General features: G+C 31.8%; 2 protein-coding genes and 8 long non-coding RNA genes across 18 annotated transcripts; 5 read left to right on the top strand and 5 right to left on the bottom strand.

Moving 5' to 3' along the window:
* Nucleotides 1-2,294: 2,294 nt before the first annotated feature.
* LOC123924372 lies at nucleotides 2,295-2,807 on the bottom strand. Its single transcript, XR_006814676.1, has 2 exons — nucleotides 2,622-2,807; nucleotides 2,295-2,509 (listed from the first exon to the last, which is right to left on the bottom strand). It is a non-coding gene; the product is annotated as an uncharacterized LOC123924372 (long non-coding RNA).
* Nucleotides 2,808-9,125: 6,318 nt separating this feature from the next.
* Nucleotides 9,126-10,771, top strand: LOC123921788. Its single transcript, XM_045974465.1, has one exon. The coding sequence runs from the start codon at nucleotides 9,718-9,720 to the stop codon at nucleotides 10,600-10,602; it is 885 nt and encodes a 294-aa protein (XP_045830421.1). The 5' UTR covers nucleotides 9,126-9,717; the 3' UTR covers nucleotides 10,603-10,771.
* Nucleotides 10,772-14,895: 4,124 nt separating this feature from the next.
* On the top strand, nucleotides 14,896-16,377 carry LOC123923798. The gene is made up of 3 exons (XR_006814495.1): nucleotides 14,896-15,087; nucleotides 15,857-16,006; nucleotides 16,114-16,377. It is a non-coding gene; the product is annotated as an uncharacterized LOC123923798 (long non-coding RNA).
* Nucleotides 16,378-17,003: 626 nt separating this feature from the next.
* Nucleotides 17,004-17,758, top strand: LOC123923797. Its single transcript, XR_006814494.1, has 3 exons — nucleotides 17,004-17,170; nucleotides 17,285-17,326; nucleotides 17,728-17,758. It is a non-coding gene; the product is annotated as an uncharacterized LOC123923797 (long non-coding RNA).
* A 6,771-nt stretch (nucleotides 17,759-24,529) lies between these two features.
* LOC123923682 lies at nucleotides 24,530-26,647 on the bottom strand. 2 transcript variants are annotated; one of them, XR_006814475.1, is made up of 5 exons: nucleotides 26,373-26,647; nucleotides 25,797-25,916; nucleotides 25,451-25,568; nucleotides 24,863-24,950; nucleotides 24,530-24,604 (listed from the first exon to the last, which is right to left on the bottom strand). It is a non-coding gene; the product is annotated as an uncharacterized LOC123923682 (long non-coding RNA). The 2 variants fall into 2 exon arrangements; XR_006814474.1 differs by having other exon boundaries at nucleotides 25,479-25,568.
* Nucleotides 26,648-30,639: 3,992 nt separating this feature from the next.
* On the bottom strand, nucleotides 30,640-32,548 carry LOC123881992. The gene is made up of 3 exons (XR_006799661.1): nucleotides 31,951-32,548; nucleotides 31,128-31,342; nucleotides 30,640-30,934 (listed from the first exon to the last, which is right to left on the bottom strand). It is a non-coding gene; the product is annotated as an uncharacterized LOC123881992 (long non-coding RNA).
* Nucleotides 32,549-42,205: 9,657 nt separating this feature from the next.
* LOC123923191 (kinesin-like protein KIN-13A) lies at nucleotides 42,206-54,923 on the top strand. Of its 6 annotated transcripts, none has more exons than XR_006814316.1 (5): nucleotides 42,209-42,659; nucleotides 42,874-42,923; nucleotides 43,371-44,078; nucleotides 53,649-53,694; nucleotides 53,998-54,179. XR_006814316.1 is itself a non-coding variant. In XM_045975862.1 (5 exons), exons 2-5 carry the CDS (start codon nucleotides 53,493-53,495, stop codon nucleotides 54,669-54,671), a joined length of 261 nt encoding a protein of 86 aa, XP_045831818.1. In that variant the 5' UTR covers nucleotides 52,686-52,787; nucleotides 53,302-53,492; the 3' UTR covers nucleotides 54,672-54,923. The 6 variants fall into 6 exon arrangements, 1 of the variants encoding a protein (XP_045831818.1); XM_045975862.1 differs by lacking the exons at nucleotides 42,209-42,659; nucleotides 42,874-42,923; nucleotides 43,371-44,078 and adding exons at nucleotides 52,686-52,787; nucleotides 53,302-53,506; nucleotides 54,654-54,923 and having other exon boundaries at nucleotides 53,998-54,180; XR_006814314.1 differs by having other exon boundaries at nucleotides 42,206-42,659; nucleotides 42,874-44,078.
* On the bottom strand, nucleotides 45,600-47,876 carry LOC123923193. Of its 3 annotated transcripts, none has more exons than XR_006814321.1 (5): nucleotides 47,593-47,876; nucleotides 46,701-46,751; nucleotides 46,535-46,602; nucleotides 46,192-46,313; nucleotides 45,600-46,115 (listed from the first exon to the last, which is right to left on the bottom strand). It is a non-coding gene; the product is annotated as an uncharacterized LOC123923193 (long non-coding RNA). The 3 variants fall into 3 exon arrangements; XR_006814320.1 differs by having other exon boundaries at nucleotides 46,192-46,318; nucleotides 47,593-47,873; XR_006814322.1 differs by having other exon boundaries at nucleotides 46,192-46,276; nucleotides 47,593-47,871.
* LOC123923194 lies at nucleotides 49,196-50,521 on the bottom strand. Its single transcript, XR_006814323.1, has 3 exons — nucleotides 50,467-50,521; nucleotides 50,258-50,330; nucleotides 49,196-49,895 (listed from the first exon to the last, which is right to left on the bottom strand). It is a non-coding gene; the product is annotated as an uncharacterized LOC123923194 (long non-coding RNA).
* A 3,851-nt stretch (nucleotides 54,924-58,774) lies between the features above and the next one.
* On the top strand, nucleotides 58,775-59,256 carry LOC123919663. The gene is made up of 2 exons (XR_006813294.1): nucleotides 58,775-58,939; nucleotides 59,052-59,256. It is a non-coding gene; the product is annotated as an uncharacterized LOC123919663 (long non-coding RNA).
* Nucleotides 59,257-72,089: the final 12,833 nt, after the last annotated feature.

The raw sequence follows: 72,089 nt of genomic DNA, 5'->3' as shown, positions 1-72,089 counted from the left end.
CAAGGTGCAACTATTGTGTTGTGGAACCAGAAAATTTTGATGAAGCAATCAAAGAAGATGTTTGGAGGAATGCGATGCATGAAGAAATAGATGCAATTGAGAAGAACAAAACATGGCAGCTAGTTGAAAAGCCAAATGACAAAGAAGCTATTGGAGTAAAGTGGGTGTACAAATTGAAACATAATCCTGATGGTTCAATCCAAAGAGCCAAGGCTAGATTAGTAGTCAAAGGCTATGCACAACAACCTGGAATTGATTATAGTGAGACTTTTGCTCCGGTTGCACGATTGGACACTGTAAGAACAATCATTGCGTTAGCAGCTCAAAAAGGTTGGAATTTGTACCAACTTGATGTGAAGTCAGCTTTCTTGAATGGAGAATTAAAGGAAGAGGTGTATGTGCAGCAACCTCAAGGCTTTGTGTCTAAAGGCCAAGAGGAAAAAGTTTACAGGTTGAAGAAAACTCTCTATGGGTTGAAACAAGCCCCTAGAGCGTGGTATAGTGAAATTGACAGCTACTTCGTTCAGCAAGGATTTCAAAGAAGTCAAAGTGAACCTACCTTGTATGTGAAACATCAAGGTAAAGATGATATCCTTCTTGTTGCCCTTTATGTTGATGATTTGGTGTATACTGGTAACAACAAGAAAATGGTTGAAAATTTTAAAATAGAGATGATGAAAAAATATGAGATGAGTGATCGTGGCTTGCTGCATCATTTTCTTGGCATTGAGGTTTACCAAGATGAGTATGGAGTTTTTATTTGTCAAAAGAGGTATGCTGAAAATATTTTGAAAAAGTTTGGCATGTATGGCTGCAAACCTGTTGATATTCCTTTAGTGGTGAATGAAAAATTAAAGAAGGAAGATGGTGGAAGATTAATAGATGCAAGCATGTATAGAAGTTTGATTGGAAGCTTGTTTTATCTTACAGCTTCAAGGCCTGATTTAATGTTTGCTGCTAGTTTACTCTCAAGATTCATGAGCAAACCAAGTCATTTACATCTTGGTGCAGCAAAAAGAGTTCTAAGGTATGTCATGGGAACCATGGAGTATGGAATCAGATTTGAGAAAAATTCTAAATTTGAAGCTAAAGGCTACTGTGATAGTGATTGGGCTGGAAGTGTTGATGATATGAAGAGCACTTCAGGTTATGTATTCAACCTTGGATCAGGTGTGATCTCTTGGTGCTCAAAGAAGCAAGATACTGTGGCGCAATCTTCAGCTGAAGCTGAGTATTTAGCAGCTGGTTTGGCTACACAACAATCACTTTGGTTGAGAAGAATATTGGAAGACATTGGAGAGAAGCAAGAGGGAAGTCTCCAGCTTCATTGTGACAACAAATCAGCTATTGCCATGGCAAAGAATCCTGTTTTTCATAGCCGGACCAGACACATTAACATAAAGCATCACTTCATTCGAAGTGTGATTGAAGAAGGAGATGTGCAGTTGATTTTCTGCAGTTCACAAGAGCAGCTTGCAGACATCTTTACTAAAGCACTACCAAGAGGAAGATTTCAGCAACTTAGAGAAGCAATGGGAGTTAAAGAGCAGCACATTAAGGGGGAGTATGTTAGTTAATGTGCTGATTTGATTTTATGTTAGTGGAATATGATAAAGTAGTGGAAATTATCTAATGTAAGTGAAGAGTTACATGAGTGAATTGTCATTGTTATTAGTGGAAGCACTTAGTGCTTAGTGGAGTGTTTAATCATTGATTAAGCACCTAGTAGTGGTGACTCTTTGATAGTTGTAACCATCACTACTCATGCTATATATATTCATGTGTATGAGATGCATTTTATATAAGGAAAATACATGAATATTCAGCCCCAAAAATACTATCATACTCTAAATTATGCAACAATATAGTTTATAATATATACCACCTCTAGAATACCACCGATAGTGATTACTATTTTGACATTCTGATAAATCTATGAGAAAATTCATTATCTGGTTTTTATAAGTAAATGATCTTTATAAGTTAATTTCATTCTTAAAATGAACTTGTTAGAATAAAATATTTTCAAGCAATATCTTGTTCATTAAGGGATTTGATGATAACAAACATTGAAACATAATAAAATGAACAATTTATCTAACCGTGCGATCAAGTTTGTAGGAATGAGAAACAAATATAAAAGATATAATTGGATATACTATGGAGATATATACCTCCAAAATTAAGAAAATGAGACTGTGTTACTATCATCTTAGAGTACAAAATCATAATGCATATTAATTTCATGAAATTAGAAAAACAAAAAATAATAATTATTGAATACAGTACAATAATTAAATTAAATGAAAACTCATAATATATATATTGCACTTTTATTTTACTAGCACAATAGGTCATTCTCCCATGTAGGGTATTTTTGTACTATCTTGGGTCTGTACAGGATCAACAACCTTTCTAACCCATTCACATTTTTTCTCAATGCACTTAATATCAAAATTCGGGTCCCAAGAATCTATACAATCGGCATCTGTTTCACATACCATAGGTGCTGTAATGAAAAAGGATAAAAAAAATTATGTTACTAAAACACGATAAAAGATCGTGTACAAACTACAAAGAATAATACAAGGAAATTTGAAAAGGTTAAATAAATGACTTACGATCATAAATATGGCCTTTGATCATAAATTTGGCTTCCACTGCACCACTAAATAAGAGACAAAATAGAATTATAGCATAAACAAACTTGCAAATTTTAGTCATATTTTTCTCTATTTGAATTTGAAAAATAGAATATGATTTGATTTATTTATAGCGTATAATTTTCATGCTCTTCTAAAATTAATTAAATACTCCCTCCGGTCCTTTTTATAAGGAACAATTTGAAAAAAAAATTTGGTCCTTTTTATAAGAAATAATCATTAAATTTATTCTTACAATTCCATTTTTACCCTTATTAAATTGTATCCATTCCAAAATTATGCATTAATTAGAGTGATATATTCCCTAAGGATAAATTAATACACCAAGGTTAGTTTTGGAATAGATTGTAAAATTTTAGAATTTTTATTAAGAAAGATAAGGTTTCTTGGTATGTGTGTTTTTTTCAAATTGTTCCTTATAATAAGGACCGGAGGGAGTAGTTTTTAGTGGTTATGAAGTTGTAAAAAGTCTTTCACAAAATTATAAATCATTATTAAATACTCCTTGTGTTGTGTTTGTTCGTTTAACGCACCTAATAGGTCACATTTGCCAATTATAAGAATTTTTTATTTTTAACTTTTTTTTTCCTTAAAAAAACTCTTTTTTTAATTACTTTTTAAACCTTTTATGATAGTAAAGGGACAAATTTATTTTTGGACTTTGGTAAAGTTATTTTTGTAGAATAATGCACTATTGGGTATTGGAATGAGACACGTGTTTATCCACATGTACTAGAAAAGAATGCGTATTTAATTTTGTAATTGCACATTTTTTTAAAGGATTTTTCTAACCTGTGCAATATTGCACATGCAGATAGAGACTAATTAATGCTTCATTTTTTATGATTTTTTTAAATTTGATTAATGCAGCATCTTCTCCCTCATCACTCCAACTGTAGCTTTATTTTCTCCCTCTCTCTTTTTTTCATTGCACAGTAAAAATTAAAACACGCTCTTCATATTCTTTCTCTGCAAATATCTTCATCGTGCTATTCCCTCTTCCTCTCATCGACGATCGATGTCATCATTCTCTTCCCACTTCCTCTTAACGTCGACGTGCTCTCTTCAATTTCAACCGTCTCCCTCAATCTTCAATTTCACTTTTTTTTTCTTTCACCCAAGCAATTTCACTGTAGCCTAAAAGATTGAGACCAGAAAAGTGTTTAACTCCTATAACTGACTTGAATTCTATTGACTCGTGGTGGAGAAAAGGAACCGTTGTCTTATGAAGTTGTTATTTCAATCTATCATTAACTTTTCTTTAACAAACGAATCAATAGGTAAACATTTATATAATAAGAACGAAAAATAAAAATAAAACAAGATTGGGGACTTTGGGCCATAATCCAATGTTAAAAGTGAAAAATAGAATGTTTATATGGAGATTGTTGGTTGAACTTGAATGTTAAATGAGCATTGAGCAAACCATTATTTTGGCGCTAAAAGTATAATTTGTTGTCACATTAATGATTAATCTTTAAATGTATAGAAATTGCAAATATTTTTTTGTGTTTTTTTATTGTTAATTTTATGGACTAAATTGACCAACAAAAAACATAATTTGAGAATCAAATTGATTATCTAAAATAAATATTCGCGGATGTAAAAGCAATTTTGATACACAAATGGGTCAACTAAAGACTAAAATAGTTGTTTGTTGAATGGTAAATCAATTACAACAAGGCATGTGCATGTGGGTTTACAATCATCCATCATCTTCAACAATGATCCCTTGTACCTTTTTCTTTGCCACCATGTGAAACTTTTCAGAATCCACTTACTTTGGTGCTATAGTGGTCGAGAATTGAAACCTTCAACTTTTGTTTGAAAATCATTGATGCCGTAGTACTGCTAAACACGCTTGTTCATGTTTCAATGTTATTATTCTTATTGCATATGGGGGTATGGCTTTGGTGGTGACCACATCCACATGATCAATTTCCTTATCTTTGTATCTACTACTTTCTTCATATATATACTAGCTACTTTTTTCCCAAATTTAACATACAAAGGTGAAAATAATAATAACATGAGATCTATTGAACTACAAGACTTATGATATGTAAATTAGGATTTAATTAATATATTAACAAGGTAAAGAAAAACTTCACATGTACACTTTTTTTTATTTAAAAAAAACAAACTCAATTGATATAATTAATCAAATAGTTGCTAATACAAAGAAGAATCGACTCGAATATGCAACGACTAGTTCTAAAATATGCCGCCATAGCTAAAGTATGAGCAATCATATTCGTTAACGCTTTATAAACTTGACCTCAAAATTGATAAAGCTTCAATAAAATGGATAAAGCTTCCTTACTAACATTAAACGACTACGGAAGCATATGTGACCACGACTACGGAAGCATATGTGACCACGAAATGAGGCTCCAATCTATTAATGTATGATAACAACACTAGATAAATAACACTCCAATGAATATTTGTGGATGGTCTTATCCACATGGAGGGCCCATCAAATGATTAACCCTAACATTCCGCTGTGTAAGCATTTTTGCACTTACTTTCAAGGTACACACTTTTCTTCGAATTAGCACATTTTCTCATCTAATTCATATATTGACTTAAACGTCGGAGTGCTAACATTATTGCACGTACCTTTTCCCCTATTAGTACTAGAAGTTCACACCAATCACCATCGAATGCATATATGACATATTCATGTTCATCACCGGAATATACTCATGTGAACGCTCAATTTCTTTTTTAATATATACTTAATAAGTGTGCCGGGTGTTTAGCATGACCAAAGAGAAAAATAGGTACTTTTCATTTGAACAAAGTAGTGGCCCCTGCCACATCAACTTGGTGAAGACGTGTCATGGGTTCTGGGAAAGTAGGGATATTAATTAAGCTCCATGCTTCCAATTCCATGTTGGTGAAATCATAAGATTGAGACTCTAAATCAGTTCACTCTTAATTAGTGTTTATTGCAAGCATATTAGAGACTACATCACGACATTGTCATAGGATGGTACACGTAATTGTCAGTTAATTAGTCATTATCGCCATGAGTGCACTCACTCATGTTGTATGCAGATCTAATATTCCTGTTATTGTTTAATGTAGCTTGTTTGACTTTTTTTTATAAGGTCTAGTCTCTCCCTTATACATTTTGTTTTTGTTTTATTTAACTACTCCCTCCGTTCTATTTTATAAGACATATTTTGACTAAATGCACTATCTATATATCTTATTTTGATCGTATTTTTCTAAAAGTATATAAATGTAAATATTATTATATAAGATATTGTTTGATTTGTTTCGATGAATATTTTCAAAATATCAAATTTCTATAATTTTTACTGATGGACAATTAAATATATTTGTAATCAAAATTATGTATTGACATACTGCAGTGATCAGTGAATTCTTATATTTTGGGACGGAGAGAATATATTTGAGCTATGTGCAGATGATAAGAGTGATTATGGATGTCAACTTGGTTGGAATGTTTAGTTACTCCTTTATGTCAGGATACTCTTGATTCAACTATAAAAAAAAAAATGAAAGACTAAAAGGACCAAAAAAAATTTATGGAGGGAGTAACTTTTTATTATGAGACTCCTTCGAAGAGTTGTCTTGTTTCATGGACATTTTAGAAAGTCTCTATAAATAATTTTGAGATCATTATAATTGTTACCAACTATTCACAAACTCCCGCTTTCATCCTTTGCCGTCACTAACATCGGCACTGCTCTTCCCTTTCTCTTGTGGATGCGATGGTAATTTTCTTTGTAATTTGATTACTATCAGGTTAAAGGCACAAACTTCAATTTTGCTTCAAGTCATTGCAATTTGCATTTCCCAAATCATTTCTTCTTCCTAATCAAGACACTAGTTGGAACCCAGAACACCAACTTCAAAAAATAAAATCAACAAAACCAAAATCCAAATACCATGACAACATCCCAAACAAAATTTGTGTTGTATGAGAATTTCATCGTAAGATTTGGTGAAGATTCTTATTGCTTACGATCAGTGACGGAGTCAGAAATTTTAGGTTGTGGGGGCGATAGAGTTAAACACAAAATAAAAAAATTTCATAATATGACACTTGAACAAAAGTAAAGACACATTTCCTCTTCTTCCGAGACAAAGTAAATGTTATATAGTGATTATTATTTTGTTATATATGAAAAAAAGAAGTTGGAATAAAACAACTTAATGGTAACAGTTTCTTTTGATTTAAAGAATACTCCCTCCGATTTTATATACAAGCAACTTTTCATTTTTTAGGTTCATTCAATAGATATAATCTATTAAATCAACATATCTATATAATAGACTGAATATATTATTTATTGAATGAACCTAAAAAATGAAAAAATGCTTATTTATGAGACCGAAAGAAATATATATAAATGATGAAAGAGTTTATGCTTATATTTTGAATTTCGAAAATGCTAACTAATGCCCCCATGACACTATAGTTAATGAAGTAAATATAGTAAAATATCTTAAAATTTGTGTAGTCAAATTCTTAAAAGTATAAAAGGTATTGTTTTCAATATAAATTTTACTTTTTAATTTTTTAACTAGTGCTCCAAGGAGACTTTTTCTAGTTAGCATAATCTTTAAATTTTAATCATTTATAATTTTATATGTTAGATATATAGGTGGTTGTAATAAGTTGAACTAGCTAGTATGAATGTTGCAAATTTCATAGTGTGTGCATATTTTTATTTTTTTTCCCCAAAAAGAGTGTGCATATGTTGGGTGGGAATATTGGCATATAGTATATACGCAGGGGCGGAGCCAGGATTTCAAATTTTGAGGGACCGTTAGTAATTAATGCATAATTTAAGAAAAAAAAATGTAAATTTTTCAAATGTGCAATATATTAATATATAAAAAAATACAAAAAAGAACATACAAATAATTACAATTTTCTCATATTTAAGTAAAATAGAATTAACACTATATCTATTATAGAAGGTACTAGGTAGCAAATTAAAAAAAAAAAACTTCATATCTAAGAGAAAATTCCTAAAAAAAAAGAGAAATAATAATGATCTCTTTAAAAAGAAACTTTCTCGATTAAAATTGATAAGGTTTAAGACTCTAAGATACTCCTTTTAACAAGAAAGAGGATGTTCATTGAAAATTATAAGATATAAATATTTAATATATTAGACAGTAAACTGTATAAAGGCATGCAGTATTTTTATAGAAGTGTTGGACATTATGTGTATAATTAGAGGGCTATATGTAAAAGTGTATATAAGTATATTAATATTGTTATTATTTTATTATGATATGATTGAAAAAGTCAAAGAAACTAACACTATGTTTCATAGCATGCATATACTAAAAGAAGTTTTAAAGAAACTTGGGGGGGACTGTGGCCACCGTGTGTCCCCCCTGTCCCTCCGCCACTGTATATGTATATACGTTGCAATTTCAAAAAACATTGTGCAGGCACATGCCCCCATACTGATGTATGTAGCTCTGTCCCTGCTTACGATAATGGGTTGCTATCTTGTATCGTATTGGGATATTGTTAAGAAAACCTCGTGGTGAAGCTGTCTTGTAGCGAGAATGCTAACATAGTGAAATCCTTTACAGAGTGTGAATGTACTGAACATACCATTTTGTTAGGATGGGGAACCAGCATAAATCTTGTGTCCTATTTCCTTTTCCTTCTCTCTTTATTTTTTGCGCATTGTTCATACACTCATGGTAAACTTTCCGAAAAAATAATAATAATTATCATTACATCTCTAAAATAATGTAAAAAAAACTTATTTTAACTTATTCACCCCTCTTAGATTGATTCTTAAATTTACATTTATATTTGATTGATGTATCAAAGTGTGTTCCAATAACATTTTCCAATAAATTATCATTTATCAATTTTTGTTTTTTAGGAAAATGCAAAAAACGAAAATTCAGTACTCCCTCCATCCTAAAATATAAGAGCTAGTTTGACTAATGCATGTATGCCAACACACAATTTTGATCACTAATATCTTTAAGGGTCATGCTAAACAGTGCCCGGAGCACTTGTTAAGCATACCTAAAAAGGAAATAAAAAATAAAATTTATATTGAAAAGACAACTTTTTATACTTTTGAGGTATTGAATACACACATTTCGAGACAGAATTTCTATTTTAACATGCTGAACTAGTGCCCCGGGGACATTGTTTAACATTTTCCTATCTGTAATTCTCTATTAGAAAAATTATAAAAACTTGATGTTTTGAAAATACTCATCAAAACAAATGAAACAAAATCTTATATGATAATATTTAAATCTAATATATTATTAAAAAAATTTAATCAAAGCAAAATAAATAAATAGTGTCATTTAGTCAAACTAAATTTTATAAAACGGTACAGAGGAAGTATTAATTAATTATCATTATCAATTGATTACAAACTTGTGTAAGTTGTCATAACAAAGGCCTCTCACCCTCCCTTCCTCTTTATTGAACCTCATCAAAGCCCATAGATAGTCGTAAAAATAAGCGAACCCCTCGACTACCTAATCACCCGTTCCTATCTCATTAAGCATTTCTACGGTTCTACCCTAATTTCCAATTATTTTTCTCTCAATTCTCTCTCTCTCCCATCCCTATAGCTTCCTCCCTTTTTCTTTAAGCTTAAAAGAGAAACAACAAAAAAAGATGAGGCCTTCCCCAAACTTTGCACACATGCAAATTCACCACCATCCACTTTTACACCACTTCCCTCATTCACCATTCACCACCCACAAAGCCTAAACTTTACTCAATCCAAATCCTACCATCTCTTTCAATCCATCCATTCATCCCCAACATTAAAAATAGAAAAACAAACCCCAATTTCCCCATTTTTCCTCAAACCCCAAAAATTCATCCTTTCCTCATACCCATTTTTTTCATCCAAAAAACCCCTTCCCCTCCCAAAAATCCTCCCTTTCTCCAAACCCATTCCTCAAAATCAAACCCCATAAACATAAACAAAAAACAACACCAAAAGAACAAAAAATAAGAAACATACGAACAAGAACATAGATAGTAGTAGTTTTCAATCTCCCCCCTTCAATGTGGCGACCGTGGGGAAAATCAACGGCTCGGATTCACAACAGATCATCATCACATTCTTCTTCATTCTCTTGTTCTTCCTTCAAAGACATTCAAAATCTTTGTGTTGAAGAACCTCCTCAACAACCTTTACCTTCCCCAAGAATACCAACCGTTTTTCACCGAGTCCGACTCACCAACTCGCTCGTCCGTACCTGGTCAACTAACCACAACCAACCCCACAAATTACCTCGCTCTTTATCCCAACCCGTAACCGAACCATTCTCCGAACTACAATCCGAACCAAAAACATCACCCAAACCAAAATCACCACCACCCGAACCAGAATCCGAACCATTACGCAATGTCACTCACGCGCCACCGGAACCTACGCCCATCCCTTCACTTCCACCGCCTATTTATTTTCCGGGAACAGAGCAGCGCGTGGTGATATACTTCACAAGCCTGCGCGTGGTTCGACCAATCTTCGAAGACTGCAAAAGCACACTCGCGATTCTTCGCGCTTTTCGCGTTCAACTTGACGAACGTGACGTGTCGATGGATTCGTCATTTTTGAACGAACTGCACCGAATAATGGGTCGAACAGGTTTAACATTGCCACGTGTTTTTATAGACGGGAAATATATTGGCGGTGGTGAAGAGATTAGATCAATGCATGAGGTTGGCGAGCTCAAGAAGATTCTAGAATGTTTGCCCGTAGTGGATCGAACTGAATGCCACGTGTGTGCGGGTCACAGGTTTGTTCTATGCAACGTGTGTAATGGTAGCAGGAAGGTTTATAATGATAAAGCTGGATTAAAAGTTTGTAATGCTTGCAATGAGAATGGTCTTCTTAGGTGCCCTTCTTGTTTTCCTCATGATTTTAACAATGAAATAAAAAATTAAGAATTAACTTCTTTTTTTTTTATTTGATTTTTAGTTAATTAGTTTTTGTAGTTTTTATTTTTTATTATTTGGGTGTAAGATTAGTAGATTATGTATAGGTCTAACAATGTAGTATGTGATTTTGAGTATCTTTGTCTACCTATGGAAATGGTTAATATTTTCAAGACCATATTAGCTAACTTGTTTTGCCTCTTAAATTTTAACCCTTTCACTTGTAATTTTTTTTTTTATATAAAAAATTTGTGTATATTTTAATATTTTGATGTTTTTTCAATTCATCTAGATTCTATGTACATTATTGGAGAAATATTTAGGCAGGAGACTTGTATGTGCAATTTTATATGCTATGGAGTACTTTTTAATAGTACTTCCTACAACCTCATATATAAGCAAAATAAGTTTTTTTCTAGATTCATTGAAAAAACAATGCATTTGGTCTATAAAGGTAGATTTTTTAGTTTCATCCAATGATCATCAATGTAGTGACTTTGTGAATAGGCATGGCAACAGAACCCGTACCCGCGGGTACCCGCCCGAACCCACCCCGAGTTTGACGGGGAAAAACCGATTTGACTGGGTTTGGGTTCGGGTTTGGGTTTTCCCCGATTTCAAAACATGGGGATGGGGCGGGTAACGGAGATATTGGTACCCACCCCGAACCCATCCCCGAACCCGCCCGTTTATATAAAATTACTATATTTTGAAATATTGGTTTGTACCGGTACTATTTTATGGTTTTGATAATTTTGGAATATCATTTCATTTGTATGTTTAATGCATTGAAATTTTGGTTTGTACTTTATTATTTAAAATTTTTTGTATTGTATGTATGTCAGCGTTTAGGAAAATTTTGGGTTCGGGTAAGGTTCAGCAGGGCGGGGCAAGGTTCGGGGATACCCGAACCCATTTGGGTATACCCGAACCCATTTGGGACGGGGATTGGGTTCAATTTTTCATCCCCGTCGGGTAATGGGCGGGGAACGGGTATTTATCAATGATTCGGGTATGGGGAACGGGGAAGGTAAAATCCGTACCCGCGGGTACCCATTGCCATGCCTATTTGTGAATGCTGAAAACCTACTACCATTCAGAATTTGAATTGGTGTCTTGTAGTGACTTCAGAGTGATTTGAGTCGTTGAATCTATTATAATCAGGGGTGGATCTTTAGTGTGGCTTGTAGGAGCTACATATATAATTTTTATTTATTTTCCAAATTTTAATCTACAACGTTTAATTTCAGTTGTAAAGTCTACAACACTTTGATTGTGTAAATTAGTGGTTCCCTGACTTGGGGAATCTAGGTCCTTGTAGAGTGGGTTGGAAGGTTCAATCTGGTGGAAATTGGTATAGAAACTACATTTATTTTCCCTTTTTTTAATGACAATTTGTTTTAATTAAATAAATGAGCTGTATGTATAAAGTGGTGATAAAATGTTATAGCTGTAAGCAAATGTCTAAGAAATGGCACAAATGTCCAAACCCAAGACAGTTGTGTGCCTGTGCTTTGAGACACAAGAAGGCAATTTTCATTCAGATATGTTTGTGTTAAAATTTTATAGATAATAATAGTATTTAGTATTTGTAAAAAAATAAAAAAAGTATACAGTATATTTATATTTTGTAAAATTTTGAATCATGTAGTCCAATTTTTATCAAAAATGTTTTTAAATTGTGGTCGCCGTTGTTATTATCTTTCATGTGATGTGGTCGAAATTGTGGTTCCAATATTAGGGTTATAAAGATTTTGAAAACCTTAATATTATGGCCACAATTGCGCATGTATTATTGACGATTTTTAACTTATAGTAGTTATTTTGATTTTGAGATTGTTGTGATTCATCGTCTATATTCGCTAGCAGCATTTTTCTTTCTTGTGTTTTAGTTAACACTTGTTTTGTGGAGATGTTAGATTGAAACCTTCCAACCATAGGAATCATTTCTAGTATTTGGTTCACAAATTTTTATTAAAAAACTTATTTAAAATGATTGATACCTAATTAAAACCTTCCAACTATCATATTATTATTGACAAATTAATGTGAAAGCATAACTTCAATATAGGATATATACTTTTCTAAATGGAAGTAGTACATACCAATCATATATAAGAGCAATAATAATGGTACCTAATGGAACCCAATGATCCAATTGATTGATGAATAAAACATGTTCCCTCCTTTCTCTTTCAAATATAGTAATATTTTGTCATTTTCCATTTGGAGGAGTGAAGAGGACAATTCATTACCTTTTTTTCACTTACCGTCGTCCATAGAAAAAAAAAACTTTGGAATGAAGATAAATAAAGTGTATATCTTGTACACAACGCATAATTTTCATTATAATTGGACTTTGTCATGAAAGAAATAATTAGCCTTCTATTAAAAAAAAAAGAAATAATTAGTCATTCAACTGAGTGATTGACATGTTCGGTTGGCTTATCATTATTATTAATTTTTTTTTTTTGAAGAATTTATTATTGCTTCATCTATAATATGTAATAAGCCAGACTTATTTGTCTTTCTCTCTCCTCTCCTCATTCAACCTCATTCCTCACATTTAATATTGACCATAAATGACTTAATTACAATAAACAATTTTCAAAACTGCTAAACATACGACCTTATCACACAAATCAAAATCATTAAATGAAATTTACTCAGATTTATTTCAGATTTAAGTGTGATTTTTAAAACCCACACCACAACGCCTGACTCCTTGCACTGTCACGGCGACGTCGTCGTTCTCATGCCGCTACACCTTCTCCTCACATTGCAGGTTGCTCATCACTGTGTGATTTAGGGACGGGTCAATTTACCTTCATGATGGAGCATCGTCCTCACGTGCTTGGCCCTCCTCTGTCTACCGCCGTACGCTTCAACCTCTGTCAGCAACAAGTAGGTTTTTTTGAGTTTTGAATCTCCTAGGTTGCTGAAAAAAAATTGATATCTTTGTTTCCAAAACAATTTTCAATATCTGATTATTATTATTATTATTATTATTATTATTATTATTATTATTATTATTATTATTATTATTATTATTATTATTATGTATTTCTCTTTTTAATTCAAATCAGTTCATACCCATTCCCCTTTCGATCAGGTTACCCCCTTCTTTTTTATTTTATTTGTAGCTATTGTTTCCAATTTCTGCTAAGGTAAATAAACATGAATGCTCTGCATAATTATCCTTTGAGACCCATTTAATCAGGAAAAATATTACGATGTCGTGTCCAATGCTACACAGGCATGTTACTTTTCCCTTCTTTATTTTCTTTTTCAAGTTTTATTAGCATCAAAATATGTAAAGTTTTTTTTTTTTTAATATTGATTTGAAGTTTAATGATTGGAATTTGAAATATCATATGCAGTTGTTAGAGAGTTTTATTCAAGTTAGGAGTTTTCTTTTCATTATTGGGTTCATCATAGTTCTTACAAATGATTTTTTTTTTAATGTTATTTTAGTTTTTTGTCTTATCTTTTGAACCCAAATGGTGTGGTGTTATTTATAGGTTTACGCCACATGTTGAACTTACTTTATTAATGACCAGAATTAACAGAACTTACAGAAAGGTTACATGTGGAAGATATACATTTTTAATCTACTTATGTAGGCTGTGTCAATTAAAAATCATATATAACTGTTCTTTTCTCACAATCTGAAATGATGTTTTATCACATTCACATTTAGAAGCTTATCATGATCTACCTGTTGAGATTAATAGTCTATAGTTTAATATATTGGTTTTAATTTTCTCTAATGCAATCTCTCGCATTATTTCTACGGTGAAAGTTGTGTTAGTATTAGAACTTAAATTTCAGGATTTTTATTAATATTAATTCATGTGGCAATGTGCCGTGGTAGATGAAGGAACTAGACAACACGTAGTGGTCTTAAAATATTGGTTGGCCAACACTGATGTATGGAAGAGCTACAGAAGAAGGGGAATGCAAAGATGGCAAGGAGTAAGGACATTCTCATTCTGAACTTATGTTTTAATTTTCTTTCTTTGAATTATTGTGTCGTGTTTTTTGCGGTAGATTTATTGTGCAAAGATAGTAAGGACAATCTTATTCTTAATTTGGTTTTTTTTTCTTTGAATTATTTTGTGCTTTTTGTTATTGATTCATGGGAGGGATCAATTGACTCCAAGAGTAACTCAATAGAATTACTCCCAATCTTCACCCTCTGTTTGATTTAAATCTTACGGTTTTAAAGTTTGTTTTGATTACTTATCATGTGACTGTGTTATAGGTCTCCAGAAACTCAAATGAATTTATCCATAAACACCATATTTGTCCTCAAATCGTCGTAGTCTTCAAATTGCAACGCTGTACTCCTCTTCACGCATCACAGAATCGTCGTTCAATCTCACATCGTCCCCTTCTCTCATGGTTGATCGCCTTGCTCTGTCTTCAATCTCAGATTGTTGCAATCTCAAAGTGTCTTTGCCCTCACTCTGCCAGACGATACAAACAAAATAGGTGACCATGTTTTCTTTTTTATTTTGATATTGCGATTGCTCTATGATTAATTTGTTTATTTATAAAGCATGAAATCATATGATTCTTGCCTTTGGGTCCTGATTTTGTTTACATTTTGCTATCATAATTGCTCTGTATTTTCGTTTTTGTGAAGTATGAAAGAAAATCGATTCTTGCCTTTGTTCTGATTTTTTTATTCTTTTATTTGTTTGTATGGAATATCGATGATGTTTCAAGATAGTCTCATGTTGAATATTCGAGCACTGGAGTTAAGCTTTTCGTTGTAAGAGGCGGTTTAACATTACAGTAAATTGAAGAAAATAATTAACTGTGTTTCAATCTTTTATTTTTTGCATTATAAATTATTTTGGCCTATGAAATTCAACAATTTATGGAAGAACATTGGTTGATTTCATGCATACTAACAGTTATTTGGTAATTTGCTTAGAGATGATTATATATGTATCGACAAACGTATGTAGCTTATGCCTATATATACGTAATATGTGTACCTGACTTAAAAATGGAACAAAGATGCAGAATATAGATGTAATCGGTTAATGTTAGCATGTTTCTTTAGTCTTTCTACTACTGTGTTTAAGTGTCTAAGCTCAATTCTCATTCCACTTATTTTTACTGCATTCAGTTTATAACAAATAGTTTCTCCTTTTCTCACTATTAGTTATACTCTTTAGATGTATTCTTTAAATTTCCTCTTCTTTTATTGTTTGCTAATTACTTTTTTTTGCTCCAATTTTTCATTCTACAGTAGGCAGAGAACAACAATTTGACGGTCATCGCTTTTGCAAACCAATGTCTGAGGATAAACATGGCAGTCGTTGCTTTTGCAGCTTCACAAATTCACGATTCAGAATACCGGTAGTCATTCAATCAATATGGGAAGCTCAAATTTAATATTGTATGTCTTCATTTCCCTTCCATCTTGCCCTTTCTAATTTTAATCATAAAATATGTCAACGATGCATTTGATTTTATTTGCACTTTACTTTTCCAATATCTGTGAAGGTACATAGTAAAGAATGGGCTGCCTGCTGCTTTAAAATCCTCTTCTGAAACATAGATTATGTCGCATGCTGCAGGCAGGTTTGTTTTCTCATTCCTTCTTTTATTGAAGGTCGGATTCTGTCTTAATTTTCCTACTTATGAGTGTGGTCAGTAATAATCTCATATGCCATAAATGATGAACCCTATCCTATCACAATTAGCTCAGATATCTACAGTTAGCTCATATATCTACAATTGAATTTTTACTTGCACATGCAAAATTAGATGAGGAAACATATTTCTTTTACTTTTGTTAAACTTTGATATATTAAGGTGAAGTTTTATTGAAAATAAACTAAATATGCTTTTATTTGGAATGTGCAAGCATATGGCACACTCTAACTCAGGTGGAATTAGGCCTTTCAAACTACAGTTTGCATGATCAAGATGAGTTAGATTTATAAGCTTACAAAAATGAAGTGGAACCCCATCATCAAACTCATTGTAATATCCTAAAAAAAGTGACATTATTCAGTTACTTGAAAATTATTTGATGTTGTTGGTTAATTATTTGGCTCTAATCAATTAGATAAAAGATGCTTATTTATGACTAGATTACTTTTTTTTTGGAATCTATAAGCAGAATCACACCAACACCACTGCTCATCCCCAAAAAGAGAGTTTTTCCAATTCATCGTCCAACTAAACTTCAGTATTTCCAATTGTGTTCATCTCCATCGTCTAATGTTTTGCTTTTGAAATTGGATAAGATTTAGTTTTTATTCCTTTTAAATTATTCCTTAGGAATCATTTGTCAGTTATTATTCCTTTAGGAATCATTGAGCGGTACTCAACTATTACATTTCTTTAGGAATCATTTGTCATTTTTAATTCCTTTCTTTCGGTGAACATTACACCCTTACAGTGTAATTAAGGGTACAAAGAAGGAAGAAACTAGATGTGCACAAATGAAAATCTTTTATGATGGAGAAGTGATTGTGCTTGATGATATTTCAGATGAAAAAGCCAAGGACATCATGGTCTTTTCTACCAACAACTATGCTGCTTTTATTTGGATGTATGATATTTTAGAGGATATGCTTGATTTGAATCATATGTCTTTATGGTTTTATTTTGTGTGTTTTGCATTCATGACTTTTGTTTTCATATATTCAAATTTACCAATGACTAGGAAAGCTTCACTTCATCGGTTCTTGGAGAAAAGGAAGAATAGGTAAGCCATATCTCTCAATCAATTGATGAAAATCTTAATGTATTTGATTGTTTGATCTTTGTCAATAAAATTCATTTATTTAAAATAAAAAAACTCAAATCTCAAGACATTTAGAAATAAAGTCTAGAATCTTGATGGACTTTTTAGTAAAGATCAATGATATAAACACTAACACGAATTCAGACAGCGGACACGGATTCTACTAGAAGTGTTAGTGCTACATAGATTAAGATAAGTCGGTTTTGTAGGATTGAATTTGATATAGAACCTATGGTGACATAAGAGCTTATCCTATATTCATCGGGGTTTGTGAAGTTGGGTTAGTCTCAAACCTAAGTAGAGTGATAGATTATAACAGTCTCAAGCTATATATGACTGTGTTTCTACAGAATTGTTGCCAGGGCACCATATCAAACAACTTATCCAGCAACAGCCATTAATAAGACAATTGATAAATCCATGGCATGGCTCTCCCTTACACCATAATCACAACAACACAAATCTGACGTTATCTCCTCCTCGGTGATATTTTAACTGATTTTGTTTTGTTGGACAGACTCCAACATTTTACGGGCTTCTCTGCTACCCTTTTGTTGTTTCTCTATGACTGGATCAATTAGATCATGTGTATTTATTTATTTTTGTAAGAATGAGTCCTGTGCTAAAAAATATCTATACATATTTGTGAATGTTGTGGCGCGTCCTTATTAGTATCATATTTAAGAGTGTATTTCTGATTAACCCCAAAAACAATGTATTTATAGTTATTTACATTCATTATATGTGAGTGTGTCTCTATTTAGTATTATTGTTATAGTAAATGTCCTCAATATCATTTTTCTCATATTAGTTCCTTCATCAACATGAGTTTTATATTTTCGATCTCATAACTAGGATTGTAAATGATTCGACTTAAGAATGAATATCAAACCGAATTGAACCATTTTTAAAGACAAAACTATTCAGTGTGACTTATTAAGCATTTTTTTTATTCGATAATTATGAAAATTTTAATATTAAAATGTTTATTTTTGTAGTGTCATTTTTACCCGTGCTTGGCACGGGTCCGGATACTAGTTATAAAAGTATTGAATAAAATTATTGAATTTCAAGCCAACTCATTTATTGAACATGGATTTGTTAATGTAGAGATATAGTTTCATGTTGTGATTAATCCTAATTCTAAGGTTAATTTGAATACCGTTAATCTTGATCTATCTTAAAAACATATCAAACGATTTTAGATTTTTGTAAAATTTAACACGGATGATCTATACGATATAAGTTTTCAATCCAACGGTGGATTTTGTAAAATTTGTATTCGTTAAAGTGTTATTGAGTGGTGTAACATTACTCAAATGTTACACCGGTGTAATTTGATCCCTCCCCATATATATATATATATATATATACATATAGGCGAAGTCTAACGTGCAACAGTTCCTAATGTCTTGCACGATGCAAGACCAAAATTTGCAATTGGATTAAAATGTTCGTAAGATTTTTTCCTGATCTGTCACACACCTGATTTTTTTTTTTTGCCATCACTACATTTTTTTATTTTTTTTAATAAAAGATAATAATTATTTACTAGTTTCCACTCCACGGCTCCACCTCCACTTTCTCGTAATCGGAGCTCCGCCGCTGCCGGTGTCGATCGCCAGAACCCCTTCGTCGAAGACAATCTTTTTCCGGACAAACGCTCACTCCTTCTACTTCAAACGAATCACAAAGAGCCACCACGCTATCTCCTTCACACCACCACCCACCGTGTCCTCTATTCGAAGCTGGCGGCGACAACTTACGAGGAAACCTTGTTCCTCTTTACGACAACAAATTCCATAACTCCAACTACCTTTTCACTAAATATGCTTTGAAATGGGTTTTTTTTTCTCCGTCGTTTTGGATCTCGGGACCACCAAAGTTCTTTGTCGGCAGTTCATCGGAGCTGGGAAATTCATTGCCGGTCAGAACCGTGATACAAGGAAGTGCATGGCGAGTTAAAGAGAAATGAGTTGGATTTTATTTTTTTTGACCGAAAAGGGGTAGTAAATTTCACAGATTGAGAAGAAAAAAAAATGATAATGGAATTCTAGAAAGGACATGAAAAATATTTAGTGTAGAGAGTGCATATTAAGTATGTTAGATCTCTTTAATCCAATGGTCAAAATTGTATTGTGCATGGTGAAAGACTTTTTTCACTATGTCATGTTAGACAAAGCCATATATATATGGGTCATGATCAATTCACACCAACTAGTTTGATACCAAATGTTATACCTCTCAATAACGTTTTAACCGATATAAATTTTATAAAACCCACCGTTGGATTGAAAGTTTATATTATATAGATCATTTATGTATGTAAAATTTCAGACAAATCCAAAATCATATGATATATTATTGAGATACATCAAAATTAACGGTTTGGATCTTTATGGGTCTTTATATATATATATAGTCGGAATCCGTTGACATCAGATGTCATTCTAAACTTTGACACCAAATTTTAATCGTTCATTTCGCTTAATCTAAAGGTCCATAATTATTCATCAAAAGCTTAACATGGGCATTTAGTATTCCATATCTCACTTTTAAGGCTATTTATTATATTCTCTCTCATCAATCTCGATTCTTCCCTAAAGCCTCAACTTTTTTTCTTACGGTGTTTCCAACCTCCTATTGTTTTTGTTTTTCGTTTCTTCCGTCTATCATCCGTGATGTTCCTATCATTTGTAGTTGTTAGAGGTAGAGATTTCATGATTCTTAGAATTTTTAGTTTGTAGAAAGAAGTTATCACTAAGATAGTTTGGATGCTACATTGTGGCGTACACGATGTGTCAAAATCAGATTTATGTTATAAAGAAAATTACATGCTAGCTATTGCTTGATTCATGTGATGGATAAACATAAAACAAATTAACAACCATGAAACAATTCTTTCGTAAGATAATATGGTGCAGGATGTATCACTGAGAAGACGATGGTCCGCTTAATATGAGGAGGGATCCGTTGATTCCAGAAGTAAGTTTTCATTGACTTAAACCCACTTGGGGTTGGTCGAGTGGTGTTGGCTTGGACCCTTGGAGTATGCTCCTCTCAAGGTCTCAGGTTCGATTCCCACTGGTGCCAATTTCGGTGGGCTAAGTCCATACAGAGCAAAAAAAACTCTGGCTTTAAATGGGGCCCCCGCAAGTGGGCGGTGGGATTGGTCCCCTTGGATTAGTCTGTCCTAAGGCCGGATACCAAGTTTTCAAAAAAAAAAAAGTTTTCATTGACTTACTCCGCTTAAAATAACTCGATATTAATTCAACCATTGAATTCAAAGATCTTATTGAGTAGATCAACTCCACAAATTTTTATAAAAATTCAAAAAAATTAGTTATGTATTCGGACTATTGAAATTCAACCGTTTTTTTAAAAGTTTGTCGTATGTTCAATTGAAGTTGTCAAAAGTATCAAACGGTTTTGAATTTTTAGGCAAAATTACATCAGAGGTCCTTTATCTTATTTATTTGTAACACTTTGGTCATTTATCTTTTATTTGTAACATATAGGTCCTTTATCTTGTATATTTGTAACACTTCAGTCATTTTTTCCGTTTTTTATTAAAAAAATACCGACATGGCTTGCCACATCAGATAATTTTATTTTTAAAAATATATTTTAATTAAAAAATGTTATCAGAAAAAGATGAAGATCTTCATCATCTCTATCATGTTCATCATTCCTTCAAAACCTTTCCCAAATTTTTCCAATACCAAAACCCCTAAATCACTAAAACCCAAATTGACTTTTATGACATATACATCGATCTTCAACCATGACAAAATCATATAAAAATCAAATGTTGATTCGATTTTGGGAACAAAAATTTCAAATCTATGTAGATTCCATTTTGAGAAAAAAAATTGAAAGTGAAATTGAATAGTTGGAGAGAGATTTGTTCATGGAATCTGCAACATGACAAAATCATATAAAAATCAAATCTTTCATTTGACCAACATGACAAAATTTGATTTAACAGATCCAATAAACAATGTTTAAGTAATGAATGAGTGAAAGGATCAAGAAAATGAAAACTGGTGATTAGTAGTAATACATACTACCATAGATTGGTTTGGGAGAAGGGACATGGAGCTTCCTGTAATGGATGCCATTAGAGAGAAGAGATCTAAGATCTAAGGAAGGACGGAGGAAACAAAGTGTTGTGAAAATGAAATGAAACAAAACGAGTCAATAAAACACTGAGGAATGTTTAAGTACTTTGGTGCTTGAATCTGCAAATTTTTTTCTGAAAAAATTGTAAAGAACTTGATGAAGATGATTAAATTTGCAAATTTTAAAGAATTTTTTTCGGATTTATTTTTATTTTTTATTAAAAAATATATTTAAAAAATAAAATTATCTGATGTGGCAAGTCATGTTAGTATTTTTTAATAAAAAATGGAAAAAATGACTGAAGTGTTACAAATATATAAGATAAAGGACTTATATGTTACAAATAAAAGATAAAGGACCAAAGTGTTACAAATAAATAAGATAAAGGATCTCTGATGTAATTTTGCCGAATTTTTATAAAATTTTGTGGAGTTGATCTACTCAATGAGATCTTTGAATTCAACGGTTAGATTGAAAAAATATAATGTCGATATCGAGTTATTAAGCGGACTAAGTCAACGAAGACTTACTCCTTGAGTCAACGGATCCCTCATCTCTCTCTCTCTCTCTCTCTCTCTCTCTCTATATATATATATATATATATATATATATATATATATATATATATATTCACCATCAGTATCCAGTTTACTAGACCGTTTAACCTGTTTCGGATGTCAGTTCTAGCATCAAGTGGTTTCAGCCCATTTCAATCATAGTTGTGAGAAATCGAATTGTGATCCTTCCTACCGAGTCTAACGCCAATTCCCACGTTGGTAACAATTTATAATCTTTAAATTACACACCCATTTTAACACATTTAAAGTCCCCATTTATGGATCGATAAACATAATTGTGTGAATTTTTATCCCGTATGGTTAGATTTGCTCCATTCAAGGAGTCTATATTTAGTGCTATTCACTTTATAGATAGATAATATGTGGCAAAAATATATAAATGGTTGCGACTTAAAGAGATGAAACACCAATGCACGTCTTCTGATTTGTTTCTCTGATACAACACATCCTTCCACATATTTCTCATCATTGTTGTCGCGTCTCCTTCTTCATCTCGCCACCACTGCCCCTTTCCATTCGTCACAGTGGCGACGATTTTCCTCCTTTCTTCACCATGCACCAACTCGCTATCTTGCCGTCATGTACGACATACGAAGCTCACCGTCCCCCAGCTACCAACCAACCTAGCGCTGCCGCTGTTATTCATGATCACTAAGTATACTCAGAAATACTGATGAGAATGAAGAACTTGAGTGTGAGTGATGAAAAAGAATTTTATGACTTGTAGAAGGCCCTATGTATATAGCTTAGACTACAAGCATGTACGTCGTATTATTAGAGCATGATAAAAATGGAACCACAAACAAAGAACAAAGGGAATCCACAACTGCCTTGCATCACAACTACCGAGTCAAGTGATTAGTTCATAACTCTTGTATACGTGTTTTAGTGTAATTATCTACATGCTAGTACACATTCTTAATCTACACATTTACCATATAAACACATTGTAACCACTTTATCAATTAATTAAAGATTAGTTCTTCATTCCATTTTCTTGAGTTAGTATAGCCTAAAACCTTTATGCACTCAAAAAGACAGTTCACACACTACAAGAAAATACGGGATTAGCTACGACGATGTTTGTAGCTAACGCGTAGCTAATCTCTAGTAAAACAGAGTTAGCTACCGATTTGTTGTGAATTAGCTGTCATATAGGGCGTAGCATGGATTGGGCGGCAAATCACCTATCAAAATATTTCCTAGCTAATTTGCAACTAATATAAAGAATATCCTAGCTAGTTCCCATTTAATACCTAGTTAAATAGTGTTCAAAAGTTTGTGTTTCCTAGCTAAAGCGGTAGGATATTGTTACAACAATAAATCTCTAGCTAAATATCCTAGCAATTTCGCAACAATATCCAAGCTTTTTAGCTTTTTTATTTATTTTATATAATTATAAAAAAAAAAACCTTCCTAATCAAAACCGATTAAACTACTATATTGTAACGAACTAAGTACATGAATAAAATGAGAACAAACCTAAAAAGCAATTTTAAAGTAATAATTACTCAGTACTGAACAAACTTAATTAAGTTAAAATTAAAATGTGCAATCCTCAAGTACTCACTATTAAAATTCCTTGATTTAATCATTCAATTGAATCAGTGAGCATCCAACAAAAAATACACACGCAATTGGACTTCAAACATTCAAAACTTATATAAAGTAAAATTTACATTTGTCATCATATTCATACAAGACTTAGGCAGTTGTAATCTTTATTAGCTTTTGTCAAATAAGTTGTGTTAAGAGTGATCGACTTCTATTCATGTACAGGCTAGTTCATATCAAAGATTAAGATATACTATTACACTTTATGAAACCAAAATATCAGAAAATACTCCAGGAAACATACACAAAGAAATTTTGGAGTCAATGTTATCTCAGCAAATTATACGATTTTGCTAACAACATACCTTCAACCATCTGACTGCAGTTCCACCGCCTTCTAAGCTTATTATACCCATCTAATCTAAAAATTGTTTAAATAAACAAAGGTCAAATGAGAAAGAATTTCATTTCATCTTTTTGCTTATAACCAGAAATTGCATAAGAAAATTATATTACCTTATCAGACAACAAAATATTCAGAAACATCTAGAACAACATTTGGGTCTGCACATGATGCTATACAACCTGTATGAGTTCATAACAAAACATTTTTAATCAAGTTAGCACTCTAGCCAATATAATAAATCTCTACAAACAATTACCTCAGGTCGCTCATGCTCAACATGTTCTAAAACAAAGCGGCCACTGTTGCCACTTTTGAATCAACCTTCAAACTTTATCATAAACCTTATTACCCTGAATCGTAAAAAATTAAAGGACAATAGCATCATAACAACATTGTAGCTTAAATATATATATAAAAAAATCTAGGAACATAAGTCAAATAATGACCCAATATGCCACACTTGTAATGATCTAAGGAAACACTTCAATTATAAACAAGAGATGGATATATCATGAGCGTTGTGCAAATCAATATGCAGTGCCCAAGTTCCCTGATGTCGTTCTTAACCAATTCAACTTCCTGCAAATCAATACAACGAACATAAGCATTGTGCAAATATATAGTTGTGAAGCATAAGTCAATATAAAATGTGTTACTTTGAATTTGTTAACTGAGATCCTAACTTATAGTTTCAAGTCCTAACTGAGATCCCTTCCAGTATTAGATACAATATATACAAAATATGTTAACAGTTCATATCAAGAGAAGTATTCAAAAATCAAAATGCCAAATAAAATCCTAATAAATTTGATCAAAGCTCAGAAAAAGTTGTCTCACCTCCAAAAGTGGTCTTGTCTTCCATGACAAGAGTCTCACATTTTCTTAAGCATTTGTTTTGTGTTCTCTGTTTTGGTTGCTGCATGTACTGCAATCATGCCAAATTGAGAAGATATGTCTTAGATAACCATAAGGAGGAGTACAATAAGGACACCATTCACTTCATCCAATAGAAAACCAAAAGCCACTCAAACTAAAAAATAATCATGAAATTGGAAAAACAGAAGGCCACACTACCACCAGTCACATAAGGGTAAAGAAAAAGTGGAAGAGGTTACTAAGATTGATGATCAAAGAAGAAATAAAGCAACAAAAATTCATCAACTATTACAAACGTAAACAACTAGATGTGTCCTGTGATGCATCAATAATATAAATGAAATAGAAAATAAAAGAGAGAAACTAAAAAACAACTTCATGCTATGTCAACATGAAATGAAAGAAGCATCTACTATATGTCAATCATCCCTACATTTTATTATTCAATGAAAAAAAATTCTCACATAAATGATCATTCATATAATTTATCATAACTGGTTAAGTCTATATCAATTGTGGTAACAGTGAATAACCAAATCAATAACTTACAAAGGAAAGTGTAGGAACAAATGCTGACCTCTTGAGATAGCTGGTTTTCAAATGAAGCAGAGGCTTTATTCCAGCTCCAGTAAACACCAGATTTGGTTAAGCTTGGATCACTTACAACCTACATCGAAAACAAAAACATCCATACATATGAAGATACTTCCAATGATTCATGAAATTTTTACAATCAAATTCCTCAAGTGTTATTGCTATTAGGCCATGTTTGGTTATGCATAAGCTATTTCTATAACAAAAGATAAAATAAAGTCAAACTGTTTTCATAAGCTCTCACAAATAGTTATGTCAGTAGATAGACTCAAACAAGTTAATCCAAACAGAGTCTCATTACCTGAGCAAGTTCTTTCCTGCTTCATCTTTTCATCGAAGAACTTTTAAGCCCATTCAAGCCCCCTCAAGTCACCGAGGTTAGCTTTCGGAGGTACATTTCCAGCCAATGTGTTTATGTTACCTGTTTCATTCATACACAATCAGTAAAATGTGACAAGATAATAATACTTGATATTACAAAAAAGCACGGATTAGATGAAGTTGAATCACATTACATAGATGAAGTTGAATCACATTACATAGATTATATAAACAAATCATATTGAGAAAGGATTATTGATATTGTGAACCCTAAGATAAACATTCCAAGATGAATGCAACCAATAATATTGAACAAAAGTCAAAATCTATCCGAGACAAAATGTAGAAAAATCAATTGGAGACAAAGAAATGCGATTAAATAAAATCAGAGATGCAAAAATGGATCTAAATGTAGATCAATTAGAAACAGAGAAGCAAATTGAGATGGAGAACAAAGAAAATCGGACAAAAAATTAGATCGATCGGAGACAGAGAGAAAAGAAAATCAAACCGTAATAATGCATATCGATTTGGTGTTGGAGAAGAAGAATCAAACCTTCTTATGTGTGGCATCGCAATTAGTTAGAATATAGATGAAGGAATATCGATTTGGTGTTGAAGAAGAAGAAACATATCTCTGAGAACGATGACGGAAACTCAGATGAACAATCGAACCGAGATACAGATAGAATATAGATGAAGGAATTTGATCGGAGATGAGAGCGGTTTCCAATCGAGTTTCGGAGATGAGAGCGGTTTCCGATCGAGTTTCGGAGATGAGAGAGAGAAGTTTCTAACACTATTCGGAGAGAGAGTTTCTCTTCGTTCTGATTTTTTTTCTTTATTTTTATTTTTTGGAATAAAAAAAAAGGTGATTTTTGATCAATTAGTAAATATACTAGTAATAACCTTTAAAAAGTACTATTTGTAGTAAAAAGTCACTTTTGTAACTTGAAATTAACCACAACTAGATTTGGTAGGGAACTTTTCGTAGCTAATTTGATATTTTCTTGTAGTGACATAAGTTATTGCAAAAAGCAAATCTGCCAGAACGTTCTCCAGACAGTTTCTTCATGGAATGAGCAATATAGGTTGTAATGAGCTATGGCACATTATTTCTAACTTGGTCTCCAAGTGTGGATGTTGTATATGACCGTTGTGCCCTCGAATAAAGTAACTTTGACAGCTAAAGTTAAGTTGCAAAAGTAAGAGCAAAAACTGTCTTTAGTCAAGAACATTCTTCAAACAGTTTCGCCATGGAATAAAAGAGATGAGATGTAATGAGTTATAGCACATTATTTGAATCTTGTTCTCCAAGTGTGTATGTTGTATATGACTGTTGCGCCTTCAAATAAAGTCACTTAGACAACAAAAGACGAGTTGTAAAAGTATGAACAAAAGCTGTCTAGCTAGTTCAAGAACATTCTCCAAGCGTTCTCAAAATAGTAGTAGACTTCATCCTTGAATAAAAGAGTTGTTTCTCATTTATACGAAGCTATGATGTGCATAATAATGTAACGGTTATAGCATCTAAATGTTACTATTCACTCGTATTTGAAAGGTACAAAGCATATAAGCTTTACTAAAAGAAGCCTTGAAGAATGTTCCAAGTGTGTCCTTGTGCAAGTAAATTTCAACCAAGATCAGAGGTTTTTGTTGCAATCTTATTGGTCCATGCAATCTTATTACTTGCAATCTTATTGTGCAAGTAATTTTACTACTCACATAAGATCCTAAAAATATATGAATTATAACTTAATAAGTCTATAACTCAAGTCTTGAAAAGTTTGACTATCTTTTCCGCTTTTTGCATCATTGTCATTCTCGGACTTCTTTTGTCAATCATCAAAACAACAATATTCTTGTCAATGCATATATTCACAGGTAAGAGCAAAATAGGGCACAAACTTGATAATGTTACAAGGTAGACAAAACTCATCGTAAACCTCGTGGGGATGAGAAACACTATGATCGTCATATTCTTCCATGAACATTCAATACTCATTGTGAACCTTGTGGGGGATTAGGAAAACTATTAACCATGAAACTCCGTTTCTTGCTTGAACCTTTCAATTAATCCTCCTATGATTCAAACAACTTTAAAAAATCTTCATAAAGCTTTGTGATCCAACTATTGTAATTATCTGATGTTACTCCAATTATTTCACTGTTTGAGTATATAAAATGAACATGCTAATGTGAGTGGCCTCTAGCTTGTCCATTTCGCTCATTATTTATCATTCAACAAAAACTCAACTGTAAACATCAGTAGATCATCATTCAGAAAACTTAACATTTATTCCATAAGGTTTGTTGTCCTTAAAACATACATCAAAACAATTTTGATGTAGGAGTTGGAGATAAGAGACTCCCTGATATAAGAGTTGGATAATCTGCTTGGATTCCCAGAGGAAATTTCACACAACGACAACAAGTATATGATTTCGCGCTCTAGCCCTAAAAGATGGGAGTTTAACCGACAAGGTAGACTTCTCGGGACTACTAAACTCGTGTCGTCTGTAAAATGAACTCATATAATTTGTGTGATACACCTTTATTTATTATTGAATTTGTCTAAAATATGAAAATAATGTATTAAATGAATGATCAACTGACATACAAGTTCCTCATGCATACTGACACTTTAGGTGTAGTAGGAACTCACTGAGGTTTAGATGTCTCAACCCACACCCTTTATTTTTTTAAAGATAAACAGGTTGTACAAGACAAGGGCAAGAAGTTGATGATGACTGAAGCTGAGCTTGAATAATCTATATATAGGGCTATGTTACTAGCTTCTTCCTTGTTTTGTATGAAGTTGTTTATAATTCCTTTATTTTCCTTCTGTAATTTTAATGTATCGAGATTCAATTATTATGTTCGACTAAATATTCTAGATAAATTTAGTTGGCATTATACAAGTGTCTTTGATTCATTTAAGTTTCTAATTTGTTGCACTTCTACCCTTCCAGTTAATTTCCTCTAACATATGTGTATTTTTTGTTGTAAAAATTGAACCTATTCACAATGATAAATCACATGTTTATATAAGTAATCAAATAATGAATAACATAAAAATAAGAATAGATATCAGATAGAAACTTATCTTTATTGATTTTGTCAACCGCCGCAACATAAGCAACTATCAACTTTCAAGATCATGAATGACCTGCAAAATAGTGAAGCATAAGTAATACCTGAGGCGTGCTGATCGCACTGTCCTTAAGGATTTATCCGCCTCATAAGCGCAAATCCCCCAGGATTCAACAGGTCCTTCCCGGATATGAATCATATCCGAGGTAACAGAACTAGCAAGACATTATTAGACACCGGTGATATAATCCAGGAAGATAACACCTCAATTTTCTCATAAAGATTAAAATAATTTCTCTAATTTAGGTCACATATGAAAACAAAAGAGGAGAGGACAATTATTTGTTAAAACGTGAGTATAGCTTGCTTCAATTCTACCCACTTTTCTTAAGCCACGGTTCATCAACCTTTTTTTCATTATAGCTTTTCACGTTGATACATATATCATTATGTTTTCATCTTATATTTGCAAATACCACAAGGCCCTATTAATAAGGATTGATACCAAATAATGGGGATTAAAAGATAAACGTTTCTTTGACCAAGTATAAAACACATTTTATCAAATCATTAATAATAATAATAATAACAACATTAATTCTTTTAAAATTATTTATAAAATTATTTTAAATAACTTTAAAATAAATTATAAGATCAAAATATCCAACAATCCCCCACAATTTATTTTAAAGTATAGAAGAATACCCAAAAAATTATTTCTTCCCAGGGGCTTTATTTAGTACGTACTTTACACAAATTATGAAGACATAATTATCTTTCATCAAGTAATATTGACTAAGACGTCTCTAAGTCAATCAATCTCATATATTTATTCAAGTCTATAACAATAAACTTGTTCTTCACAATAAATCTATACAGGTCTGTTTAGTTAACTAAGCGACAACATTCTCACTTAGAACAATTAAATTCACTGATTGATTTATTCTCGTAGGCTTTTATCCGATTAACATCATTGTATTATTTTAATACAATGGCTGATCACATTAAGCAATATCTTATATATTTTCAAATCGATATTCATAATATAATTCATCAAGTCTACTTGAAAGACTATCAAGCGACAACACCCCCACATTTATCAACATAGGTGAATTTTAATTCAGATCTACTTGAATGATTTCAAGTGACAGTGTCCCCTCATAAGGACAATTTATAATTTCACATATTGAGATATATTTTCTCATAAACAAATTTCACTAAACATCATTGTCTTATTTTAATACAATGGATAATCCACGATTTTATTAAACATCATTGTATTATTTTAATACAATGGATAATCCTCAATTTCACTAACCATCATTGTATCATTTTAATACAATGGATAATCCACAATATACCATATTTTAATTTATGGTATCTCAAAATATTTCATGAATCACAATCACGCGACATCGGTTCATCGATTAACAAAATGAGACTACTTTTATATTATTCTCATAAACACTAAATTCATTTAGCATCATATTAATAGCCTTTGCCTTCACTATCACAAGTAGCATCTATTTGATCTCAAGTCGATCAATATTAGTGCATATGTAAACAAAAATATTATCAGAGTGGCCTTTAAAAATTAATTGTAGAATTCAAATATATTCTACTTATCTTTTATATTATAAGCTTGTATACACAAGCAAACTCTAAACCCTAATTTGTTTTCCTGTTTTCCCTCCATTTTATCTTGCAATTTTTATTAAAAAATAATACAATTTTGTCTTGACTAGGATTCGAACCTGTAAACCTTCAAAACAAGGCAATATTTCCAACCATTATGGCAAGTATACCAATTGTGATTAAAATTATGTGCAATAATTGATAAGCACCATCAATTTTAAAAGTATATCATATCAAAATTATTGTTGACTATATTATTCATCACAAAAAATTTTAAAAAATATTGCGGTCTTCTGTGATATGTAGAGATGAGGTCACACAAGATATTTGATGCAAATCAAACCATGATGGCATCAGCTGTTGATGCTGCTCTAGCAGTGGCATATTCTTCTGCACAAAAATGGCATGCATTGTCATAATTTACAAGTTTTTATCTTGTACTAAAAGTAAACTTCAATGTCATACATAGAGAATAAAGTGCTTCTCTATTAACAAAATGTTCATAATAACAACGTAGCAAAACATTGGATGCAGTGGCAATATCTTAATGTAACATATACCAATGAGTTTGATCGTACTATACCTTCAGGGTAAGCCAACTTCTGCAAGGTTGTAGGAGTAATCATAATAGGCATTGTTGTTTTGAAATAATGACTTTAAAAACACCAGGATTCCGTCTGCACCTAAAACCAGCATTCTGGAAAGGCATTGTTGTTTTGCTTTGAATTATAGATAAACATTTGAACAAATAGGACCAACCCTGATTAACTCCCTCAAATTATGACAAGGAAGCTAGGACTAAAAAGGATTTCAAATATCAATCAGAAAAGGATAAAGAAAAGGAGATGATATATAGGAAAGGCATAAATTGTTAAGCTAGAAGTACAATGAGAAGATATCCAATGGATTTTATAGCATTTATTTAATTCTTTCTTTGAAGACAATCTAAATCAAATGAGAACATATGCATCAAATTAAACCTCAACATGGTGAAAACTTGAAACACGATCAAACAATATCATAATCATAATATAAACATTAGATTCAAAGTTCACATCAACTAACAAAATAGTTCACATCAGCTAGCATCAAATTAACAAAAAATAAATACTAGCCTCTCATGTTTTATTTGCTCTTTAAATAAATACTAGAATGCAAATTGAATCAATTGATTAGGCAAAAAAAAATCTAGAAATAGCTGAGTCTAAACCCAGATATTTAGAATCATGCAAAACATTAATTTCTCAACTTCCCAATTTCAGATTCAATAATTTTTAAGATCCCTACTAACAAGTAAATATAAAAACTGTCACTTTGGAACCCTATTCCTTAAAATCAGATTCAGAAACATATAACTACCAAACCTAATTTCTAATTTCGAAACAAGAGCCTACCACGAATCTGACCTGTGAAAGATATCCGAAAAGAGTTGAAACGGAGAAAGAGGGGAACAGAGTCCCAGAACCAAAGACCTATGAACCTAGTGCTACCACAAATTCGGTCTCCGTCATATCACGTCACGACATCTCTTTATGGCGGGTGGTGCTCGACGGTGGGTGGCGGTAGGTGGTTTCCTGAAAGAGGATGAGGAATTTAATAGTTACTAAAATAGAATAAAGATTGTGACCGGTGAATAGACGAAAGTGGCAAATAGACTCCCGGCAGAGAAGAAGAAGAAGATTGAGTCGCTGGGAGAAGGAAGAGAGGCACAATTTTAGGGTTTCAGTTTAGTTTTTTTCAACGGCAACGGAGAGGAGAGATGCGCGACAAGAGATTGAAGGAGAGTTGTTCTTCGACGGCAACGAGAGTTTGAAGGAGAGTTGCGCCAAATGCTTCTTCGACGGCGGAGGGATTAGGAATAGATCTCAATTTCCATTTTTGTGTCTTGGATTTTTTTTTTGTCACTTCATATATTTGGGGAATTGATAAAGAAAATATAATTAATTCATATTATTGCAGTGTAAGAATTAAATAAAAGTGGGAAACTGAAGTGAAAATTTTTGGCTCTTAACAAATAGTTTTTTATTTTATTTAATTTATCATTAGAGTCCGCCTCAGCAGACTCAATGAAATAATAAAAAAATTATAAAATGAATTATTTATTTATTTTTTCATAGCGTCTCCATGGTGTCTCGAAAAGCAGACGCTAACTTTAAAAATTAAATTAAAATAATAAAATTACAGTAGCGTCTGTCAATCAGACTCAAAAGAGACGCTAGTAGCGTCCGTGTCGTGGCTGACGCTAAAAAATTTGAAGCTAAAACCCATTTTTCTTGTAGTGAAATTTGAACGGCAGAATTAATCACAATTTTTATTTATTTATGGATGTCTACTTAAGTTTATGTTCTTGATTATGTCTTTAATTTTTTTTTTTAACCTTTAATTATCATCAATTTTTTAACCTTTAGTTATCAGCAATTTTTTTTAATAAGTAAACAAAACGACGGGGTTCCAAAATTATTTAAAAAATATATAAAATATAAAATAAGCACATAAACAAATATAGAATAATTAGTCCATGAAATTCCCTATACTACTCTTATTGAAAATGCTCTTAGAATTTTTGTATTTTATTTTTTATTATTACATATTACACCTAATTAGACCCATGCACCGCATGGGTCAAAGTTCTAGTTCTCTCAAATAAAAATTATATCTCATATTTTGTAAATCAGACTTCTATAATATATATAGCAACATATAAAGATATATGGCACAACATCATACTATCTCAAAAGAAAAGTCAACAAAGACAGCAATCATTCATATTGGAAATGGTTAAAAGATCATATACTAGTACTATTCCGTCCCGAAATATAAGCAAAAGGAGGTCAACAAAAGTGAATGTATCTGGACTAAATTTTAAACCAAATACATCAACTTTCATTAACCAATTTTTACTTATATTTTGGGACGGAGGGAGTATGAACTTATGGATACTCACTAATTTGTTGCCAGTTCAACGAGATTTCTCGTGCAATTATAGAGATAGAATCACATTAAACTTTTAAGTTGATCAATCATGGGTGCCATGTTAGAATATTTTCCAATATTATGTGGGCTGCAATCAATTGTGAGTTTTGGTTTTAATAAAAACGGGTTGATGTTGTTGTGATCCATTTGATGATGCTTAAGCCCGATAATTGTGATCAGTAATAACGGGCTTGAACACTAATTCTGATTTGTGTAGAAACAAAGTGTAGACCCAACTCTAGAGTCCATAATGGGTGGTACTAGGGTTGTGATCTTATATAAGATTGGCTAGTTCCCCTTTGCCATAACGTACAAACACAGTAAGCTCATTTGTTGTCTTACCCATCAAAGACCTCAAAGATCGGAGCAAGTGATAGGCAAAGGAAGACCTTGTCTAATATATCGGTGATTCCGATATCAGCTATTCCGGTAAACATGATTGCTGATTATCAAGTAAGTGTGTTCTAATTTCATATAATATGTCGATCTCTAAATTATTAATTATTACATGTGGTATCAGAGCCTAATATTATATAAGTTAGAACCCTAATTTTTTTGTTGAATTAGAATTTGTTAAAACCATAATTTGATTTTGGGTTTATGTTCGGCTACTGCCGTTCGATCTTTATATTGGTTTTTTCAAATTTGATGTTCGGTGTTGAATTTTGTTGGAATTTGATCTATGCTTTATGCATCTCTCATTAGATATGTGCTTTATGAATCACCGTTTCTGGTCGAATATATAATTCTTTGGATCATACGACTCGGATCATAAGTGTTTTTATAATTTTTATTTTTTATTTATTTTTTTTAATCGTGAAACCATCACTACAAGAAAATCTGCGTTTAGCTACGAAGCCACTTGTAGCTAATTCGTAGCTAATCGCTAGTAAAACAGTGTTTACTACGCATTTGTTGTGAATCAGCTGCCGTATAGGTCCTAGCATGGATTGGGCGGCAAATCATCTAGAAAAATATTTCCTAGCTAGTTTGCAACTAATATATAGGAAATCATAGCTAATTCCCAATTAATACATAGTTAAATATTGTTGAAAAGGTTATGTTTCCTAGCGATTTCGCAGCCAAATTCAAGCATTTTAGAAAAAATTTATAATTATAAAAGGCTAATTACTATGAATCCATTCCTAAAACCAAGCTAATTGTTAATTAATTATCATCCATCAAAAAAGCTAAGTTAAATGTGCATCATATACTCTCATTACATCTTATTACCGGTAAATGAAACAAATATGCATGTTATACTTAATTTTTTTTTTTTTGATAAGCGCATGTTATACTTAATGATATTGATGATACTTTAAATTTCATATAAACTATACATTTTAATATTAAAACCATAAACATGTAGAATTGAAATTGATTAGTGTTAATAAACATATGAGCAGAACTAATGTAATGCATAATTTGAACATGAAATTGATTAGCAAAGTAAATATATTGATCTATTTAATGCCTCGAGTTATCAAGAATTCAGAACTCAGTAAAAAGAAAAGTTCAATTTACCCAAAACAAATCCATGTGCTTCAAGGGAAAGCCGAGACTGATCACTCTTCATCAACTACAAAACAAATTCAGAGAAAATTTCTTAATGTGTTCTTGATAAAACTATAAATGCACTGAAAATTCCCATGAGCAACAGATTAGTAGATTCCCATGAGCTAAGTTAGTGAAATTATTGATCCAGACAACACTATATAGAATAATGATGAATAAGACACATTCAATCAATATTTTTTTTCCAAGTGCAATACTAAGTTTGTGGCTTAGTTTTTTTTCCAACTTTAATTCATTAGAATTAAAGAATAATGATGAGCTAAGAAGCCTTTCTAATCAAATCTAATTAGGGTAGTTTGTAAAGAACTATTCACATAAAACACATTCAAGTTGACTAAGACAAACACAAAAATGATGATGGACCAAACAGAAATAATATTGGAAAGATAACTACATCAATACCCTAATGGTCCATCAAACGATTTGGGTGTTCTTAAAGGTCATTAAATACAGTTTTGCAAGATGTTAAAAGCATTACCAGAACATGTCACTAGTCAATAAGTTAGCACGAGTAATTTGACAACCACCATAATTAGTACCTTTTCTTGCATCAGGGCTAATCTGCATGCACAAAATAGCACAAACAATACTTATGATGGGTGGTAAAGAAATATTTACAGGACTTATTAACTAAATCTGATTGGTATTAAAAACTTATTAACTTCAACTTATAAACCTTTCCCCAGCAACCTTGAATCATTTAATGAACATCACTACTAAAACTGACTAATTTTTACAGAGATTATGTGAATCAGTGAACAAATGAACCTATAAGGCTAATAGGTATGCCTATAGCTTATATAGTGTTTTATTTCATGAAACTATATATTAAAATGAAACCAAACCCACCAAAACTGCAACCTTATGAAAAACAGTACGCTATACCAGAGAAAACCAAAACATCAGACAAGATAAGGAATCACTTTCGTACCTGGTCTGACTTGGAATAAAATAATGAAAGCAGTCATCTAGCAAGGCATGTAGCAACACCGTGCAGGCATGTTGTGTGATACTGTGGACTTCACACTTTCACAACACCGTGCATGTAGCAATGTACCTGTGAGCAGGTAGATTGACACCCCATGCCAGAGTTATTGTGCAAACAAGTACCTAAAAACACCATAATGGATACTTAATGAAACAAGAGGCAAATTCTGAAAGTCTAGATTGAAAACTAGTGAGATAAGCTCTACCTTCAAAAGTCCATCAGAGAATACTTAAGCATTGATTATTATTTGTAGTTAATATTAGAAACAATTTAGAATATATCGAAATAAAGCAGTTTGTAAAAATAGCAACAGATAAATGTCTGAACCATACATATAAACAAATCAATAATGTTAACTAATTAAATTAAAGCATTAATAATATCTATTCATTCCCAACAACACCTAAGATAATGTGAAACTCTCAATGACAAAACTTAGCAACATTTAACATATATATATTTGGTATTGCTATGAGCATTTAACTCAATATGATATAGAGAACATACTTTTCATTTTACATACTTGGTATCAACACATTTAACCAAGTGTCATAATATGATTCAGTAACTTGACCAAGTTTTGCACAAGATAAAGTGGAAACATTCTTCTTGATAAGAAGATATATAAGTAAACAACAAAATCATTATTTGAAATTTATAATTAAAAGATATGCTTCACTATAAAATGGGACATTAAAATCTCTATCAAGAAACTTCATAGATAATTATCATAGCATGCAGAACAATATTGTGAATATCAGCGAGACCAATGACCAAAAGCAACACTCTCTTCTTACCCAAAAATATGCCTCTGGCCAAGCTTTATGAAGATCCCAGGCTAACATGATAGGACAGCAAACATCGTATCTTCCCTATAAAGTAAAGAATGAAGATCATACGACATTGAATTGTGAAGGAATATGATGCAGCAAAAAGTGATTTACCTACACGATTGTGGTGTTGATATGTCATGCCTTATTCTTTAAGTTCTGCTTCCAGTTCGTCCTGAAAACGAGAATAAATTCAGAATGCCGCATGGACAAGTATTAGCAACTATTTAGCACCAACATGCAACAAGATACAGACAGAAGTGGTTATTTCAATCACTTCGATTTTCTTAAACTATTATCGGTGTTTACATGTATGTTAGTAAGTGTCAATGCTTCATAGATTAGTACTCTACAACACTACACAATCATGTGAGACTCACTCTTAACTAAATGTATTACAAATAACACCTAAACTATTTTATATTCCTTTTTCCCAAACAAAATAGATTTAAATTTTCAACCAAATACCAAAACATTACTAATACTACTATAAGGTTAACAATATTATTCAATCTACACCTACGCACATACAAGCATCTTTGATCATCATCAATGACATTATTACTACTCAATATACATCTATGCACATACAAGCATCAGATCACAATGTATCATTCTAAACTTTTTATCTCATAATATATATCACATTCCATTTACTTACACACACAAGCATCAAATCAAAATCAAAATTCAAAACAAGAAATTGAGTTGATAAATCACAAAAGAGAAAAAAGTAGAAGAAATCGATTACCAGAACAGAGAAAATAGGAGTGAGAAGTAACTTAATAGTCTCTAGGTTTTGAGGAAGCGATTCAGATAAAGCAAGTGATTCTGAGTGAATTAGAATGTGATTTTGAGATGATGTGAGGAAGCAATTCTGACGAAGCAAGGATGATGTGAGATCGAGGAAACGATTCCGACGAAGTGATTTTGACGAAGTGACGAAGCGATTCCGACGAAGTGATTCTGGTGTGAGATCGAGTTGCGATTATGGATCGAGAAGCGATTCTGAAATTCTGCGATTCTGAATCGAGAAGCAATTATGGAGAGATCGAAGCCAATTCTGGAGAAAAGCGATTTTGGAGATAAGCGATTTTGGAGAGAACGTGATTTTGAGAGATGAAGGAGAGTGCGATTTTGAGTTATTAAAAATAAAATTTTAATTTGTTAAATGTAGTTATAACTTTTAAGTTATAAGTAATGGAGTAAGAAAAATAAAATAATCAATAATAGAAAAATAAAGTAATAAGTGATGGAATCATGGAACAATAAAAGAAATAAAGAAAAAATGAGTTAATAGAAGTCTTTTAGGTGAATAGGTTAAACAGAGGCATTTTTAATTGGGATTAACTAGAAATCCAGTTTGTAGCAAAATTCTGGTAGCAAATCCTGTATTTTCTTGTAGTGCATAAAATTTTACTTTGGTTTAATATTGCTATATGAATCGTATGATCGGTGATTTATACATGGGGTTGCATATTGATTGAGTTTTGTAGAGTGAAACCAACGCAATTATTTTTATAGTTAGTAGAGTGAAACCAACGCATATTGATTGAGTTTTGCATATTGATTTATTTATACATGGTTTTATATATGACTAGTTTTGTGTACTAGTTCTATGCTCAATTCAGTCATATATTTTCTTGTTGAAAATTCAAATTGATCAAAAGGCACTATTTTTTAAACAAAATTTCTTGAGGAATTCGGTTGTTTGATGCATCATAATTCACACATATTATACCGAAAGATCATATGTTTTTATGGAACCAATCAAGAGACATCACCAATTTGCTTTTTCGAAATTCCGAGAATAAGATCGGTTCTATGTAAGGGTGAATCCCTATTTTTCATTGATTTGCGATGGTATAAATACATTAAAAAACAGGATGGATTTTTGTTTCAAGTTTGATTGTAGAAAAGGAACATTAAGGAAAAGAAAGGCAGTAGAAATCACTGATTGATTTAGAACTCTAATTTTGGTTGAAAAATCAAAGAAGAAAGATTCTGGGCATTTATATATCATTTTCTCCCACTGATTTGCTTAGTGATGATTTTATTTGTTTTTTAATTTTCCTTATTTTTATTGACACTTTGATAAATATCACTCTCCCAATTTATGTGTCATATTAAGGAATTTATTCCATAATCATCTAATTCGATTTTTGTTTTATTTATGGAATAAAATTGTGATTTCATTTATGCCCAAATTTTTCTTATATATAATCAATTCAAGAATATTTGATTGATTTGAAAATTATATTATTAGTTTTTAGGAATGAGATTATTTTGTTAAATTTTTAAGTATTTGGTGTTGATTAATGTGAGAATCGTATACAATTTTTTTAAAATTATATTCTCAAGTTTCGAGCCTAAAACATTATTTAAGAAAATCCCTTTTAAAGTTGTAACACTAATATTGTTAAATATTTTGTTAAGGTGTTACAAGTGGGAAATTAGTTTAGACTCAATTTTATTAATTATCACACCAAATATTTTAAGTTGCCTTGTGTTTTCTAACATGTTCACTTTTAAAAATTACTTATAATGTTTGTGAGCAATTATTAATTAAGGCAATTGGAAATTGAATTATCCTTGTATTGTTTATTATTAGAGTCGTTTTATTATGATATAAATGTTTATTGTTGATTATCAACTGTTTGAGATGACATTGTCAAATATCTTATCGTAAAGTCATCGATGCTCGTCGACTCTATTTGCAAGGATGAAAGTCATACTTTTGGAGGTTAGTGGTGAAATTCTTTTAAGATATTATCGACTCCTTTTGAAATTATAAATATGCAATTGTATTTAAAAATGATATTATTTTCCAGAATATTCTAAAATTAGAAACTCTGATTAATTGATTTCATGTTATATACTCCAATTTTTAAAATTTTACTCTATTGAGTGGGAGTATTTCAAGTTTAATATTTTTAGAGTTCTATTCTGGAAAAATATAAATTTAGTGTGACATTGTTTGATATGTTCATTGTGTGATAGAGAAAATAGTTGAATATTTGTTTAAATATTTTAACATTTTTGGATTGGTAATTCAACTATAATTCTCTATCAAGTGGGAGAGATTTACATGTCAACTATTTATAAATGTTTATAGAGACTTATATTGAGGAGTCCTATGTTATTTATAAAAGTTCGGGACTATTTGCTTTATATATATATCCTCAATAATATTTCAAATGAAGTCTCATGTTATTCCGCTGCATAAATTATGTATTTATTATATTGAGTTGATTGTTTCACAGTAATGATTAGTGGGAGATAACTTATATTCTTTTGATATGTTTGATTAGTGGGAGTTTGAATTTTATATTAACTCCTTTTATAAATTTGAAATTATTTGAAATATAAAAATATTTGAACTCAGTGTTGTTGGGATCACTATGCCGGTGATCAACACTATTTTGGAGCTGAGGCATTGTATAAATAAATATTATAGCTCAGTGTTGTTGGGATCACTATGCCGGTGATCAACACTATTTTGGAGCTGAGGCATTATGTGAAAACATAAATAAACAAGCTCAGTGTTGTCGGGATCACTTAGCCGGTGATCAACACTATTTTGGAGCTGAGGCGTTATGGTATCTTAAGAACCATGTAATTTCTCTGGCGTTATGGTATCTTAAGAACCATGTAATTTCTTTGGCTTTGATTGCAGCCCACATAATATTGGAAAATATTCTAACATTCTCCCACTTGGACAATTATCGGGTTGAAATTATGTCTAAAATATGTCTAAAAATATCGAAGCTCAATTATCGGGCTTTGAGGCATTTGAGAAAATTATGTCTAATAAATACGGGTTGATGTTGTTGTGATCCATTTGATGATGCTTAAGCCCGATAATTGTGATCAGTAATAATGGGCTTGAACACTAATTCTGATTTGTGTAGAAACAAAGTGTAGGCCCAACTCTAGAGTCCATGATGGGTGGTACAAGGGTTGTGATCTTATATAAGATTGGCTAGGTCCCCTTTGCCGTCACGTACAAACACAGTAAGCTCATTTGTTGTCTTACCCATCAAAGACCTCAAAGATCGGAGCAAGTGATAGGCAAAGGAAGACCTTGTCTAATATATCGGTGATTCCGATATCAGCTATTCCGGTAAACATGATTGCTGATTATCAAATAAGTGTGTTCTAATTTCATATAATATGTCGATCTCTAAATTATTAATTATTACATGCCAAACAAGTCGTCTCAAAAACTATGCTAGTCTCCAAAGAAAATTTGCAATACCAAAGTACCAGAAATAGGTGTCGACTAAATATGCTTTGAGAAAATCATGTTAATCTCCAACAGAAAATCTGAATATATTAATTTTCACAGTATTTTTTTTTTTAAGTTCCAATAAAACAAAACTCAAGTACCTTTACTTTATTGGTTAAAAGCGAGCATGTACCTATGTGTAATTTCTACATACAATCTGCTTCAAAAATAAGTTTTCTATAATACCTCAATTGTTTCCACGGCAGAATGCGCTATATATACAGAGTGATGCGACATTAATTTCGACGCTTCCATCAAAATTGAATTTGTGGACATTGATATCTTTCTTTTTTGGTCACAAAGAAAATTAAACATTAATCAATAAATATAAATCCTTAAGATTGTTGTAAAAATTGAACCTATTCACAATGATAAATCACATGTTTATATAAGTAATCAAATAATGAATAACATAAAAATAAGAATAGATATCAGATAGAAACTTATCTTTATTGATTTTGTCAACCGCCGCAGCATAAGCAACTATCAACTTTCAAGATCATGAATGACCTGCAAAATAGTGAAGCATAAGTAATACCTGAGACGTGCTGATCGCACTGTCCTTAAGGATTTATCCGCCTCATAAGCGCAAATCCCCCAGGATTCAACAGGTCCTTCCCGGATATGAATCATATCTGAGGTAACAGAACTAGCAAGACATTATTAGACACCGGTGACGTAATCCAGGAAGATAACACCTCAATTTTCTCATAAAGATTAAAATAATTTCTCTAATTTAGGTCACATATGAAAACAAAAGAGGAGAGGATAATTATCCTATCCTATCCTATCCTATCCTATCCTATCCTATCCTATCCTATCCTATCCTATTATCCTAAAAGTTGGTGGACTTTGCCAACCCAAACCCTAATTCCCCTTTCAAAACCCTAATATCTTATGTCATCTGTGATATCATGCCCAACCAACTCTAATCCATCTGGCCAATTGCTACTCACCACATTTGAATCATCTCCAATTATATCTTGCCAACATATGGTAGTCTTCATCCAATTAGCACTTGACATATTTGAATGTTGGCAACTAGAAGCTTCTATATGGTTGCAATGATTCAGTATGCATCAATTCTATTTGACCTCTCCTTGCACCAATTGGAGAGCTCCACTAAACACAATATGGCAGCAAGTAAACCCACTTAAGCAAGTAAACTAAGTGAATGAGGACACAGATTTGGTTCACAGATTTCATCTATTTGTTAAGAAAGAATTCCACAACATTCTCAAACTCTTTCTCTCGCCCTTTCCATCTTGTCCTTCACAGTCACAACCACCACCACCACCACTTGTGAGGGAGTGGCCGAGTGAGAGAAGATTTCCCGGCGGAAAACAGAGAGTTTCGGCCGAGGAAGAGAGAGTTCCGACTGAGATAAAGAGTTCCGGTGGCGTTTTGCGGTAACACGGCGGTGACGGCGGTGAAGGAGCTTCTTTCTCCTTCTTTCCTCTGGTTCGATCTTACTTTCTATACTTTATTTATTTGCTTTTTTTTTCTGTTGCTTTTTTTTGTTGTTGGTGAGGATGGTTGAAGATTGGAGGTGGTGGTGATGTGTGGTGGTTATGGTGGATGGTGATGTATCTCGAAATTCATCTTCTAGATTTCATCTTTCTCAATTTGTGAATATTCATCTCTCTAATTAGTTTTATATGTTGGTTTTTTGCAGGCTTTATGAAAGAGGAAGCTCAGTTTCAATTTTTGGGTTCTCAGTTTTAGGTTTGGTTTATGTTTTTCTGTTTCTTTGCTGGTTTTCCTTCTATTTTTCCTGTATCATTCTTGCTGATTTGTTCATCATCGTCTTGCAAAGAAATAGAAGCCTCATCCCATCAATTTGAGTTATAGTTATTTAGATTAAAAATACATTCTACTTAGGTTACGAACAATAGAAGTTTTATCATGTTATTATCTTCTTGATTATGAATGATGACAGATTTAATAAGTTTGATTGATGGAACAATGACAAATTTAAAAGTTTGAAACAATTTTTAGTGTTTTAATAAGTATGAAACAATTTCTTGGTCATAGTAAATAATAAATAATCTCTTTTATTGTAATAGTTAAAAGATGATTTGTTGAGAATGGTTAAATAAAACACCTTCAAACAAACTCCATCCTTGCTGATTTTTATTGTGTATGTGTTGTTGGTGTTGGAATTGCAACAAGGTAACTAGAATCAAAGTGTGATAAGATTAAGGTAACTAATCACGAAGTAATTTGGAGGAGTATCAAAGATACTAGAACAGCCAAGAAGCATCTGGTGCGGAGATAAAAAGTAGACTGTGCATTTTGATGTCAATTCAATGGTGAGAAATTTATTTCAAATCTGCTAGGTGTGTGGAAAAAGGTAACAAATCTATTCCTTTATGATATGTTTGGTGTGTAGAAAAAGGTTAGAAATTTATTTTCTTCAATTGTTTATGATTCTCATTATATTAGAAGGTAAGAAATTCAAAATTGTTTTGAATTCATAACTAACTTGATGGTTGGTGTTTTTACAGGGCCTTGGTTTTACTCATACTGGACTTATTCCATATTGAGTTTTGTTCCTTATTTTTTATTTTGTTCCTTTTTTAGTTTGTAAATGTTATTGTTTTCCCTTTTTATCGTCTCATTTTGCCCCTTCTTAAGGTAATTTTCAGAGATTGTTTTATACTATAGCGCTCAATATTCTTTTTGAATGATTTCTTTTTTAGAAATTGGTTTATACTATAACAGGTTTTGAAGACTATAACAGAAAAAGTGGGCACTGATGGTTTCTTTCATAACTGAATGGGCAATTATGACATCAATGAATTCACGGGGCTGTGCAACTACACTTTAAGGAATGAAGAGTTAGGAATGAAATAGGAGTGACAATTTTGGTTGCTAGAGGTGAACCTATATCATGTTGAACAAATATCATATTGTATAATTTTCCTCATGTTACCTCTTTGCTTCTTATGCAACACTTAGATCACTTAGATGCATGTAGATCCTTTTAATTTTGTTGTCCTTGGTGACATAATTTTTCTGGATATACTTATGATTTGTTTAAACTTTGTTGTATGCATTCAAGAATAGATCAATAGATATAGAATTGGCTATATAGTTAAATGATTGACTCACATTTAATATGTTTGCAACTATTTAATTAGCTAATGTAAGGTAATGTAATTGTCTTGTGGTTGTAGGCTAGCCAACAAATGAAAGAATGGTTGCATTGCTCTCACTACAAGAATCCTCTGCCTTTCCTACAAAAATTTTCGTGGGAATAGTGCCAATTTTCGTAGGAATTGTAGCATTTCCGACGACATTTCCTACCAACAGATTTGTAGGGAAAAAGCTGACTATTCCGACAACATTTCCTACGAACTTTGTAGGAAATGTATTTGTGTCAGGGGACCACTTTCAGTCAGAACATTACCTACGAAATTTGGTAGGAAATGTATTTGTGTAAGGGGACCACTTTTGTCAGAACATTACCTACAAAATTTGGTAGGAAATGTATTTCCGTAAGAACTTTTCAGTCAGAACATTACCTACGAAAATCTGGTAGGTACTGTATTTAATATTTAAAAAAAAAATAGCTTCAGGTTTTTTTAAATTGAATTAAAATTAGGTTTTAAAAACTGCACCAAAACTAAATTTGAATTTTGCGCCAAATAAATTCAAATTTGGCTCCAAAAATACAAATTTTCAAAAACTGAAAATTCGAACTTTCGCTCTGCTTCATTAAGAAATATTTTGGCGCCCAAAATTTCATTTTGTATAAATCCACTACACAAGGTATCAAATTAATTACAAAGGTCTACATAAGGAGTGAATTGAGCACAAGGTGTGCAAAATCCACTACACAACAAGTCAAATTACAAAGAAACTAAAAATTAAGCCTTTGCACAATACCTAAAAATTAACTCATGAGGGCAGCCAATTACAAACTCAGATTTTCTCTGCTGAAAACTAACTCCAATTCCAATTACTAACAGATACAGCAGGAGGAACTAAAGGAGAACTAAAGAGAACAAGCAAGAAGTACAAGCAGAGGAGGGGCTTCACCTCAAGGAGAACTAAAGCACCCACCTCAAAACCAAAAGGGAGGCAGCCTGCCAAACCAGAAAAAAAAAAAAAAAGAAACAAACAGCCCAGCAAAGGAACTAAAAAACAGAAACACGGAAACACGGAAAGCAAAAACAGCGCCCCACTCCAAAACTGAAACACTAACCACTATTGAAACAAATTCCGGGCTCCCACAACCATTCGTAAAAAAGACACGGGGCTATTTTCAATCTATCCACACTCCACTTCCACGAGATAACTTTTACCTCGTCAAAAATATCCACAATCCCTTTAAACCTGAAAATTCATTTATTTTATACCCTCACATAATTCATTATTAAGCCAATTACAAAACCATTGCATCCCAAAACAATATAATCAACCAAAGTAGCAATATGATACACAACATTTTTTTGAGGTTAAACATAATTCATTAAGAACAAGCTGAAACACAGCCATTAATGTTACACGGAACAGCAAACAACTACAGAAACAGAAAGAGGCCAAATTGTACCCATAATACTATTACCCAAATTCTATTACCTATAATACTAGTCAAAGAGGCCATATTGTGAGCACCAGAATTTGTGTTCTACCAACAAACAAAACATATACATTTGTCAACCTAGTCATTAACTTCCTACAATCCTTGACAATTAAATTAATAGCAGCAAAGCTAGATTTTCTATAAATACAGTTTACCACATTAGCAGCATCAAAATGAATAGAAAGTCTTCAGCGCTTCAGCCAACAAAACCCCACCCAGCGCTTCAGCCATAAGCAGATCAACATAAAGTCTTCTCTTTTGCATGCACTTCAGACTGTTTCGCCATCCGAGTTACGCAAAATCAGTCCCTAAACTGTACAGAGTTGCTGCAACATCAATAAAAAGAGAGAAAATGAGATATGGGAGGCAAAAAGAGTAAGCTTAAAAAATCAAGAGTAATACCTTTGTTATCTAATTTGCGTTTGTGTCCCCATTATTAGAATTAGTTGAGTCCTCGTGAGGATTAGTTTCGTCAATTGGAGCATTCCTGGACGAAGAAGCTAACATTTCCTTTAACGCGCTCACTTCTCTGCACAATACAATAAACAAATAATTAACTAATTATATAAAAGCTGCTTATAAGCACACATACAAAGAAGTGAGTTTAGCAGTAATTAAACAATTAAGCTTGTTTGAATATTTCTCAAGTGGCTTGTCCAGAATCTTGTGAATATTACAGAATGTAATCATAGAGAATACAAGCACATAGGATATAAAACTCAATGAACAGAATCTCTACATATACCTTCTTTATCCTTTGACCAATTACACCGGTAGATTCAACTAATATTTCTTCTGCCTTCACTCCAGTAGCTGAAATTATGAACGTTTTCAATCAAGACGCATAAACCATTTCAACATGAAGCACTATAAGGAAGATCAGTCAATTAAACACAATAAATAATACATACCTTTGCAAGGGTTTCCACACATTCTATCATATCATGGTAACCTGCTTCACCCTGGAGATACATATGGAAGGACTCAATCACTAAAATATTGACATAATTTCAGCCAAAAAAATATTAAATTAAACATGTTAAACGATCTAAGTTATTACGAGACATTCCTCAAACTAAAGTAACAAGAATAACACTACACTTTAGTAGACTATATGCTGATTATTACTCAAGGCATAGCCCACAGACACATCAAATGGAAAGAGATTGAGTAGCTTACCGTAGCTGCATTTGCATACAGATTAACATATAACTCATATCTTATTGAAAACAGATAAAAAATGATATATTATCAAGATTCATAGAATTGGGAGAAGACAATGCAAGTGACAAAAGTTTAAGAAGGGTGAGTCATAACTTATCAAGATTCATTATTTACATGCAGTCATAACTGATTCAGACTCTAACTACTATAAAAAAAAGGGTGAGTCATAGCCAATTCACTTCACTTTCATCTTTAAAAATGAAAGTGCTTCTAAACTGCCTCACTTTGAAATCGAAGTGTGCAATGTGTTTGCTCATGCACCCTCTCATTGAGGCATCAACAAGCATTAAACATTCATCTAAAACCAAGTGATTCAACTCACCAACATAAATTATCCTGTAAATGAAGCATACTGACAAAATCAAATCTAATGGAAAAACACATTCAAATCTAGGTAATTTCATCAAATTACATACTGACAAAATACATTCCCAAATCCTGAATCAAATCCTAATTAGAATAAACACAAATCATAAAAGAGAAACCACAAATATAGAACATAAACCACAAATCTTCACAAACCATAAAAAAAAAAACACAATCCTATAAATATAGAACATAAATCTTCAAGAACCTTACCGATTCAAGAACCTTCGACGGATTGAGTTGGGAGAGACCGAGAGTGAGTTGAGAGAGATCGAGAGTTCAGAGAGACCGAGAGTGAGTTGAGAGAGATCGAGAGTTGAGAGAGACGGAGAGTGGGTTGAGAGAGATCACCGAGAGTGAGTTGAGAGAGATCGAGAGTTGAGAGAGACGGAGAGTGAGTTGAGAGAGATTGGAGTAAATTAGGTTAGGGTTTTTTTGTTCCCCTTTTGGATTATACGGTGAAAGTGAGGGAAATATGGAACAAATGAAAAAATTTTAAGTAAAAGTGAGGGAATTGTTTTTGGCCATAAAAAAAAGTGAGGGAATTGTGAAAATGAATGTGGGAAAAAAATTAGATAAAAATATTATAAAAAAAAAAACAACATAAAAATTATAAAAGAGAAAAAGAGTGCGATGGATTTAATGAAATCTAAATTTAAGCATTTCACTAAAATAGTTACATCAAGTCTTATTCATCAATACAAAATATACCATTTTCATTGTCTTCTTTATCTATATGTCTATCTTCCTCATTGTCTTCGGAGTTATTTGCATCATCCTCATTGTTGTTTAACAATTCTATTAACACTTGAGCATCAATTTGAGGACCATCAACATCTTTATCAACCAAATTTGTAATCGGATCTACTTCAATCACATCCGGAACATGTGACATTTCATCATCTTGGTAAGGCACTTCAATATCCGGAACTTTTGTTTCAATTTGACCTCTTAGTTTTGTCTTGGTAGCAGAACACCACCCTCGTTTAGCTCGGTGATGAGAAGGATAAGGTACATAATACACTTGAGAACATTTACTTGCCAAGATGAACGGATCAAATGAGTTATATCGTCTATCCATTCGTATATCAACATTTTTGTGTTTTGGATCAATTTTTGTTCCATTATTAGGCCATCCTACGAGGACCATTAGCTAATGCTCTCAAATGGTCAATTTGTGGAGACGATACAACTTTTTCCAATTGATCCTTAAACCATTTTGGAAAATATGTAAATATGTCACCAACATTTAATCTTTGAAAATACTCAAGGTATGGTCCAACTTCATTGCAATTAATCATCACATGAACTGCCGCTGACTGCATCTCTGCATCGTTCATCCAATATTTTTTCTGTGCCCCAGAAAGACATCCAGAAGGACGAAAGACAGATAAGATCCACATGCTCCTTTCACATTCATCAATAACTTCATTCCGCGTACTTTTTGGGGTCAACATCAAGTGGGTGAAATAATGAGAGCAAAAATGAGATGTTTCCCGATGCAAGTAGGATGCACATATTGACCCCTCAACCCTTGCTTTGTTTTTCACCGTTCGCTTATATTCACCCATTAATCTTTCAAAAGGATACATCCACCTATATTGAACAGGTCCACCAAGCATAGCCTCGTATGCGAGATGCACCGACACATGTTCCATCGAATCAAAGAAACCTGGGGGAAAAACTTGCTCCAATTTACAGAGAATTACAGGAATATTCTGATCCATTTTAACAAGTTCATCCTTCCTCAGAGTTGAAGCACACAAATCTTTAAAAAATTGACTAACTCCAGACAATGGATTTAAGACATGGTTTGGCAATGAACAAAATGCAATTGGAAGTAACCGTTCCATTAAAACATGTGAATCGTGACTTTTCATTCCCCGCAATCTTCCTGTGTTGACGTCGGCACACCTTGCCAAGTTCGAAGAATATCCGTCCGGCATTCTCAATTCTTTTAACCATCGACAATGGCAAATCCCACCTAGCCTTCTCGTTATCTTTTGTTTTACCGGACACATCCATCACCGTGTGTAGTATATTGTCACAAAAATTCTTTTCAATATGCATGACATCAAGATTATGTCTCAGTAAATTGTCTTTCCAGTAAGGGAGGTCCCAAAAAATACTTCTTTTAGTCCAATTGTGCTCTTCCCCGTATCCATCATATCTGATCCTGTGGCCAACATCTGGAAATTTCAATAGTCCAAGTCCACTGACTTTATGAAATACATCGTATGATGTTATCTTAGGAGGCGGACCATCAATCAGTTTCTGTTGTGTCTAACTTAAACAAATTCTTTTTCTTCCGAAATTGATGATTTGCTCTCAATCGACCCACACATACATTTAATACACGGACATCTTATCCCTCCCTCACTTTTAACAATATCTCGCGACATCGCGTAAGTAACAAATTCTTCAACTCCATCCTTAAAACGCGCTTTAACTATCCTACCACCCGGATATTTTCTATCATACATCCAACTCCGATGAGACATATATTGATCAATCTCCTGCGTATATCATTGACATTAATTCAAAACAATAATGATAATATTTTTTACTAAACATCAAACAATAATGATGATATTTTTTACTAATATTTTTTTTTATCCAAAACTAATATTTTTACTAATATTTTTTAATAATCATAATTTTTTTTACTAAACATCTCCTGCGTATATCATCTCTCACTAATATTTTTTTTTTATCCAAAACTATATATAGTATAATAACATTTATATTAATTTTTTTATAATAAAAAAACATTTATATTAATTTTTTTTAACTCCACTTCTTTATCAACTAATATTTTTATGAATAATGATAATATTTTTTTTATCCTAACAATTTCAAATAAATTAGACAAACTAACCTCAAATAATGTAATATGATGACAAAAAGCCACAAAAAGCAACAACAACAGCAGCAACACAACAACAATCACACTACAAAAAAAGAATAAATTAAATTAAGATTAATAAAAATAATATACAACATTATATAATAACTAACTATGTAAATAAAATAAATTGACAAAACACGTACCAAAAAAAATATGCACAAAAAAAAGACAAAACGAACCGTATAATAATCTCATTGCAAAATAGATGTCGGTGCACACAAAATTAGAGAATAGTAGATAGATATAAAATTTAAAGAAAAAAATATGAGATGGAAGTGAAGAAGAAAGAAATGGTGTGTTTGTTGAAATTTGGTGAAGAAGAAAGAAATGATGTACTCTCCTGTTGCACAATTCAATATTATTGGTAAAGGGTGGTTGGAGCATCATTGATGATGATTGTGTTGCGTTGGAATTTTTTTTTATTTTAAAATAAAACATTTCCGACGAAATGTTGGTAGGAAATGTTCTGCCAATTTAATTTCTTTTTAAAATAAAACATTTCCGACGAAATGTTGGTAGGAAATGTTTTTCGATTTTAATTTCTATATAAAATAAAACAATTCCGACGAAAACGTTTGTAGGAAACATTTATTCAACGGTCAAAGACATTTCCTACAAAAATGGTCGTAGGAAACGTTCCTCAAAAGGCGTGCCACTTAGGAAAATGTTCAGAACCGGTACTGTTCACCTACAAATACAATTTTGGTAGGAAATGTTTGTCGGAAATGCAAGGAATTCTTGTAGTGTCTGTTAATGTAATTGTCTTATAAGGTATAGAATTTTGCTTAACCTTAACCTTTATTTTTCAAAATGTTCCTGAATGTGTGATATGAATTTCCTAAGATTGATGATGAGGTGAAAATCAATAATGTCATGTTTTTGACAGTAACATAGTGTTTATGGTTTGTGGTCATATTCTAATTGACATTATTAGATACTTTTGATTTAAAAGATCAATCATGATATATTCTAAATGACTTATCTTTTCATGGTGTTTAGGCTTTTGTGATGCATCAGATTCCCTTTTTTGTAACCATCCTATAGGCTCATTGTCAGTGACGGAGCCAGAACTATTGAATAGTGGGGGCATTATATATAAATTTGTCGAATTAAATATGTAAATAACATTACGTACCAAAAAATATATATATGTAAATAACATTTGCCAGTCTAGCTAGTTTTAATACAACATATGTAGGTTTTCTTCTCCTTTTCTTCATAGCCGCCGCTCCCCACTTTAACCTAGTTTTTTTCTTCTTGATCTATCAAGGAGGGGTGGTTTTAGGGTCAATTTTTGACCCAAAATCACCCCTCATAATTGTTTTTCCTTTTCTTCTTTATTTAAATAAGTGATCTTCACATTGATCAAGTTTTTCTTTTGTATTTTCTTTTTTGTGATTTCGTCGTCTGAGTGCGGCGTTGTGTTGTTCGTCGTCTTGTGCGACGTTTTTGTTGTCCCGTATTGTGCGGTGTTCATTCGATTTCTATTGAAAAGACCGGCTTCAGTCAATTACAGATTCAACCAATGATTTGGGCTTCAACGCTGCAGATCCGGAGGCATGGATACTTCGGTGACTTTAACTTTATCATATTATTTGTTGTAGGCATTTTGCCGTTGTATGCTATTAACTCGGATGCTGTGAGTGTTGTTCGCAGATTCATCCTTTACGTTTTTAGCGATGCTGATTATGTGGTTGTTTTTGATGTAATCTATCAATTTGAATGAATGAATATCATTTTGTTATTGTCAAAAAAAAAAAAAAACATTTCATTTTTTAAGCCCCGTTTATAACTTAATATATCATAAATTGTTTTCTACATGTTTTATATTCTAAAATAGTTGATAATTTTCTCATTATCAATTAAAAAATTTCTCGGTAACAATAGAGTTTTCATTATTACTAACACAAATTTAAGGATCTTTAAGTTTTACGTTTGTAAAAGTTATGTCATTTACGTTTCTTAGGTAACAGTTATCCTTAAGTTTTTTAGGTAACAAATAGGTTTTTTAAGTTTCTAATTTGTTGTATTGTTACCCTTCTAGTTAACCTCCTTGCTTTGTTGCACCGTGACCATTAACATTGACTTTCACCATAGTAGATATTTTGATGAAAACGACAATATGTTAGAGGAGATTACTTGAAAGGGTAACGATGCGATAAATTTTTACAACAAATGGATAAAGGGATACCGTTTAACAAGACCCTATGTGTATATATATAGACTATTATCTTGTGTTGAGTTGGGGTTTTTTTTTTTTTGGGTGGTCTGGTTCACATTTATGAAAAATTTATAGTTACCTAGATATATATGTATCCTATTCTATATACTACTTAATTTTTTTTCAAAACTTTGTGAAGGCACATGCCCACACAACCTATCAAGTGGCTCCGTCCCTGCTCATTGTCCATAGTGTGAGTGCACTTAAGTTGGAAATCAAGCATGTGTGTTGGTCTCTAAGTTTGTGTTTTCAACGTGGTGGAGCTCATGTAGGTAGTGGGTGAGTATATATTTTCCAACTATCTATAATTGTGGCTTTTGCGCATAATAACTTTAACTTTTATGTTTGACTATCTAAGATTTTGAATTATTAAGCAATTTTGAACAAATCCAACTTAAGTTTTTGTTTTGAATAATTATAAATAATAGTTTTAGTTTAGTGTTGTATAATTAAGCTTTGTATTTTGCTCTCAAAAACATCTTCATGTGCCAACCACATGATTTTTATGTTTGACTAATCATTAGATTTTTTTGTTGAAGGACTAATTTAGGTTTAGGTTCAGTTTGTGTATTTAACTATTGTGATCGGCTTTTATTCCAAGTGGATTTACACTATTGTAGTGTTTTTTAGCGAGTGAATGAGTGTAAATGCATACACCGACGTTAGTCACCTATCAACTAATTAGAATTTAATGCTAGCAGACTTTATCTCAACATGTTGCAAGAGTTTATGTCATAATTAGTTTGCCTTAGCTAATTAAGAAACTGATTGCAAATTATTTCTTTTGTTTAAGAGTTTAGGAGACATTGGAGCTACTGTGCATTTAAAATCACAACTTTCTTGAGTTTTGAAGTCTGAAATAATTGCTTTTCATTTGATAATGAGATATTGAGATTGATACATTGATCATGTGCTAGAAAGAACATAATATGAATTTGAACTCTCTAAACTTCTGGTGTTGAGCGTTCGACATTTGCATTATTCATGCAACCTGATTGGTATGTTCTCTGAGATCAAATAAGCTATTCCATTGCTTAAATTTTGTTGAGTTGTCTTCAATAGTAGAATTACATGTAAGCTTGAGGTCAATGATGTATCTGAGCTCATCTTAAATTGTGCGTCAATAATTTTTCTTTTCAGGGATGAGAAACCCAGTTTTCCTGAGGAAGTTCATATTCATAAAGAGGTATGTATATTCCTGAAAGTCATTATGTGTATCAAATAAGGTTAACAAGTAGTATGGGCAGTTTGTCCTGAAAAGTTTTAAAACCATTTATACCATCTTATACTACAATTATAGTTCACACTTGTGAAAAATTAGGTTATATAACCAGCAATTACACACCAATGTTGGATCTGCATTATTTCCTTCTCAAATTGCATGTCTATTCTCTATGATCCCTTATAGTCCTGCATTCAGCTTAAATTTCTTGCAGTAATAGTCAGCATGTGGTCTCATATGTTGCTCTAATTTCCCCTCTCTTATCAGCATATGATTTCAGAACCTTTGGAACCATCACCCATGCCTGGAGATGCAAGAGTATTTGGAGATGATTTCTATCCCATTAACAGCAAGCTGGAAAAAGCAGATGTTGATGCATCAATTAAATTACCTATGAATGAAAAAGAGAATAGTACAAGGGAGAATAACGTCGCTATGATTAAAGTTGTGGTATGTCAAAATTTTATAGACACCTATATACTTGCATAGCTTCACACTTTATGTGTTAAATATATAGCATAGAAAGATTATTCTCAATGTGCTACGTAATGGGATTCCATATACATTGATAGTAGTATGAAGTAAATATTGGAAGTTTGACTTCTTCCTTTATTTGGCTCTATAACAAAAAATAAAAGAACCACAACTACTATTGTCACCCTTATCACCATTGTTTCCCTAACTAGCAGAAGAGTTTCACTAAACTCATCATCAGTTGATGGTGTAATACAGAAACATCATTATGCAGATTTACTACATTTTACTTCATTTTATGCAGCATTATATAGTAAGTAATATAGAGCCTTCAATTATCAACAATAAGAAGTATTTCAAATATTTCCAGTAAATAGTAATTATCAAAACTATGTTCTTTCATAATCTCATTTATTTTCTAACATTTGCTGAGATTGTGTTTTTTGCATATAAAGGGTGGATTTTGATCAATCTAGATACGAATTCATGCGCGCTTCATAGATTCGTAATTTTTTTTATCTTTCTACTGTAGATGTTTGTAATTTATGTGCGCTGCGTAAGAGCTACTGAATTTTTCTCCGCTGAAGACCAACTTTATGTAATCATATTCGATCTCTGAATCTCGATGTATGTTCATAATTCTGGCCATTGAGAGAGGTTCCAAAAAAAAATTCCATCCGTTCTCCGAGTATCAATATATGTTCGTAATTTTTTTATCATTCTGATTTAGAGATCTATGATTCATGTGCTCTGCGTATAGAGTTTTTAAATGTTTTCCGCTTAAGGTGAACTACTCTCGACTGCCATCATGTAGTTCGCACTTACTGAATAATAGTTTTGTGTAATATCATCTTACATTTTTCGCTATAGATGCATATCCGTATCGAGATTTCTTATTTATGTAGCGATTAAGAAATCAATGGAGAGTTATCTAATAGATGTAAACCCCTTATAAAGTTGCTAGCTTTTATATATGTGTTCATTATTTTTTGCACATAGCTAAAAAGACCTTTTCCATTTCACTACAAACATGACCTTTCCCCCAATCGAGTTGCATCATACATCAAGTTGAAGCTTCTTCATTTACTCATCCTACTTGCAATGCATGAACGGCCATCCAATCAAATGACTTAGAGTGACTTAATATCTAAATGCTATCTACCTAAGTATCATGATATCCTATGCCTATTTCAACCAATCCAAGAACATGCACTTATCTATCACCATTATTTCAATTACTTTGGAAATATAAAAATTCTACTCCCTCCGTCCCAAAAAGAATGACCCATTTTGAATATATGCACTATTCATATATATTGTTTTGACCATATTTTTCTACTAATAAATAAAAATAAATATTAACATATAAGATGTTGTTAGATTCGTCTCGATGAGTATTTTCAAAATATCAATTTTTTATAATTTTTACTATTATACAATTAAAGATATTAGTCGCCAAAGTTATGCATTGGCATGCGTGTTTCGGTCAACTGGGTCATTCTTTTTGGGACGGAGGGAGTAATTGTAACTTATACAATCATGTTAATGACGCCTAAATAGTGCATGACTCTTGGTGACTATTACTATTTTACGGTTTTTTGTTTTTTAATCTGCCAAACAATACAATACAATTCCATCTCCATCTCTTTGTAAGCTGCGCCTCTTTCGCTGATAATTGAAATTCAAATTCTACTTAATTGACTAATTGGTTACTAATTTTATGGTCATCAAAACATGTGTACATTACTCAAATACTATTTTTTTAGGAATAAAATTTCAGTTATTGAAGCTAACCAAGGTGAGACCACTTATGTTTCTTTCCACTAGGCCATTTTGGTAGTGATCTTGCAATTAAATTGCTTAATTTTCATATGCTTATGACTAACTTTCTTGGCTCATAGCATCCATGATTGTTATATATTTGCTTATGACTAACTTCCTTAGCTTATAACATCTATAATTGATATATAAATGGTGTTCCGCCGAACCCGTGCAACGCACGGGCAGCCATCTAGTTTGTTAAAACGTGAGTATAGCTTGCTTCAATTCTACCCACTTTTCTTAAGCCACCGTTCATCAACCTTTTTTTCATTATAGCTTTTCACGTTGATACATATATCATTATGTTTTCATCTTATATTTGCAAATACCACAAGGCCCTATTAATAAGGATTGATACCAAATAATGGGGATTAAAAGATAAACGTTTCTTTGACCAAGTATAAAACACATTTTATCAAATCATCATTAATAATAATAATAATAACAACATTAATTCTTTTAAAATTATTTTAAATAACTTTAAAATAAATTATAAGATCAAAATATCCAACAATTTTCATCAAAATACCATTATGGTGGAAGTCGACGTTAATGGCCACATTATTACCAAGGTAACAGAGGTTAACTTAGGAATGTCAATTTGTATCTGTCAGTGCGGATTCCCGCGGGGATTGTCCTGTTCGGAGCTCCGAAAACAAAGATATTTTCCCCATGGGGACGAGGATGGAGGCAAAAACTCCCCCACAGGCACTTCGGGACGGGGATCGGGGACGAAACATTTGTCCCTGCGGATTCCCCGAATCCTTCCATATATACTTAACTATATTTTTTACTAAACTTAACTATATTATTATTTAAAATATAAAAAAGTAACTGATTATTGTATGATTATGCATACTTTACTATACATTATGGAATATTTTGACAAGTAGGTTTTGTATGATTATTAGTGGCTAAATGCTTTTGCAATTTTTTTTTTTTTTGGTAAGATTGCAATATTTTTTTGTTGTGAATGCATTATATGTTGTTTTTATTTTTTAAAAAAGAAAGATGCAAAATACTTATTTTTTAAATAAAACAAAAAAAAAAATAACGTCATACTACTGTCATAATTTTGATCGAAAAATATAAAAAATTTGTTAATATTCGATGTCCGTGGATCTTCGCGGGTACCGGGGGGATCTGTGGGGACGGGAATGGAGACAAATATTCTCCTGTGGGTCGGGGATGGAGGCAAGAATTCCTCCGCAGGCACTTCAGGGCGGGGAATGAGGAAGCTTCCTCCGCACATCCGCCTCGTTGACATCCCTAGGTTAACCGGAAGGATAATAGTGCAAAAAAGTTAAAAATATAAACGACTTATTTATTACCTAAAAAATTTAAAAGACCTAACTATTACCTTAAAATCTTAAAAGATCTAATTGTTACAAACAGAAAACTTTAAGGACCCCTAAATACATTTGACCTCAAATGACCAATAAGAATATCAACAACAATTGAATGATTAATTATAAAACTTTAATATTTTAGTGGCTAAATATTATTTTCTATAAATCAATCAAAATTCCGAAATGTGATTAAATAAGAATTATAATATATAGTCCCCATGAGCTTAGCTCAATTGGTTGGGACATCAGCATTTTATATGCAGGAGCCAGGGTTCGAACCCTGGACACTCCACTTATCCATCTTTAAAGGTGGAATTTCAAGCCACTAGGCTACCTGACCAAAAAAAAAAAAAAATTATAATATATATAATGTTTTGGTGCACAAATTAGTACTACATCCGTCCCTAATTATAAGACTCTGTTTGTCAAAAATGTACTATTTATTTACGTTGTTTTGACCGTATTTTTTTAATAATATATAAATGTAAATATTAGAGCATCCATTGGAGATGGTCTTAGCATATAAGATATTGTTCAATTTGTTTTGATGAGTATTTTCAAAATATTAAATTTTTATAAATTTTAACTAATAGACAATTAAAGATATTAATGATCAAAATTGTGCATTGACATGCGTGCAGTGGTCAAACATACAGGGTCTTATAATTAGGGACGGAGATAGTATCACATTATACTTGAGAATCAAAAATTAAACATTGGATCCATGCATCATTACGAAAATCATTTTTGATTTACATTTAAAGACAAATTATTTTCTGAATAATAATAACAATATTAAACACACTTTTTTTTTTCAAATATCCCAGTGACTAGAAACTATACCCTATATTTGTCAACTAAGTTAGATAAATAGGATGATCGGAGTTTCAACTCCGTCCCCTGCATATATAATACAATATATTTGTCAACTGAACTAATTAAGCTCACAGACACATTCTTCTTTATTAACAAGAACAAAATTGATCCTACAATTAATATGCTTTGTGCATAAACATGTTCTCACATCCAATGGTGCATTATTAATCCAACAATATTTTTTTTTAGGTTATATATAGTCTAGTGTCTATAATTTCACATTTTTAACATGAATAAGTGAAGTGTCCGAACTTCAAATCTCGGCCACTGGCCTACTGCATATAGAAAGAAAAAGTTTTCCTTCATCATCACGAAACGTTTAAAAGGTACTGAATTAGTTTAAAGAGAATGACTTTTAATGATAAGTAAGATTGTAATGTGACCTCCTTATTATGTATGTTAAAAGGACAATTACAGCACATTAATTTACTTAAGATATATTTAATAAAATGCACGGTAAGAAAAATATATTTAATAATAACTATAATTTTATGAAGGGTTTTTTACAACTTCATAAGTTATAAAAAAAACTTTTTTTTTTAAGGAGAGAATGATCTTTATACACTATAAAGAGGTCAAATCATATTCAACTTTTTACATGCAAAGAGGAAAAGATATGACTAAAACTCTCAAGTTGATTTATGCAATGATTTTATTTATGTCCTTATTTCTTTTCGCAATGAAAGCTCGTAAGTCATTTTTTCATCCTTTTCAAATTTCCTTCTTTACTTCATATGTCGTATGTATTTCTTTTATCATGTTTTAGTCACATTTACTTTATTATTTTTTATTATATTACAGCAATTAAATGTGAAGAAGATGCAGATTGTCCGAAGAGTGAGAACTTGATTTATGGTTATAAGTGCATTAATTTCATATGTGAATGGACTCAAATTATTTTATGATTCCATGAATATGAGACTCAAGAGAGTACAAAAACGTGCTAGAGAGGATAATGCATTATATCTGTTACCAAAAGAAATGGGTAATAAATCTTATGATAGAATATTCCATTCTATGAGGTGTGTCATTTAGTTATTTTGTCTGACACCGAATAGTATATTTTTCTTTTCCTACAACTTCATGAAAGTTGTAGTTATGATTTTTTTTATATATAATCAAAATTGAATTATAAAGAATTTAAGGTGTATAAAACTCTTATACCATTATGGGCTTTGAAGACATACTAATGAGGTATTAAACTAATAAGAAAAAACAAAAGATGAAATATTTTCTACACACCCTATCAACCAAAATCAAGGAATAAAAACAATTTGATCCACAATAAAGGACAAATTAACTGTTTCCCCTCTAAACATGATATTATTACTAGCACGTCATAAATTTCACGTGGTAGCTAACCATATTAAGTGGCGAGTTTTTGCATATTTCTTCTTCTTCTTCAACAATTCTCCAAAGTTGTTAAAAATGAATTCAACCTTCCTCAAATGGCATAAAATCCATATTCAACCATTTAAAAATTTTCTTCCACACATGTGAAGAGAAAGTGCAATTGAAAAATAAATTATTAATCACTTCCTCTTCTCTAAAAGCAAAAGGCACAGCAAGATTCACATGAATTAATAATACTACTTTTTTTTTACCAAAATCATACGAGTTGATAATCTCTCTAATAATAATAACCATTTCTTAAAGCAATAAAGAGTATTATTTAGATTGTCTTATTCTCACTAAATTTTGGAGCTTAGTATCAACATGACATACCACCCATTATTTCCAACCCAGCCACCTATAACAATAACTTTAATAAAAAAAAAAACAGAGAAAAAGGCAGCATGAGTATATAGAGATAATGAAGGCCAATAAGAAAATTGGATGAAAACAAATAAAATCATTATTTTATTTTTGTTTTGTGAAACAAAGAAAATAATTAATTGATTAGCATGACCAGAAGATGAAAACTGAAGAAAGAAAAGTATAAATCAAGTAGGTTTTACCTTAAATGTATTTATATAGTAGGTAAAATTACATCATTTGACAATATCGTTATATATCACAAAATGGAAGTCGTTAAGAAAATTTAGTGAAAACTATAAACAAGAGAGAAAAATTATAACCTATATAATAAGATGTGAGCCTCAGAGAAAAATTTATTGAGCTTAGGATTTTTTGTCCACATTATTATGTTAATAGTGTGGAAAAGTGAGGGAAATGTGAAAGAAGGAAATGAGAGAATGTTTAATAAAAGTGGGGGAAATGTGAAAATAATAAGTGAGGGAACTATAAAGAAAAGAAGTGAGAAATAAAAATTGGATAAAAGCTTTAGAATTAATAGACTATATTTAAAGAAAATTTAAAAATTTAGCATTCAAATTTGTATATAGCTACTTAAAAATTAAATTAAAAAATAAATTACAAAAAAAAAAAAAACATTTGTGTTAGATTTTATAGACGATAAACAGAGCTATTTGCATTAGAAATAGTCTGACGCTATAATTTTTTTTTTGTTGCTTAAATGCAGTTTTATCCCGCCTATTTTGAATAAATCAGAATTTTACCCCCTATTTTAAAATCCGGAAATTTACACCCCACACCTCCCCCACACCACCCCAAAATCTGCTTCTGAATCTCAACTTCAAAGCTTCGCACAGAACTCAATTTTGATCAATATATAATTCACCAAACTGGTACCAAACTGATGTAATCGATTTAGCTTTCCATAGAATTAAGCCCACTAGATTTGGAGTTATAGAGGGAGAGTATTTATCGATTTAGTGCAGACATGTCCAATTAATAATTCTGCAGAAATCTGCTTCTGACTTTCAAATTCAACATCGTCTACCGAACGCATCGTAACGCCAAATTCGATGAAATTGAAATTCGAACAAGGTTAATTTCGTTAGCTTTCCAGACATGTAAATACTATTCAAAACGGAGCTACAGGGTGAGAAACATGACGAAAATACCAGTAGTAGGTCATACGATAATTAATTTGGATAGACCTTCACAAAAACGGTAATTAGTCTCTCTGTAACTCCAAATTTAGTGGGGTTTGATTATGTGCAAATCTAACTCGATTACGGTCATTTTGGTACTCATTTGGTGAATTATTGATCAAAATTGAGTTCTGTGCGAAACTTTGAATTTTAGGCTCGGAAGCAGATTTTGTGCCGAATTTTGGGATGGGGGCAAAATCAAAAAAATTATAAAATAGGGGGATAAAATTCAGGATTTTAGGTAGCTTAACATGTATCTTAGAGCACAAGTTAACATGACCCTTTTAAAATTGGAGGTAAAATTCCGGATTTTAAAATAGGGAGTAAAATTTTGATTTATTCAAAATAGGGGGTAAAACTACATTTAGGGTTTTTTTTTTTTTAACAGAATCTGAAGCTACAATTTTAGAAGTTACATTGCAGTTTTCTTGTAGTTGAATACCAAACGTGCTATAGAGGAGAATGAGTTATATTGTGTTTCCGAAAGAAATGCGTAATAAATCTTACGATAGATAACAATGATAAAACGACAGCATCGGGGGAGTGACATAAACTTTTTGTTTAACAGGGAGAAATATAAAAAATAGGCAATAATAAGAAAGTAAATATAAAACTTTTTGTATAATAAGATTTTTGTTTTTATGCAAAAAGTAAAAAAAAAAATTAGTAAATTATAAAATGATATTCTTCAAATAATAGGCAAAATTACTCTTGCGCCCTTTATATTTGACACGTTTTTTTTATAATACATTTGACACATTTTTTTGGTTGGTTTTTTTTTTTTTTTTTGATAATCAAATGATTGTATTAATAAGAAGTACAAGGAGTACTCAATCCTTACAATACAAAAAAGAAGCTAGGGAAATTCAAATACTTTGTAAACAACATAGATGATTGATGCACCAGTTTGGATACACATATCCTGCATTTCGCCCCGCTCTACCACTAAACCAAAGCCAAGAAATGAACTTAATATGATCAAACATACCAGAAAAATCAGCAACATCTCCTCTAAACAAAATATTGTTTCGCATACGCCATAAGCACCAAGTTGTTGCCAACCAAACTAAATGTCTCACCTTCATGCCTTTTTTAGATTTAACAAGAGAACCAAATGCCAAAAAATGTTTCCATCCTTCTACCTGGTATTTCGGATCAAAACCCATCCAAGTTTATACTTGCCTCCAAACATCTAGAACCTTATAACAACTAAAGAAAATATGATTGATGTCCTCTACGGCTTGGAAACAGAAGACGCAAGTCAAATCGTGATAATTAGACAAAATACCTTTTGAGGCTAAAGCCGCTCGGGTAGGTAATTTGTCTAGGAGTAAACGCCACCCAAACACACCGACCTTAGAAGGGATATCATTCTTCCACAATTTATGTATAGCATCCAATAAACCCGGTTCGGTAATAAGCAGTTCAAGCCTAGATTGCAAGAAGAGGTACACATATTTTACGCTAAACATACCTGAACTTTCAGAATTCCAGCGCCTTCTGTCTGCTATATCTGAACGCACCACCACTCCTAACAAAAGTTGGTCTAACTCTGCCTTTTCCAACAGTTCAGAACGCGATAAAGAGGTTAACCAAGCCGAATTCCAATTCAAAAAGTAGCTGCCTTGCTGAAATAAGTCTGACACCATACAATCTTTGAACTGTTCTTTATCAAATAAACGCGGAAATAAATCCCTTAACGGCGCCGCTCCATACCATTTCTCCTTCCAAAACAAAATTGAATTGCCATTACCCAACACACTACTAACTTGTGACGGGAACCAACAATCTCCGACTTTCCCCCCTACGCATGCCACATCTCTCCACCAAAGAGAATCCTTAGGACCCGTAACAACAGTATCCCAACTTAGAAATTTAGGAAGCATATGTCCGTACCTGAACTGCAAAAGATCACACCATAGTGCCTCCGTCTCCGAAATGCACCGCCACTTCCACTTGCACAGCAGAGCCAAATTGGACAATTCTAAATCTCTAACCCCCAGGCCGCCCTTATCTTTGGGTAAGCACACCTGAGACCATTTAACCCAACAAAGCTTTTTATCCTCAACTCCACCCCCCCAAAGAAAGTTCCTTTGAATCCGCACCAACTAATTAATAATGCATCGAGGTGCCTTGTAAAAAGAGAAGAAATATAAAGGCAGGCTCGACAAAACTGAATTAATCAATGTCACTCTACCCCCAATCGAGAGATTACGACTATTCCAACATGAAAGCTATTATGCGTAACATTTCAATATTAAAAAACGCACATAAATATGTTACTCGGGTCGTTTATTTCTCCTTCCACTTTTTAAAATTTAGGCTTAGGGTGTGTTTGGTAACACAAATAAGCTAGCTTATAGCTTATTATATGAGCTTATAAGCTTGTTTCAAAAAATTAGAGGTGTTTGGTAACAAGCTTTTTATACTAGCTTAAAGCTTTTTTCCAGATGCTATTTCAAGTAGCGTTTTAGCTTATAGCTTATAGCTTTTTACACTTTATTCTATTTTTACCCTTTAATTTAATAACTACTCACTCTAAAAAAAAAACTACCCACTATCAATTATGTAATTTTATATTTAATAGCCACTTTAAAAGCTAATTTTACCAAACACTTTAATTTCAATAAGCTAGTTTTTCAGCTATCAACTATAAGCTAGCTTTTCAGCTATCAGCTAGTTTATCAGCTATCAGCTAGCTTATAGCTTATTTTTACCAAACAGACCCTTATATATGGTGGATTCTAAGGAGAGGGATCAATTAAGTCCCTCACCGGTGAGGCATGAAAAAAATACCTTTAGATTAAATCATTGGTCTGGATTTGTTGTAAATAAAAATGAGAACATCTACATGTTTTCGCACACAATATTTTCTCTGTTTCTTTTCCATTTCTGTCCTTCGACCAAAAATCTGTGCAAAGATGACTCTGAAAATAAAAAAAATCGTGATGACGGTGATTAGTATAATATTTTGCGGTGGTTGGATTTTAGTGAAAGCGAAAGCAGAGGGACATACATGTATACGTCAAATTGATGAAGAATTTGAGTTGTAATTAGAAAAGGAGGTTAATTATTTGATGATATTTTGGAGTGGATGAGTGAATTGATAAATTGGATTAAGCAATCAAAGTAAGGAAAACATGTTTCTGCACAACACAAACTTGTGACGCTAATTAGCGGCAAAAACAAACACGTCATGGTGAAATTGAATAAAGCTCATGTTTCTTTTATGTTTTGTTTGGGGTTAGCTATACAAGTAGATCTCTGCATCTTCATGTAAATTTTGGAGAGGAATCATATGGGGAAGAGAAAAGGGTAGGTTAGAAATTAGAATAGAGAGGAAGAAATAGGGAAAAAATTGTGTGTGAAGATATGCAGATATTCTCATTTTTATTTAAAATAAATCTAAACCATTGATTTAATCTGATAGTATTTTTTTTCATGCCTCACCGGTGAGGGACTTAATTGACCCCTCACCCTAGAAGCCACCCTTATATATATTATTATATGTATTTTTTGTTCCGCTGTTTTGAACTTTTGATATTTTTAAATTAGTTGTACCCCTTTTTCTAAAATCAATTTTTTGGTGCTACACTGTCAAAGTCAACATATTGCCTTGTATATCTTTAGTTGTCTCATTTGTTGTCAAAAAATGTTATTCAAATAACACGTTGTTATAAAATATAAGTAATAGTAATAATATATAAGTATAGAGGAGAGAAGAAGATAAGAGAGAAAGAATAGAGATTGTATTATTCTCATCAAGGTGTGTCTTTACATGACAATACAAGTCCTATTTATAGGACAATATAATGGGCCAGTGGAATGGGTCAATGCTTAATGGACATCCACCAAATTATTCATAACACTCCCCCTTGGATGTCCATCGAGGATATGCCTCGTTAAAACCTTACTAGAGAAAACCCATTTGGAAAAAATCCTAGTGAAGGAAAAAGAGTACATAATCATTTGTGTGTGAACTGCCTCATTAAAAACCTTATCAAGAAAAACCCAGTGGGACAAAATCATGGTTAAGGGAAAAAGAGTGCAGAATATATTTATATCTCCCCCTCATAAAGACAATTATATATGAGACGAAGAAAATCAAATAATCTTATGTAGTTGTAGTAGTTGCTCAAAAGTTTTACTTGAAGCTGATTTTGTAGAAAGACATGTCTTATCTTCTTTATCATATAATCTTCTCCAAATATGTAGTTTGTGCGACATTATCTTCATGTTGAATCGTTGCAAGAACCCTTTAGAAGAAAACTCACAAATTCTTGTATCTGATGAATCACACACTTCAACCAAATTACATTCTTAATTTATCTTCTATAGTGCTCAACTTTCCTCATCATTTTGTTTCATAATATTGTTATTGTTGTTTGTTTCATAGATCTCCACGAGTAATTGTACTTCTTCATGTGAACGTATAGTTTGTTTGTGATATATAACTTTACGAGGATTAAACCAAATACCTGCATATCTAAAATAACAAAATATATACTTGATGATATATTGACAACAAATAATAGGTCCATAATGTATTTGGCCTCAATTGAATTAAAATGTGGTACTTCAGGACCAATTAGTTCTTCATCATTTACTCGAACTCTAAAATATTCTTCAAATACTTATTTTGTAAGAAATGACAATATTTCAAGCTCTTAAGGAGTCTCTTGATGATATTTTTATCATCAACCTAGATAGATAAAAAAATTCATTGGCAAATATTTTCTTAAAATGAACAAATTGTCATTTTCATATTTCTCACTTGGAAATATTCAACAAGAATATTATACAACATGCATATATATTGCTCGAGTATTTAAGGAGACTTATTCATGTTTATTAAGTCACCTTTCCAATAGTTTGATATATGTGTCTCACGAAAATTAAATCCTTTTGGGATTTTCATATAATTATAAAGTGAGATGATTTTCATGTAATCATCATTATTAAGTGAGCCATTCAAATACATATACTAAACTTAATCAATTATAAAGAAGTTCTGAATTCACTTCAGGTGAATATGCCTCTTGAAAATTAATGATAGACGTTTATCATTATTCTTTAATAATGAGTCAAACTTTAAATAGTTGTATATTTTCTTTTCTCAAATAGTTTGAAATGTATGTCTCGTGGAAATTAAATCCTTCAAGGAGTTTTATATAATTCACACTAACAAGTGAGCCATACAAATATATCGTGACACATTTTTCAAATAAATTGAATTTTCCATGTGTTAATAAACTTAATCAAGTAAGACTTAATCAAGTAAGAGAAGGATTTTGATTTCACTTCAGGTGAATATTTCTCTTCACATTCAATGGCAAACTTTTACCAATATGCTTGAATAAAAAAAATCAAGCTTTTAATGTTAGTATGTCAACATTTTCTATTCACACGAAAATTAATTCGTATCTATCATGTTTTACATCTTCAGGTGTATGGACTGCTGGTCCAAAAATCTTCACTTTGCAAAGTGACTTTAATTACGTAGCAATTGCGTTTTCATTTAGACAATCATTGTCTATAATTCTCAATAGAATTTAGTTCATGATCCTCATTAACTCTTTTCACAAATAGCGCTATATTATATATAACAATATCATCAACGTTGACTTCTTTTCGGTTCCATCATATTCCATTCATGACATAATTTTCATTCATGACATAATTCGTCAAGATCTCTTTATTGTCATAAATTTTAGGTACCTGAGAAGTTCTTCTGGAACTTAAAACTCAATTATGTCAAATACTCTTTTGAAGTTTTCATATCCTCACTTGAGTCATCTTTCTTTTTAGCTCCTTTTCTTATTTGAGGATTTTTATCGTTGGAACCGACTGATCTACCACACTTCAGGGTGGTTAATACTGATTTGCAAAATAAGATTGTCCAACAGGGACATCCATTTTGTTTGGAGCATTAGCAGCTAATAGTTGATTTCATAAATTTTGCAAATGATTTATATTTTGAACATTTGATTCAAACTATGAGGATCAATGTGAGATAATAACATTAATTTATTTCAAGTGATTCATTTGAACTTCTGGTTCATATTTTTCAGCTGCTTATTCTCTCCCCTAATATTGGGAAAATTGATTCACTTGAAAATCAGCCTACAGGGCTGTAAATAATTCTCCAATTTTTGGCTCAAGATAATTTATAATAGATGGAGATTCATATCAAATACATTTTCCCAATATTCTGTAAGAACCGTTTAAATGCATTCTATTGGAGCAATTGCACATACACAACACATCCAAAAATGCTTATATGGGAATCATGTTTATAAACAAAGTTCAAATTGTAAATTAGGGGAGAACTTATAATAACTAGTTGGCTTGATGCGAATTAGTATCTCAATATACATGTTTGAATGTTCCCAAAATATAAATTAGAAGTTATGATTTCATAAGTATCAGTCATGTAATTACTTTAGACGTCTAAAGAATGGATCTTCTAGTCCATTTTTTGTATGATCATATTCTATTTGATATCGATTTCAATTGACATATGATACTTTATCAAATATTTTCTAAGAATTTAGAAAATGAGATCTTAGCAAATTATTTGAGAAAATAAACTCACAAACTTCTGGTTGTGAGTAAACATGCATGTGACCAATTTAGTTGATGCATCAATTCAAGTCACAAAATATCTAAATGGTCAAAAATCTCAAATTATCAATTTCTTTTGGGAATTAGTAACCGATAAAAATTATTAGAATGAAGAAACTTCATGCCCTTCACTATATATTTATAGTTTTTTTTTCGCATCATAATAAATCCGGGATGACCCAACCGGTATTGCCAACAATAAATTTAATATGGTTTGTAAACTTCTGGTTTACAATAATTTGTGCTTCAATTGCATTATTATATATAAAAGTGTAGTATAAACTTCTGGTTTATAACTTTTTCATTACACTTAGTTTATCCAAAATATGTGTAGCAAATTAGTAATATATAGAGATATTCAACATCTCTTCATTTCTTGTTTTCATATTGATATTCATATATGAATGAAAGAAGATTATACTTATGCAATCAATTGGGACTATTGTCATTTATGTACGTTTAAAAACGTTTCATCATATTAGCGAGTGAATGTCTTTACCAATCATTGGTACATTTATATAAAAGAGCTTCAAGCAAACTTCAGGTTGCCACTCAAATTTTTCCTTACAAATGGAGCCAATAAATTTTGATGACTTTACAAGTCATCTCAAATAGCCACAAATCAACGGCAAACCAATGTATAATAATAAAAAAAAACTCTTATAATAAATCAATGTAAGGATAATTTAATACTCAATTGTCTTAATAGTTCCTCAAAATAATAATTTCAATAACAATTTGCAAGTGAATATTCAAATAACAAGACAATATAAAATTTACAAAATATTTACAAATATTCATATAAATAACATTTAGTGTAATAATTATCGTAAAAAAAAATTTGGTGTAATAAATATCATTAGTTATTAATAAATCATTAGACCCTAGTTGAATAAAACATTATAAAAGTCTTTGACCATTTTTTGGTACATCATAAATATCATTAGTTATTAATAAATACAGTATAAAAGTCTTTTAAAGTCATTAGAACTTTGTTTTGATTAGAAATGAAATGTATGTATTTTTTTCTTAAGAGAAATGTATGGATATTATTATATTTTGAGAAAAAGAAGGAAAATAATTGTGTTGAATTTGTTGTTAAATATTTTTTGTTCTTGCAACTGTCATGACAGTTCATATTGCTCAATTAAGTGTTGCCAAAGATGTGATTCTTGACATATGCCGAGTAGAAAATAGCGATACAGCAGGAGTGTTTGCTGTTCTACTGTGGGAGATATGGAATAATAGGAACAAGTGTTTGGAATGACTCGAAAGAAGCTGGAAGAAGCTTGGGTTTTAAAGCAATACAACATTGGAATGAATAGAGGACTGTGCAGAATTTCCAGCACAACCAAATACAGTCCAAACAGAAACAAAAACAATTACAGTGGCAAAAACTGCAAGTCGGTTGGTACAAATGCAACATAGATGCCGGGTTTCACAAGGATTTAAATAATACATTAGACACTTTATGATGGTGGGAACCTCATGGAATCATAGTTAATGATCCATAATTGAAGGAGAATCAATAGTATTACTCGAAGCAATGAAAGAAATGAAACATACAGGAATCACACGTGTAATCTTTGAAACAGATTCAAAAAGTGTGGCGGATGCTATTTACAATATCCGTGTTGGTAACTCGGAATTTAGCTCTTTGGTTTGTACCATTAAAAATGTATTGTCTCTAAATTCAAGCTTTGTGGTAAAGTTCATTCAGCGACAAGTGAATATGGTTGCTCATACGCTTGCTAGGACGGTCATTTCTTGATCTAGTCCAATTTGATTCCTCTTTGTATTTTTTCCTTATTGATTAATGAAATAATGTGAGTTTGTGTTTGTAAAAAAAAAATAAAAAATTATGCGTCAATAAAAAAAACTTTACAAAAATCACACTATTTTTTTAAAAAAATTATTATCCATGGATATGTCTATTATCCATGGGATACCTCAAATCTGTGAATTACCTGCTTAGCGGATACTCGCATGCATGTGAGGCGGATACGGATATCATATTTATCCAACGGAGCGGGTACGAATATCATATTATCCACCCCTATGAATATCCATTTACATCCATATTTTCAAGTGTGTGATTCTTCTTTTATTCATGTATAATCTTCAAAACACTTTTGCAATGTGTATTATTACAATGAGTAGCTAATTCTCTTAGGTTATGAATTGTAAGGTTGATCTATTTGAAACTATCTGAACCATGTAATTACGAGTATCTAGTTTATTCAATAACAACTAATTGTTATTCAGTTAATTTTGTCTTTAATACTTTGTGTTGTTAAGCTCACCATGAGCTAAAACTCTCGTTGGAAAAATGTGAAGTTGAATGCAAGTCTAATGTTGTTTATCCGATATGATTTATGTTTTAATGCTTCTTTAGTTCTTTTGATTTAATTTTATATGCTTATATCTAGATTTGAACACCAGTTTATTGTTATGAGACATTTAATGAGAAATGAATTTAAAGAACTAATATTGTTAAGCAGAGGATGAACATATACTTCTTACTTAAGAACTTAGACATAAGCCTTAAGACCATAGTGAGAATACAAAGCAAGCTTTTCTGAACTGAAACGGATTAAGTCAACCTAGACATAGGAACAACTTATCCGCCATTTCACATTCAATGTTGTAGACATACACCACAATGTATAGTTTTGCTCACATATGTCATGACAAAACTTATCACTTACAAACATTAGACCCTAGTTGAATGAATCATTATTCGAACATTTTCCAAACTCTTGTTTTTTAAATCCTTGTTAATCGCGAACTTTTGATTCTCACGACTAATGCACTTTATAGAGAGGGGGGGGGGGGGGGGAGAGAGAGAGAGAGAGAGAGAGAGAGAGAGAGAGAGAGAGAGAGAGAGAGAGAGAGAGAGTTTGTATAGCCTATAGGCCAGAGAGTCTTCGAAAACTATCACGACTAATGCACTTTGTCATGTTAATATTTTAATATAATAAAATGAAAAGAAAAAAAAGAAGTAATCAGGAGTTATGAGTAATGAAAGGTTAGAAAGAAAATTTTCTATTTATTATCATGAAAGGTTAAAAAAATTTACCTTTACTATCTTAAGTGACCTTATTATTTGGTGTTGCTAAAGGGACAAATACAACACACTAAAGAATATTTAATAATGGTTTTAATTTTATGAAGTGTTGTTACAACTTCATAAGTGCTAAAAAATATTAATTATTTATAGGAGAGATTAATCTTTATACACTATAAAGAGATTAAATCATATTCTATTTTTTACATGCAAAGAGGGAAAAAAATATGGCTGAGATTCACAAGTTTATTTATGTTATGATTCTATTTCTTTCTTTATTTCTTGTCACAGCGGAATTTGATGTTGGTAAGCCATTGTTTCATCCTTCTGAAATTTCCTTATTTACTTCGTAGTTCGTGCACAATCTTTTATCATGTTTTACTAAAATATTATGTATTGTCTTTTTTCATTACACAGATTATTTTGAACCACCTTGTCAAAGTGATGCTGATTGTGAACCAGCTTGGAACGAGTACTTTGTTTGTAAATGTGTTGATTTAAAATGCAAATGGCTTTTCGCTGAACGGCCTGCAAAGCCAGAAGGTCCAAAGATTCCTATGTAATTTTATCAGTATCATATTAAAGAGAGTACAAAAACATCCTACAAAAGGAGAATAAGTTATTGTGATAGAAAAATAAATGTGCAATATATCTCTTGATGTAGAATATTGCACAAGCTATAATTTAATTATAGTATTGTCATTTATTTCTATGCTAAAATATCCTTACACTTATCATTTTCAAACACTTCAATTTATATTTCTCTTACCTTTTAATTATATTTAACTAGGGGTAAACTCGTGCGTTGCACGAGTTTGATTAAATATATAATTAAAATATTTTTATAAATGAAAAATAATAATTGTTATAAATATAATAATATAGTTAAATGATAAATATTAAAATAGCTTATTTAACTCATCTTCAATGTATTATTGGTAAAAAAAGAATAAGCAAATATGAGACACAAGAGCAATTTAAAGTTCGCTTATAGAGATATCGTAAAATAAATTATAACTTTTAACTTCTAAGCTTTTGCATAGATCATATACATTCAAATTATTTCTAATGTAGTTGAGACGTACATTTTTTTTTTTTTACAAAACATACCAAATTCATGGTTTAAATAGAAGGAAAACTTCCGATCAAATTGACGTGTTCCACAATCATCACACTGCAATGACCACATTT

The sequence above is a fragment of the Trifolium pratense genome, linkage group LG4 (genome assembly GCF_020283565.1).
Source record: "Trifolium pratense cultivar HEN17-A07 linkage group LG4, ARS_RC_1.1, whole genome shotgun sequence".
In the NCBI taxonomy this organism is placed as follows: Eukaryota; Viridiplantae; Streptophyta; class Magnoliopsida; order Fabales; family Fabaceae; genus Trifolium; species Trifolium pratense.
This window is presented reverse-complemented; position numbering and strand designations above follow the sequence as displayed.

Excerpts from the sequence above, each read along its gene's own strand:
- LOC123921788 (XM_045974465.1), top strand. The coding sequence starts at position 9,718 with ATGTGGCGACCGTGGGGAAAATCAACGGCTCGGATTCACAACAGATCA.
- LOC123923191 (XM_045975862.1), top strand. Across the intron at positions 53,695-53,997 it reads AAGTTCATATTCATAAAGAG|CATATGATTTCAGAACCTTT; the intron begins GTATGTATATTC and ends CTCTCTTATCAG.